This window comes from Polyodon spathula, chromosome 35, assembly GCF_017654505.1.
Source record: "Polyodon spathula isolate WHYD16114869_AA chromosome 35, ASM1765450v1, whole genome shotgun sequence".
Taxonomy (NCBI): domain Eukaryota; kingdom Metazoa; phylum Chordata; class Actinopteri; order Acipenseriformes; family Polyodontidae; genus Polyodon; species Polyodon spathula.
In genome coordinates this window covers 2,805,210-2,877,298 of record NC_054568.1, presented here as the reverse complement: position 1 = coordinate 2,877,298, position 72,089 = coordinate 2,805,210, and the positions used below count along the sequence as shown (strand labels likewise).

Here is a 72,089-nt window from a genome sequence, read left to right as displayed (position 1 = left end):
CCAATTGTGTGAAATATTAATGACTAACTCAACATACCTTGAAACACACTTTCCAGCACCCTGTGGAGCCACGTCATGTCAAGGCTGTGATCTGGTCAAACGGTGGACCAAGCCAATATTAGGGTCCTTATAAAGTGGCCAGGCAGTATATAATAATACTTGTTGTGCAAGCCTGCAGTGCTGCCTTTGCTGTTATGTACGGTTTAATTTTATCATGCAAGTACATGCTCGGACAAAAGGTGTGTTTAGGGTGTAGGTGACAAGCTGCCTTTGATATCTGTCAGGCAGCTGTGCTCAGAGAAGCGAGGCTTGGTACATTACAGGAGGCACTAACAAACAGCAGGAGGCAAGATGCTGTCAAGCTGATGAATCCGGCATATTAATCCTGTCTATTTCACTCCCTTGTAATTAGCGTGCCCTTAATTCATCTTAAACCAGTCCCCAAAAAACAAAACAAAAAAAAAATGAGGACCCTGGTGTGGTGATACATCTGCGTCCACCTGTCTGTTACATGGGGAACGCGATAATGGTCTTGATTTTTTCACCCAATCTTCACCAAGCTTTTATCATACAGTTCTATAGACTTTTGGATTGCATTTGGTTACACTTTAAAGTACTGTAGGTCAGCCAGTTGCTAACTTTTAAAATGTTTAGGATTTTCCTGCATAAAGACTACAAAGCCATGAGCAAAGCAATACCATGTAGGCACTGACTGTTTAGCAGCCCTCATAAAAGTCGCGTCTACTGCAGGAAGCCCCAGAGCAGCTCATAAACTATTTCTGGGCAAGTTTTTCATCAGACTAACTTAATGACAAACACAAACCCTTTTTAGTCATGAGCCAACACTCCATGGCAACTTTCCAAGTAACGCCAGTCTTTGACTGACTGTGTTTCTATTTTTATTGTCTGCTTGGTTATTTAAGGAAAAACAATGGCTACCATTTTGGATTAGTTCTGAGTGCTGATGTTGGTGTAGGCTTGGGTGTGGTTAAGTTGTTTATTAAGACTATGTATGTAGGTGACTATGTAGTGTTGACAGCAACACCATTCATTCTGTAGCTTTTACAAATGTATACACACCTTGTAAAAGTTTACCACTAAACTGTAGAAGAGATGCATGCTCTGTGTCTGGAACAACATTGTAACTCATGCCATGAAACTGATAATATTTAGATATTGTTAGAAAAACAGTATAAGCAGAGTTCACAAAGTTTAGCTTCAAACACACACAGGTAAGATATATAAGACAAGCGCTCATTATTGTGAGTGGGAAAAGCTACCTGAATCGTCTCCTGACGACAGACCATAAAGGTACAAGAGCTCCCTCCTACATATTCTATCTGATTTCTGTTTAATATAAACTGACTTTCAGATCTGAGAAATATACCGCTGTTGATTCTGTTACAGTGGTTTATTTGACAGATCCAGTCTCTGTACAGTTTTCAGTGCAGCTGTAAAATGAATCAATTAGGATATCAAAGTGCCACAGAAGTGTTTTAAAAGAAAGTAAATATTAAAAATGTCAAAACTGTACTTTCTGGTTGTTAGGTTCATAGATTTACAGCATTACTAGCATCATACTTCAGTAAACAGCAGATCAATGCCTTATAGCTGTGACCCACCAGTCTTTTTTCTATTTGTAATGATCCTTAGCAAGCAACAAAAAGTGCCCATAATGGTGCCATTTTATGAGCTGTTAAAAATCGCTAGAAAGATAAAGAAAGAGGTGTTTCTTATTTGGGATCTTGGTGAACAGGCTGGGCTTGTTTTATGCCCACCTTTCCAATTCGGATTTCGTCATGACAGCTCATAAACACTATTGTCAACATCCGCAATTACTTCCAAATGTGCAAAGAGCGATCTTACCCAGAGGTGCAGGAATGAACAGATTGTTTATTCATGTACGCCTTATGCACAGCTATATATCAGCTAACATCTCATTAGTAATTGATTTCACAGTATACAAAGGGGTTTGCCAGCTGTGCTGAGGAGGGCACTCAAAATTTAACCATTTAATTTAACCATGAAAAAGTTGGGTAGAAAGTTTAAGCAAAGGGACCATGTAAAAGGGATGCAGTTGAAAAACCAGTGACGCCTAATTTCCACAAATACAAAGAATAACGCATTGTCACAGTCGCTAGGGTCCCAGCGATGGTTGCTCTATCACGGTGTAGTTTTACACAAGTGTTTGTGATACCTTCAATATATTAAAAAGTCTAATAAAACAAAGTTGTGCCACACAAGAGCTGTGTGCTATCCCCCTGGTGTGGAGTCCCGCAGCAGTATTGTTTCTATACACTTTTGCCTCTCATCTTTTCTAAGCATACTTTGTTGCCAGAGGCTCCTTTTTAAGAACCAGGCATCTCTGACGAGCAGCGCCCACTAGCTGCCAGAGTACACACTGCACCAATCATGCGCAATTCTGGCATTGTTTACCTCGGCTTAAACAGAGCCCCGGACTTTTCAAATGAGCCTTAGTCGGCCCGGTTACATCCTTCTCCCAGATCCTTTTTTGACTGCTGCACTCTGACACAACTAGCAACACTATGCAGCTTGCTCCATACAACTACCACTCTTAGTAAAAACTCATACTCTGACTTACAGTTTCCTAAACCTGTCTTCATAACTCATACATTTTAGCCCTTGAATTAGTTTAGCTCTTTGCTTGACTAAATTGTCCTATCTGTAATGTTTTGGAGAATTGCGAGTTCACCAATGTGTTGAAATCACGTATAATGTCTTTTTTGGCCTAGGTCCATAACACATATTTGGTACTTTGGTAAATTGATATTTGAAGCCTACATTTATATGACAGGAAGGTGCAAACCATTGTAGAAGCGAGTAATTAAGAGGTGTATGAAAACACAGACCTATCATTGGGAACGCTTGGCTCCTGCTTAGGACAGGCAGGAAAACTTGAAGATGGGCAAGACAGTGTTGCTGGTTCCTGGTACAAATCTCTTCATGTGTGCTTGTTAAGGCTCATTTCAATGGACTTGGTGCTATGATGCAGAAACCTATGGTGTTGTATTTGAAATATATTCTTAAAGTAACAAACCAAAGGTTTCTCAATACCATTAAGCCAAAGTTAATTTAGCTAATTGGAGAGACTCATATAATTATTAAGTAAACTCTCTTACTAATTTTCCCCAAATATAAGATAAAAATATATTACCTGTTACTTTGATGTCCCCATCTCTAATTTTGACTCAGAAATATTTAGTGTTTCCCAAGTGGCTCATAATGTAAAAGCAAATTCAACAGGGTCTGTTTCTCCTCTTTAGCAAAATCTACTGGTCTTACCCCTTGAGCTCAGAGTGGACACCTTCGGTTCTCCTGTGCTGCTGCGGGGCAGTGAGGGAATGAAATGAACTAGAGAGAGAAACATTGGTGAAACAATTCAGATACATATTTGGAAGGCAACCATAAAATCAGCACGATCAAGCAGCACCTTGATACGAATCATTAACCACTGGTAGTAATATAATTCACACTTCATACAAACACAGATATGTTTTTACAGTTGAAATAATTGCATGAATCATAATTACAGCTAAATAACTTGAAAATGGCATCTCCCATAGGATTATGGTAGAACGTGCAACAGATTCATATATTGTTTGCTTTCCAGCCAATAAGCATTATAGCCTGCTGTGCAGTAAAGCTTAAATCAAATGCTACCCTGGTAACAGCTAACAGTTCCATCTGGCGATCCAACGCCTGCCAATGTTTCAGTTAGGATTCTGGCTTTTCGGGAACTGACAATAAAATTCCCAGGATGTGGTTCAAAACTCTGCCAAGCTCCTCAGTGTGATATTGAGTTAGGCTGCACTTCCTGTCGTCTGTTTTTGTGTTAAATATTTATCTTATTGGAAACAATGTAAGCATCATCAAGTATCGCAGCCATGTCAGATTGCCAGGTGCATCTAGGTGTCATGCAGCTCATAGAACACACAGCATAGTTCTAAAGATAAAAAAACGTCACTTTTTTGTGTGATTAATGAAGTATTTTATCATGTTTAGGGAATCTCTTATTATAGCAGAAATTTTTTAACACAATTAGAGCTGCCAGACCTTAAATTGCATGAGGTGACATCTTTAATAACGCATTCCCGTTATTTCTTCTGGCAGGTTCTCTATGTGAATACATTTTCATATTTTAATTATTATTATTATTTTTTTTTTTTTTTACAGTATTTATATCTGGCTTCTGAATTGAATTCCAAGCTTGTCTGAATCCATATAGCATCTTAGAGTCTCAATTTATCTGACATATTTTGGGATGAAACCATCCTGTAGGCCTGGAGCTGTATATTTAACACAATAATCTCATCTGCCTCACAATTCAACACACCCCAACACAGGTTGGAAAACTTAATTACATTTTTTTTTTCTTTTAAGTGCAGCCTGGTTACATTTACCAGACAACGATTTTAACTAACAAATAAACTAAACTCCTATTTTGACGCGATTCAACCAGCGACACAAATTCCAGCCAGAAGTAACATATACCACACGTGTTTACTCTCTCTCTCTCTCAGAACTGAACAGGAGCTCTAAGAACATGGTATTTGTATATGGGGCACTGTGTGGAGCTCATGTCCTTACTAGATTGTGCAATTTAAATGGGATAATTTACTATAATATTGTTTTGTTTTTTTTTGTTTATACATATCTCCAGACAGGTGCAGCCATTTCCAGAGATAATAATACAAATATGATAATAATCAAATAACAGATTGAAGTTTTGTTTTATTCCTGCCCACAAATCTACACAGATTAATGCCATGGGTCACAGTGACCCGAAGCATATTATATGTATACATGACCTGTTCTTAAAAGGTTCTGTTTTCTGTGTATAAGTTCATGATCCCAACTTAGGAAAAGTCATAAAATATTATACAGAAAATGAAAAGAAAAATAGTGTTTAAGCTAATTGGAAAGTATAGTCGGGTCAAACAGACCCAAAGCCGAATAGGATGGTTAAAACAATTTTAGTAACAGCCATTTTGCCTTCAGAAAAGTAAGAAATGCATTCATATTAAAGATTTTTTTTTTTTTTTTAATGTCGTTATGCATGAAGTAGTTTCCAACTGTGAATATGTACCACATACTGGCACGGCTCACAAATTTTCTAAATCAATGTTTTAATGTTCAGCAAATTGCATATCTGGTTAATGCAGCATAACCAAATGCAGTTGCATTACCCTCTCAATATGGCAGCCATACATCAAGGAGGAATCTGCCTTGGATAACGACAGTAAGGATAAGACGATTCTCAGACCTCGCATTAGCTCTTATCTCGGACTGCCTTACCAATGGTAAAATGAGGTTGTCCAAAACTTGTGTTAACCAGCTGTTTCCCTTTGATTGACATGCTTGGTTGCTGGTAACATTTCTTTACCCCAAGACACTTCCGGGTTGAAAAGACTATGGAAGTGTGAGTGTAACAGAATGTTTAACCCAATGTAGAACCAGGTGTTTTAAAATGATAATGCATTAAACTATTTCGTCAGATGCAATCACCATGGGGCTCCCGAGAGGGCTTACCGTCACCATAATGATGTATTTTGATCTGGAGGGCTGGCTGTACACAATGGGAAGCCTCTTACAATATAGACATTTCATGAATGTAATAAAGCTTATTATTTTTAACAGTGGGGTCTCTCTCTCGCTCTCTGTGTGTTGTAATCAAGGCTTTTAAAGGTATTGCGCCAGCATTGTCACCGGTCCTAATTGTAACGTATGATGCTATTTTTGTTTTCCAGACTTGAATATTCACATTGACTTGCAATGTAATCCTTCCGTGGTTGCCATGGTTTCATTTCTTATAACAAAAGAACATTGTCGAGTCGTCCAAAGCCAAATGGGCTTCAAATCATAATTTTATGGCCAAACATTTATTTAAATCCGATTTTGGCGTGGCTGAGGAACTGAAGTAGTTTTTAATGTTCAACAAATTGGATAGTCATTATTGCATTACATTCTTTTCTACCTCGGAAAAAAAATACATATAAATCATCCCATCAAATTAGCACTTGTGAGCGATGGGGAAAAACACATTACATATAACATGTCCTGTAACTGGAGTACAGTGTCAGTAACTGTAATGGTTCCATTTTATGGGAAAAAATAATGTAGTTATTGTTTCAATTTAAAAAAAAAAAAAATCCCTACAGCTAGTGAATAATGTTGAAATCAGAAAGAGCTTCATAAAGTGCAAGTCAGCTCCTATATGTCACACCAATACCATGTTCATATCATCTTGCTAGGAAAGGGCGTCGATAGCTGGATCCTGAAGGAATATTTCCAGCTGCGACTTGGCCAAACCGAAGAAAAAAAAACACTATTATTGCCAAGGGTAGCCCTTTACTAGAAGTGTCTCAATTACAGTGTATTTACATAATAGTTACTTAGTAAATACATGTGTACTTACACTAGTAAAATGTTATTATGCATTGTTACAATGTACTTAATGTGTACATCTTTTTACACAATATAAAAGTATACAATTGTATCATAAAAGGGTTAGGTTTACAGTTAGGGTTAGGGTTATATCATGCAAAAAATATGTACACATTAAGTACATTGTAACTATGTACAATACGATTGCAATTTTGTAAGTCTACATGTATTTACTAAGTAACTACTATTCAAATACACAGTAATTAGAGACACAATTTACCCATGTTACCCATGGCAACTTAGACCTATTTTGACTGTCAAGAACTGCAACAGCTTTCAGAGATGAAATGACTAAAACATTTATTTTTCTGTACATCTATTTGTTTTTTATATATGATAAAAGAGATAGCTATTTTACATGCTTCCTATAGAATTCACTGGTTACTTCACTGACCTGTTTTTAATCTATTAAAAGATTATCTATCTGGCCAGTTTCTCAATCCAGAGAAGCTAAGACGGAAGCATCAGTAACCCAGGTCAACCGTGCTTTATCAAAAGAGTGTGAAATCACGTACCCGACCCACATGACACTGGGTCCTGACCCAGGTAGGTTCTGACCCGGGTAGAGTGTGCCAATGTGAAAGGGGCTTAGGTCTCCCAGTCTCCTGGAACCAGGTTTCAAGACACTGTTCCTGAAAAACTGGCTTTGTGTTCCCTCAGCTTTAGACGCTATGATCTTTATCTGGAACATGTACTTTGTTAAAACATTGTTATAGAGTTAACCAAAGAGAGTGCTATATACTGGGACCATAGCGCCAAATAAAAAGTTTGTAGATTCAACATTACACTCTATTAGATTTTTATTTTATTTTATTGTCCCCCTTTCTGATGTTTGCAATAATTCTTGGCGGGCCTTTTTTCAAGATTTCTTTTTGTACTGCGGTGTTTTTAGTATGCTGAGGAGCTGTTCTTCAGTTCTAATACCTGCCACTGACTGACATATGAGATGTAGTCCTGAGTCTCTATATTTGTATGCATCAACCCCATCACTAGATGGCGCTGCCTTCTACTTATATAAAGACAGTTGGCTGATTTAGCCTAGGTTATATAAATATACAGTACCAGCTCAAATGATGGCAAGTGATTAACAGGTGACTTGTAGAATATTTAATATCGTTTTGTCCTTGGCAGTCCAGAAACCTATTTCTGAGGGTAAATTAAAGAGAAAATGTCACACCCAGTCACTCTGCATTGGTAGTAAGTGGATTATATCTGGGATACCACAGCACTTGTGGGACAGACTGTTCATTAACAATCTCTTGTATATTTTTAAATAGGAGACCATTTTCTATTCAGGGATACCAATAAGTTATCTGGCAACAAACTCCCCATTCCTAGATACCAGGGTTTCTTAATACTCTTTTCCATACCCCTCTGAGCTTTACATTGCTTTCCTATGCTGTGCTTTATTACACTTTGCTATGCTTTTATATGAAAACAGTTTAGAAGGGACCAACTTACCAAAATATTAAAAAAAAAAACACAGCATTTGAGTATTTGCAATAAGAGCTGCTCAACGAGGCAATGTGGTCCAGTAGTTAAAGTCCAGTGCATGTAATGAGAAAGTCACTGTTTCAAATCCCATCTCTGCCACTGACTGACTCCCTTGTGACGCTGAGCAAGTCACTTCACCTCCTTGTGCTCCATCCTGCGGATGAGATGTTAAATCAATGTCCTATTGGAAGTGACTCTGCATATAATGCACAGTTCACAGCCTATCTCTGTAAAAGCTCTTTCTGATGGTGGTCCACTACGAAAGGTGCTAAATAAATATTTCATTATATTTCTATTATATCATAAAAGTATAAGGGGAAAGTAAAAAAAAAAGCAATTTCATTAATTAGATATCTGAGTGTAATGTGGAAAGATGCAACAGCTGTGCATGTCTGTAGCCCCTGGGCTCTGAGTGACAGTTACTGTGTGTTTTATTCGATAATGGTCACACCAAGTGGAATCTAAAGCCTATTTCACTTGATCCATTAGTCAGGATCACAGGTCAACCTCACTGTGAGATTGCAGTGAATTCCAGGTAAAAGCACTGGGCTTCATAAGCGAAGGCTAGGAAGTCTAAAAAATTAATATGCAGCCAAGAGCATCAAAAACACTTGAAAATAGGAAGATCCATGTAAAGCCGGCAATGTTAGTTGTATAACATGTATATACATCTGGTTGTGGTTGTTACCCATTACCGTGCATAACAAGCAGTGTTGTGTAATACTCTCTCACTACAAATTCTGATCCCTGCAGGGAATGCCTAGTTAAATGAGCTTTAAGTGTTTCTGCAAACAAATGTGGCTATGGCAGTGGTTAAGACACCCGTTTACAAAGCATGTGTGCCCACTGGTTTGCCTCAAACCTTGGCTCTGTTAAGCAGAGGGAACATGAAGCCACTTTTTCAGGAATATTGGCTTGAAACCTGGTTCTAGGAGACCTAGTTTGAGACAACTTTGCTGTATCAAACCTCAAGTCTCCACCGGTACGCCATGCAGTGGCCTGAAACCTAGTCCCCTGAAGTTCTAAGCCGCAAAGTGGCTTCGTGTTCCCTCAGCTTTACACCTCTTTATATTTAAGCAATAACTTTAAGGCTACATGGAAATAAACTTTGAGACCAGTCCTAAGGTTAGAGCAAATACATGACAACAGTAGAATCACTGAGTTGTAAGTAAAAAAAAAAAAAGTTCAAAAAGTGGTATTTCAACACCATGGACCTTTTTGAAAGTTTGAAATATTTAAAAGAACAAGCAGAGATGATAAAATATCAAATCACATTTACAGTATCTAGATATGATCAGGTCTTTTTCTTCTTTATTATTTCAAAATGACATAGCCAGCAAGAGTAGGACTGTGTCAGTTTCATGAAATTATAGACAGGCCCTTTGACAGTACAGGTCTGTGTCAGTGTGTGACAGGGTGCAGCCTGTGTGTGTGTGTGTGTGTGTGTGTGTTTTAGTGTTGTTTAGAGTGTATGTGAGTGAGTCTGCAGGGTGGATCTGTGAGTAAATGAGTTTGTGAGGAATATGCCTGGACTAATGAGGTGTTAATTAAGCAAGTACTCCAGGCACCTGTATAAAGGGAGTGTTAGTTGGCGAGTGTTTGTGAGAGTGAGAGAGACCTGTTTGGTAGCGGAGAGTGAGAGTGTGTTAGCTGTGTTTTTGTTAGTTGTTTATTAGTGTTTAGGTTGTTTTGAGTGTCTTTTTATTTGGCCATTGTGCCTTGTTTTGTGTGTTGATTACTATTTAATTAAAAGTATTATTTTTGCTGCACTTTCCAACTCTGAGTCTTTGGCTACCTTACCACACAGTGGTGTAGTCTTTATGAAGTTGGGTCGCAGGATGGTTTTGTCTTTGAAATTTCACCAAGAATACATGAAGAGCTGCAATAGCAAGGGCCAGCTTCACTGCTGTATAAACCAGTATAAGTACTATGGTAATATATCAGGATCACTAGTATCATCTTCTCCAAAGCTATCGTTGCCATTGCTGATAAAGCTATAGTAGCATTTCGTTGATCAGACCTGCAAATTAACATTAAAACATTAACTTCTTTTTAAGGGCAGCAGCATTCAGGTTTTTCAAACTCTGTTTGTCTTAAAATCTTTGATTTTCATAACTTTTATAAAGTTTTATTGTTTTATGTGCAACAGTTTTGTAAACATATATAAAATTCAATTGTGGTTGCTGTTATTGCTTCAGGAAGATTTATAGCCCACGTACGTCAAGGGCTGGTGAAGTATTGCCAGACCTGCTGAAATTAGTTTTCGTGGAATGCTCAACTCAATGAAACATGACCATTTCTAAATTACGAAAAAATGCAAAAACAATCTAAACAGAGCCTTCCAGGTGCAATACTTGTAATAACTCTGGCTCATTATGAATCTGTGACACTGATTAAAAATAATACTTACTCAAGTAAAAAAACATATTAAAAGTAAAAGTATGTGGGCAAGAGAACAGCTGGTTCAGCTTTATAAATGTTTGTTTTATTTTTCTACATGCTACTGCATCCTCCATTCGCCATCCACCCTTTTTTCACCCACACAGAGCCTATGCAACAGGTGCCACTGAAATGAAGGGTGCAAACTGACAACCACACATCTTAACCACTGAGAAAACATTGCAAAAATTATTATTATTATTATTATTATTATTATTATTATTATTAACAGCATTTTGTATAGTTTTCTAACACAAGTTCGTAATGGTTAAAAACAAGATCATCATTATCATGTGCCTGGTTTTTAAATAGGCACTGTTTTTCTAGCAAGCAATTAAGTACAGTACATATCTTTGGAAGGTAAGACATCCTTTCTCAGCCAAGCACCGGATGAAGTAAAAGTGATTATTTCATAGATCAAGTGAAATGAGAATGGCCTCCATAATAGGATCCCTGAGAGAAGGAAAAGACATTTGGGCCCAAACAAATAGGAAAAGGGAATCAGAGTGAGGGGCCTCAATGTTGAAACAGTGAGGGTTCAGCCTTGACAACAAGAGTTGAAGCCCAAGGGGGCCATTAAAAGAAGAGGAGGTGAAAGTTCAAGCACAAACGTTCAGCCAACCGGGAGTTGGGAATAGGAATTGTTTGCTTCTTTGAAAACTGCGTTCCCAAAAAGTTATGTAAAAGCTGTTGCTTTAGACGCAAATTCGGCAGCCATTTTCATAAATATCAGTCTGAATTTTATTTATCAAAACATCCTTTAACCCTTTCATTCATGGCAACCTCATATGGGGGCGGACACAAAAAAAAAGCTCTCTTCTGGACTTTATATGAGGACATGTGGAAGATGCAAATGCATGATATGAGAATGGCATTTTTTCGCCATATAAAGCAATGGAAAAAATAATTGAAAGAAATGTCAATTAAAATATATATTTGTTATATGTCCTTTTTCAGGCTAAGTTTCAGCTCTGTGCTACTGTATAGGTATTACTAGGGAGTGGTCACTTAATTAGAGACTACAGTAAGATTCAGAACTCAGATACCAAGGAAATCATTTTACAACACATTAGGACTAAATGGTTCTCAGTCCCATACACTAAAGGATCCTCTCCAAGTTTACTGAACCTAAAATGAGATCATTTCTATCGGTCACTTTATTCTGTAGTGCAATGGCAACATACAGAATTCTACTTTAACTGAGCGATCTGATTTGCAAGAAATAATTTTAAAGTGTATAATTCCGGTCACTGATAATTCTACAGGGTGGAGAAGATCACATTGTTAGAAATAGACCAGAGATGGCATCTGTTACCCATCAGTCACCCTGACATACTTACACAAAGTGACAGTAATATCGCCTAAGACAGTCACACAGAACATACGTACACTTTAAATTTTTCTATAGGTCTAGAAAACAGCTTCTCCGACTGTGACAAAACTTTGCATTAATGTTATTCTGCATAACTTACTGAGTGTATTGGATTCTGCGAGCAGAAGTTATTGTGACTCTCACACTGTGGGGATATATGGAGGTGTCTCCCTGTACATCAATATGTATGACACATGCACACATAGATATCTTCAGAACACAAGAAGTAATTCCACTTACTGCAAATCAATAATGTTTACTCTACCTTGATGCTAACACTGAATGTGCTCAGCTAATGTTATCAATACCACTTCTACAATTTTCATTAAACTGCTCATTGCCACTCTTGTTCATCTTATATGGTAATGCTCTAGCAATGCAATGGCAGCTACAGTGGTTTGATGAGCCATTGACAGGACCATGACCCATTTGCACAAACAAATTTTGCACAGTGGTATTTAACAATACACACTGTTGGTAATCCACCATAGTAAAATGGTACCATATCAGACCTAGAGTGCGAACTATGTAAGTACCTCTGTGCAATCTCAAATCCATTATGCTGCCATTGCTGGTAATATAATGGTCTGCTAGTGTTTAGGGTAATGCTTTGGGTTAATAATTGTACTACAAGGGTACTCACCACAGTTTAAAAATATATACCCAATATATAGGAACACCAAATTAAACATACCTCTCTCCTTAGGAATTGATTCAATACATAGAAAATGGAATAGCTCACGGATCAGCCAATCAGTTTGTGAATAGAGCGGTCATTATTGCACGAGAAGGTGCCTTTAACAGGATTTTAAACTAGAAACTTTAAATGGTGACATTGATTTCATGCAGCTTAAGCGATGCAGTCTAATAACCTAAAAGCACATTTAAAAAAAAAAAAGATTTGTACACAAAAACAGTTGTTTGGTTTATAGTTCCATTCATATCCTCCCCACCGGTCTATCTGGAGATCCTTGATCTCTAAGTGGCTTGAGATACCTTTTGTCACGATCAGTTATCTTCCAGATAGGGAGAGGGGCTTCAACCCTTAGGGGTGTAACATAAGAGATGAGCTTTGAAAAATCAGACCCTTTTCCAATGGGTGCAGGAATTAAGCATTGATAACATATAATGTAATATGACAACAGGAACCGGCTTTACCCGCTACACTCAAAAAACTGCAAGAAAACAGCTGTCGTTGTGCCTCTGGCAAATGTTATTCATTCAACTGTCTTGTCAAGCCCCCTAGTCAGCCTGCTATCTTTAACCCTTTAGGGTGCAAGCTATTTTCGCTCGTTTTGTGCTGTTAGATTTGTGGCTGTAGCTGTAACTATAAAGGTTACAGGTACATACATGAAATGAATGTGCATACACTAGCTTTCATGAAAGTGAAATAGTCGGAAACTCGCCTTGTTCAATACAGATAACAAAAAAGAAAAAACAGAAAAAGAGGGAGGAGCTTTTTAGAAAACCATTTATTGCTTGTAAAAAAATATTTTAGCATGGCCAGCTCAAATCACAGGTAACGCAAACCTTTTGACCAATGACAGTGCACAATGAAACTTCAACATGTAGGGAACATGGAAAAAAAATGTTTGAACAAATTTGGGTAAAAATAAAGGAATTATGGCCATATATACAAAAGGGATCAAAAGAACCCCAAATAATATATATTAACTGAAAATGTGAAAAAAGAAAAACAAAAAACAAAAAACCTTATTCATCTCTGGAAGTGACTCTATGACCATGCCAATGATCTGCAAACAAGAAATGAGATATGAATTATTATAGTGCTATACAGGGGCTCCCTAGGGTCCAGAGAGGAATACATAATGGAGAAATACAGTCAAAACATTTCAATAGCTTCAAAGGACCTAGGCCTGAATGGGGACAGTACATGGAGTGACTTTGTCAGGAGTTCACTTATATCTATGAAAAACAAGTTATGAATCCCAAACCACTGCTATGAATACCAAATTAGAGCCATCAATAAGATTATAAAACTTGTTAACTATGACATACAGCTATGGCCAAATGTTTTGCATGACCTAGAATTTATTAACATAATTTAGATCTTTTATTTAACATCATGTCAAAGAAACTACAAAATTATACTGCAAAACAGTTTCCCAGAAGCCATGATAGTAGTACAGTATTTCATGTTACATTTTGAAATCAGTCATTTTTTCATTAACTATATGGATAACTACAAAGCAGTATGCAATTCAATCTGTTAACATAACATTATTCAACAGGTTTCATTTGACTTTATGAAGCAAAATGAGTTCATGCTATAAGGTAATGCAAAACTTTTAACCAGAGCTGTTCCTCAACGTAAAATATTCTATAATGTAGAATAAGAATGGCCAAGTTTCATTACAATTTGAATTGCCATATAAATGCAAGTGTGACATAACGACAAATGAAGCCAAATCAAGCTATTTGATTGTTGAAACAGGGTTAGAAGTTCATTCGCATTTTTCAAAGCCCTGTTTATCTTAAGAGAATGTTTATAAACATTCTTCAAAAGAGATTTCTAAAAACTTTGTGAATTAGTCCCAAAGTTTACTGTGGTGCGTGTGATTTGAACGTTCCAAAAAAGTTAGATAAACTTAGATTGATATTAAAATCAGAGTCTAAAAACAACCAAAAGTAATCCATTGAGACACACAACTAGAACCATAAGCGGAGAGATAATATCTAAAATAAGACGACTCTTCATTTTCTCTTGCGGGTATTTACCCGTCTTGATTTTATTTACCCCCGGGGGGGGGGGCGTTTATTCCCCCTGCCATTATCTTCAACAAATACAATGGCATGGGTTTATGTTTTATAATGGTATTTCAAATATCACATTGTTATGCATAAATGACACCAGTAAGGTCTATTTTAAACGGTAACAGTGTTGGATTTCCATCCCACCTTCCTAAAATGTTCCACAGAAATAATCAAGGATCAAGTTGTATTTTTTTTTATCCTTTGTGTATTTTTGTACGTGTTCAATATTTCATGCCTAAACCTATGGCCGGATGTTTTGCATCACCTAGAATTTTAGGATTGTGACATCATTTTAAAAAAAAAATTAAAAAAAGCTATACGAATATAATTTTTATATTTTCAAATACAATTAAAGAAATGATATCGCAAAAGTCTACCTTAATCCATAATAGCAGTACAGTATTTCATATTAAATTTTGAAATGTTGCAAGTTTTTCATTAAGTATATGGAAAACTGCAAAGCGGTAGGTAATTCCATATGTTAACGTAACATTATTCAGCAGGTGTCATTTGACTTTATGAAGCAAAATGAGATAATTCTATAGGGTGATGCATAGGGTTATGGGCCTGTTACATTGGTGCTACGACCCAGATCAAATAGATAAGGGCAGCCTATCGCTATTAAAAGAGGAAAGAATGTGACGGGCGGAGTTGTGAGATGCACTGCCGTTACAGATTCTGCCCCCTGTTTGTGAGGTTAAAAGCTCTATAACCACACATGCAGATGTGCCTGGATCCTTTGTATAGTGGTTAAGATGCTTGATTATAGCGTGCAAGATCGTTGGTTCCCACACAGCCTCTGCCCTGTCACACTAAGAATTACTTTGCTGGTCACGGATTGCCAACAAATTTAAAAAAAAAAAAGATGTAAAAATAACTTATGTATGTAAAAATCTTTGGCCAACATTAGATGATATCTTATCATGGCAGCAATTCCTTGAAATCAGTAGGGTAAACCCAGCATTTGCAATAGAGCGATGGAAAATATAGCTGACAATGAAGGATATTACAATTGCCTTAAAGTCTAAACTAGTGATTGCTGTCCAAGAAAGGTAATCGGTTATATATTAACGACTGCTTTCTCAAGCAATGCTACGCTTTAAAAAATTGTTGGCTCTCGTAACCCAACTCGGGTTTCAAAGGCAGGTAGGTCGTTTTTTTTTTTTTACATTTTTCTACTCAAAGTTAAAAAGTTGGTTAGTATAATAGTTTTTTTTTGTTGTTGTTTCAGTATTAAAACTGCTCAGTAAATGTTGTTTCTTTGATTTTAATGAAAAGAAATTGCGCAGAAGAAGTCTAAATGATGGGTAGGGTAGGTTAAAGCAAACCATTAGTTTTGTTGAAAATAAAATTAGTTTACAAAATAAGGTGGGACAAATGCACCAAAGAAATTCAGCAATCCACAAATTCTGAAATGTCACTGATCACTAGATGGATTACTAGAGCAATTTAGATTCCATGCCTCGAGCCTGCCCTGGACTGGAGGCAGCCCCCTTTCTCTTAGGGGACAAGGGAGGGAGCAGTTCAGTCTCCGTGCTTCAAGCCCGCCCTGGACTGGAGGCAGCACCCTTTCTTTTAAAATAAAAATAATGCTAACTTTCTTATTTTTGCAATGAGGTGCATGAAGTGCACAAATTGGATCTGGTCATCCGAATTGTCAATTTCCTCCTCATGATACCTGAGTCTCTCTCAAATGCGTTAAGAAGGAACCATTTGAACAAACACTCAATTCCTTGAGTTGATAAATGCTCCTCTTTTGTATGCAGTTTTTAATCATATTTTTGGCTAACACTCTCCATCCTACACATTAAAAACAGCAGTCATTGTGTCACTGGTGGTAATTCAGACCTGTGATAAACATGCTATATTAGTTGTCATATCTGTCGAAGGCTTAGGTAGTCACATGTCGCATGTAAAGGATGGTATTGGTGGCGTTTGCAGAGACAAAAGTGGAAAGCAGAAAATAATAGGTCAAGCTTTCATCTCATCCTACTTCTAAACTGAAAGACTGCAAAATGATGATGTTTATTTCAATTAAGCACAGCGAAGCACATTTTGTGTTAAATGTCTTATTAAAATGATTGTAGCTGACAAAGTAATTACCGACACTTTGCACTCTCCGCACATTCATTCTATGCAGGTCTCAAGTGACTTTGGAAGTAATTCCCATACAGCAGAATGAAATTATCACCGTTAAATTCAGGGGCATTAAAATTAGACCTTTCTTTAACCTAGCAATATAGTGCAATGCGCCAACGCTGCACATATCAAGATGACTTTATAACGACATTACTCTTAAAAATAGAACATACTAATAGCCCAAAAAAAAAAAAAGAGAGAGATTAAATCACTATAATCATGATCGAGTAATCTGTTGATTCGTTGTATGCTTTGTCTGCAAACGTGTTGAAGTTTACATACATTATACAAGCAGCTGTGTTTTGGTGGCTCCTATTACTATATATTTTACTGCCAGTAAGAAGACCCCCCCCCCCCCCCCAAAAAAAAATGCTGCCTATAATTTAACATCAGGGCTGAAGAAAAATAAATGCTTTCATTTTATTTACTAAGTTTAAAGAGAGTGAACTAGGTGGCAGTAAGAATCGTACCGGTAGTAGCGTCTGAATTTTAATATTCTTCTCTTCGGTTGTTTATTTTATCCATCCAAAACAAAATGAATCAACAGCATTTATTTATTTATTTGTTTTATTTTGTTTTTATTTCTATCTCATTGGCTAGTACCCTCGGCAGGTGGTTACATTAACTTTCAATAGATGACCGGGGGTGGGGAGGGGATACAGATTTACACCTGGACAGATATCCTAGAACCAGTAATGTTCAAGTTTTAAAACTACAAAACGTTTAACTCCATTTCTAAGCGCAACAGACGGTATTGGGAAATACTTGACCTTCCAGGTGCAGCGGGCCTCATTACTGCCTTGGGCTGTCCAGTATCCGCCCAGCCTGTCGGGTCTTACTATTTACACAGAAAGCACACAGCAAGTATATAAGGGCCATGCTTCAGTGCGAGTGTCCGCCTGTGTGTGTGGATTGCCTCGCCCTGTGTGATGCGCCTGCCTGCGTTATCGGAGATGGCTCCAATATATAAAAAAAGAAGCTCTTGGAAGGTGTACAGATATTACACATTTTAAAACATTTATTTTAAATACGGTATAATAGTTTCGGAAACTTGAATAGAACTTTTTTTTTTTTTTAAGTGTATTTTAATTTAAAATTACGTAATGTATACAGTCTTTAAACTTAAACGACGATTCATGTGGGTTTAGATTATTTTTTTTTAATTTAATTTTATTTAAATAAACTGTGCTGCTGTTCCCTCAATACAATAATAGTCCGGAACTAAGAAACGAATTTAAAAGGCAGTTGTCATAGTGTTACATGTTATATATTAATACATCGTTTTATTACTGTTAAACACCAAAAGAAAAATAATATATTTACTAGTCTAAAATATTAAATTATTAAAGTTAAAGTGAAGTTCGCCGACATCAACAATGCAATGATATAGATTTATATATATATTATCATATAAGCGGCTATAGTTATAATATTATATTAATATATTATATATTAGTATTTATTAGAATATTGCTTATATATTGTTAAGCGAGGCGTTTTGTAAAATTGTTTGTATTACACAATAAATCAGAATTCAAAATTCCGGGTAAGGCTGATAAACAACTCCGCGTTCACATATTCAAGTGTATTAAATCAGAATTCTAACGGGTAAGGCTGATAACCTGACTCCGCGTTCACATATTCAGTGTATTTGCAGTTCTTACACGATTTAAAGTAGATTACAACATCCAACAGGCGTTATTCTTGCAATAGTTTTATTTTTTTTTTTTTTTTTAAAGGTAAAGCTGTACATTCCTATTATACAATTATATTATTCGATATACCAGTCTTCTAATTGTGCACTACAAATATTATATACCAGGTCCTATTTGGTCAGAAAATTTAAATATTGATACTGTCAATACTATATATAGATATATATATAGATATATATATATATTATATACACATGATATATATATATATATATATATAAATACTATATAATATATATATATATATCTATATATATTATATATATATATATATATATTATATATAATATATTATATGTGTTGAGATATATATATATATTCATATATATATATATATTATATAGATATATATATATATATATATATATATATATATATATATATATATATATATACATATACATACATACACACACACACACACACATAGTGATGATGCTTTTTTTTTTCTTTTACTTGCACTCTGTCTTATTCATCAAGGTGTTTTGTTTTTTACAGTGCGGTATAGGGTTAAGAAATATATTTTTCAATAGACCACACCTCCTTCCGAATCCCTTTAGCAAGTTCCTCAATTGCTTTATGACCAAGCAGCGCACGGCTGAGTTCAAAAGAACAGTGAGACGAGATAGAAGGGATCACGTTCTCCAAGGAGGTCCAAACGATGTACCCCAAAGCAGAAGCAAACATCTATTACCTGACAACCAACCAGCAGCGCTAAAGAAGAGGATACACCTCCTTAACAACCAGCACAGGGTTTTATTACCTAAAATACTATTACACATGCAGAAAATACATGCAGTCTTATGAAAAAAACGTGGAGCTTTTGAGACAGCGCTTTCTTTTTACTTGCAATAATCGTGTCACTTTCTTTATATACTGGAAGCCTTTTATTCACTTTAAAAAGAAAGAAAGAAAGGGTCTTTAATGTCAGTTCTGTAATGTGTGCTACAGAAAAAGGATCTCAGAAACTTGTTTAATGCTGACGCTTTTCTTGCGGTAAGCTTGGCCAGGCTGCAGCTAAACTTGTGTTTGTACTTGAGCAGCGGTCAAACTCACCTGACTTAACTAATGGACTGGATTTACCTCCACCAAAGGATATGATCAACATAACATGTGAAAATACTACCAGGATACACGCCGATGGAAACCCAGTGGTTAGCACCTTGATGTTCACTGCTGGTGTGTTGGGGAACTTAGTGGCGCTGGGAATCCTGGGCGTCCACATAAAAGAGTATCGCACCAAGTCTTCAGTATTTTGTATTTTAGTAACTGGTCTGGCCATCACCGACCTGTTGGGAACGTGTTTCCTGAGCCCCGTGGTCTTCGTCTCCTATGCCCGCAATGCCTCCCTCCTGGGTCTGGTGGGCAGTCACAGACTGTGTGACTTTTTCGCCTTTGCAATGACATTTTTTGGATTGGCTTCCATGCTCATTCTCTTTGCCATGTCCCTTGAAAGGTGCTTGGCCATCAGCTACCCTTATTTCTACTCGAAACACATCGGGAAAGGCTTTGCTAAAGTGCTTCTGCCGGTCATCTATTTTTTGTGCAGCGTGTTTTGTTCGCTGCCCTTCTTCGCTTTCGGTGAACACAAGCAGTACTGCCCGGGGACCTGGTGTTTTATTGAGATGGAATCAGACAGGCCGGCGATTGTGGCTTTCTCGTTGTCCTATGCCACCCTCATGGCGGTTCTGATTCTGGTCATAATCATCTGCAACGGCTCGGTTATCGTGAGTCTGTGCAAGATGTACCGGAACCAGAGGAGTAGAAGGGGATCGGTGACTTCATCCCACCGCAGAAGGAAAACTTTCTTCGGTCAGGGGGAGGAAGAAATTGACCACCTCATCCTGTTGGCTTCAATGACTATAATATTTGTCATCTGTTCTCTGCCCCTTACGGTAAGACAAGACGTTTAGAAACGCTTAGTAGTTATTTAACGGAAAACCACACTTTGGGCTTAGCCTCCCCATTTTTACCAAAGTAAATATGATTTCTTTATTTGGCAGGCGCCTTTATCCAAGGTGACTTACAGTGTTGCAATGCAAACAATGTTTAAGTACAGTATCATTTATAGGAAGGGCGAATTCTACTACTCAAATAGAATATGTAGCATGTTAGGATTGCAACAATGTAATCTATAATGATACTGCAACAATAGTGCTAAAGCTGTGCATCGGCTGAGGATACAGTAACGTGGTGCTGTATAGTGACATTAGTGCACGCATGGGAAAGGAGCCGTGTTAATCTCATAAAGGGGCAGCACGGCAAACCATAAGTGTGGTAAATGCATAATATAACTCAAAGCATCGGAAACTGGAAAATGACCGTTCAAATGTACAGCAAAAAACTTTTATAACAGTCGCACGACCGTAACAAGTAGCATTTAAGAGATGTCCAACCGGAAAACAAAATGTGAGTACGTTTATTTACTAAACAAAAAGTTGACTAAATATTAGCAAATACATGTAAACAATAACAAAAACGTTTTGTGGGAGACTGTAGTATGCGGGTGCCTACATATTTACAAACAACTTACATTGTGGTATCATTTTGACTGCTACCAAATATTGTATTCTTATCAAACCGATTGCCAGCCCTGAACAGGATACTTCACTGAAAGAGTCAGGATGAGAAGTTCAGTGCGCTCTAGAGCCGCAAGTTGGTCTGCCCTGACCCCAATAACCCTCAATACGTTTACACTATTATACAAAGTACCTTGAAAATGTACCAATAATACAGATTTAAAAAAAAATAATAAGGAAATGAGCATGGTAAAAGAGACGGAAAGCTATGGTACAAACAAATAGACCACATGCACACTCAGCTGTGTTACATGGCAAAATGAAATGACAAACTCTCACTGGCTGAAAATCGACCACTAGTGACAAGCTGAATCTAATTTTTCATGATCGTTAGCATTTAATTGTCTGTTGTTTCTCCATTTTAAGTATCAGTTCCACTGTTAAAAGTAGAAGATTCTCATTCGAATAGAGAAATGCAACGCCACAAAGCAGATACAACGTTTCAATTTGTCTATGTAGTAAACCAAGATAAGTTTCAGTTTATATACTGTTTTTGTTGCATTTCTGTACTGTATAAGAACTCTGAACAGCAACTCCCTAACAGGGAAATCGTAGCTTTTACTCCAACTTTCTTTGAATGACTCAATGAAGTTAAGAGTTGGGAATCTTACCAGACAAACAGTGTGTTGCAATAGACCATTAAACCACTCTGGACCAGGCTTGTGAAATGTTGCTTGTTTACTGAAGTCCACTGTATTAATACCCATGGTGGGAAAAACAGTAGATCTGAGCCAGCTCAGAGCAGGTGGCTGGAATCTGGTCAGTTTAGTAACCTTTCTCAGCGAGGTAGTTTAAAACTGTCCAAAATCTCCCTCACCGCTACTACAGTGTCTTCATTTAAAACCTATCACCTATCAAAATCCGACATCTTCGTCTAGCTCAAGTATTAGGACCTTACGAATGGCCTCCTCTCGTTTGTAAACTATGTTCTTATGTTCTTCAGGTTCACCAGCCATATGTTACACCCGGTCAGCATTCGGTCAGTGACTGAACAAAAATAAGCATTTTGCGATTGGAAACTGAAAGGCTATTTTGGTCTCTGAGCAAATTATTTTGATCAAATTGCGAAATGGAAAATATCAAAGCAAGCAAAGAGAGACAGATTCTTCTCTCTGAGTAAAGCGATATACTCCAATTGCGAAAGCAAAGAACAAGAAAGCGTGAAGACCAAGGAGCTTTCAAAACAAGTCAGGGATAAAGTGGTAGAGAGGCACAGAGCAGGAGAAGGGTACAAGGACATTTCAGGAAGGCACCGATTGTCCATCAGCACACTGAAGTCCATCATTAAGAAGTGGAAGATGCATCATACCACCCAGACACTACCCAGAACGGGTCGCCCTCCCAAACTGAGCAGCCGGACAAGCAGGAAACTGGTTCCGGATGTCACTCTGAAGCCAACAATGACCTTCAGAGATGGGAGTCAGTTCACACATCAACAAATAAACCAGTCCTTACACAAATCTGGCCTGTATGGAGGGGTGGCAAGAAAGAAGCCATTACTCAAAAAGCCTCATCTTAAAGCATGTGTGGAGTTTGGAAAAAAGCATGTAGATGATAGGGCAGACATGTGGAAAAAGGTTTTGTGGTCAGACGAGACAAAAATCGAACATTTCCAAGCGTTACGTCTGGCGCAAGCCCAACACTGCACATCACCCAGTCAACACCATCCTAACTGTCGAGCATGGTGGTGGCAGCATCATGTTATGGCGATGCTTCTCTTCTTTAGCGGCTAGGAAGCTGTCAGGATAGAGGGGAGAATGAATGGTGCAAAGTACAGGCGAATCCTTGAGGAAAACCTGTTTGAGTCAACCGAGACTATGAAACTGGGGAGGAAATTCACATTTCAGCAGGGACAATGACCGCAGCAGAAAGCCACACTGGAGTGACTGAACAAGAGAATTAATGTTCTTGAGTGGCCCAGTCAAAGTCCTGACTTTGACTCAATCGAAAATTTATGGCGAGACTTGAAGATTGCAGTCCATCAACGATCCCCAACAAACTTATCAGAACTGGAGTAATTTTTTCATGAAGAATGGGCAAAAATTTCACCGTCCAACTGTGCAAAACTAGTAGAGACCTATCCAAAAAGACTCATAGCAGTAACTGCTGCAAAAGGTGCTTCTACCAAGTACTGACTTAAGGGGCTGAATAATTTACAGCAACCATTAAATTTCATTTTGTACATTTTCTTTGCAAGTTTTGCTGACATTTAACCTCCTCCTCATATAACAGTATGTGACGGTGCATCACACAAGATACAATGCTTTCAGAACGTGCTACTGGAGCTTTGTGATTTTAATTGCGTGAGGGCAGTTCTATGCATTAATCTATTCCAAAGCTATGAGAGCAATTGTCTGGAAATGAACTAATGAAAAAGAACATTTTGCTGCTAAAAATAGAGGCTGCATAGCGGCGCACTGCAGAGCCAGGTAGACAGACTGCACCATTACCTAAATGTGTTCCATCTGTCTCATAAACAAGGTTGGAAACATTTGGAGCTAAAATTCAATCAGGGTTGCTGGCATTTAAAAAAAAAGTATCGCCTTTGATGCAGGAACACATAATTACCTTTGATCACCTGCTGCTGATAACTGTGGTTACATTGGAAAAGTCGAAATCATAGTACTGGCCTTTCAGCCTATCAAGGGACATCCCTTTCTAGCGCACCTTTGGTCTCTTCTTAGGAGGTCTTATATAGTAGGATAGTGTTTTTGAAATGATTCGAATTACCATTAGGCAGGATACAACAATGTATTCTTTTCAGTCTAAATTGAAAACATACTTTTTTAATGTGTTTTTATATACTTGGTTGTAGCTGGAGTGTATTGTATATACAAGCTCTCTCGTTTTGTTTTTAACTTTGCATAGCGCTCTGGGGCACTATATAAAAATACATTTGTATTAGTATTGTATTGTACTGGTTGGCTATTCCATGCATTTATAAAGTGATTCTTCTATCTTATGTTCTGGAGATTTACTCAGCTTCCAACTGCCTTACTCTGTGTTAAATTTGAAACAGTGACCTGGGTCCACTTCGTCATATCATTAAGGAGATTCCTGTCTCTTTTCAAAGCTATATAGATTTTTAACCTGACTTCACAGCTCGTGCCATTCAGCCTGGTTGCCCTTCTTCATACCCTCAAGTGCAATAATGGCTTTTTTTTTTCTAGTGACGTGAACAAAGCTGAACAAAGTGTTCAAAGGGTAGCTAGAGCATATTCTCAGTATAACTTTACTAGACTCTCTGCATTAACAAAATAAAACAAAACACTGCACGATAGATCAATTGATGCTTTTGCCATAATTTTAAGCTTAACATGCAACAAAAATTGTAGTACCAGTACTGTATAAACATTAGGAGTTACCGTACGATATGATGGTGACTGTAGAGGTTGCAAACTGTAATTCCATCCGTTTATGCCATCCTAAGATAGTAATACACCATACAAAGAAAGTGATTGTATCTTTGTAAATATGGCAAATAGACAAACCCCCCCACCCCCTCCTTTTGAGAAAAACTGGTTCTGTTCACCTGTTGGTGATTCATGCACTTATTTGGAACCTGATAGAAATCAGGCTTTAACTAAATAAAACATGGGGCTTTTGTTGTCATTTTCACCCAACTCAGAAAGCTTGCTTGCTAACTATCTTTTGCCTTAGCTCAATAAATAATTGGCAGCCCTTCCATTGGTGCACGCGAGTTTAGTTATTCTACCTGCTGCAGCAGTTCATCAAGATGCATCCCCCAAATTATGAATTACAAAGGCTGTGCTTGTATTGTCCATTTATCCCCAATCAGACCTCTTGTTCTCTAAATATCTTGGGTGTCCCCGAGTAGATAATCAGGTCTGCTCTTCAATATAAGCAGATGTCCCACGTGTTCAGTGTTATCTCCACTTGTACCCCTTTGCAGAATGACTTGGTTCAGTATTTGTGCTTTATTTACCCCATGAAATGAGTTTCTTCAACTGTCAAACCAGCATTGATAATATTCTGAAGAGTTATGGGGGTGACTTATTGGTGTAGTGAACTGTGAAATGAAATTTGGAACGCTAAAGTCAAATTACTTTTAAACAGTTTCTGCACAGTTCAATGTTTTTTTTTTTTTTTTTGGGGGGGGGGGGGTTAAGTCAGGGAGGGTCCTGTTTTATTGTCGTTGCTTCCTTAATTTCACAGGAACTGCTTTTTTTTTTCTTAAACACTATCTTCACATGCTTAAGAGGGCCACATCTGTGGAGGAAATCACCACATATAGCTTTAATAAAGGATTTTTTGGTAGAAATTTAGAATAAAGGGCTTTACGCAGTACATACTGCATAACAAACAAATCAAAATCACGCAAGAGACAGCCTGCAGAGATAGGTTAAAGAAAGTTCAGATGCTTTTCATTAATTCCCATAATACCAGGACAGACAGCATTGCTGTCTATCAATAGTAGGCTACAGGTTTAGGTACTGTAGCCAGTTGAGAATACTTTTTGAAACTGACAATGTTTCTTGCATTGAAAAAAAAAAAAAAAAAAAACTTAGAAGGGGGATGTGGCAGGCTGACGAGCGGATAGAGGCCCAAAGACAGACTGCAGTTCAAAAAAATAAATTATTAATAAACACAAAAATGAAAGGGGACAAGGGCCAAAACAAAACAATTTAAAACAAAAAGAAAAACAAAAAGCAAAAACTTACAAAAATAACAATTTCCAGGCTGGGCAATGCCTTCACTGGATTCAAAAACCAACCCCACCCCACCCCACCCCCCCCACCCCACCCCCACCAACCCACCAACCCACCAACCTGCTTCCTCAGCTCCCTCCTCCCAAATGAGAAGCAGAGGCCTCCTTTTATGTCAGGTGGCTGGGTGCTGATTGATCGTTAATTAAACTAATCATCTAATTAACTAATCAACCCCAGCCACCTGAACATAATAAACCCAGGCAGGTAGGGGAAATTAACCTCATCCGTGCCAATTTCTAAATGGCAGAGCTTTGCTCTGCCACAGGGGGTAAGTAGAAATGTTTTAAATGGTTTATAAGAAAATTGATTTTTCAAAGCCCTGGTTAACATGCCCAAAGGTAACTTTTAGTTTCATGACAACTGCATTTTGACAAAAGATTTAAAAATGATCTAGTATGTATCCACAATAAAAAACTTATGACTTATGGCATAGTTATAGCAACAATGATTTGTTGGCTTGATATTTCACGCTGCATTAGGTAAACTCGGATCAGCATATGGACTCCTGATCTCAAAGTACATAATTACATTGCATTGTCTTTTGAGTTAGACAGCAAGCGAGGCCCATACATTTTTCATAAGTGCTTAAGAAAAGGCAGTTCTAGTAAAATGTTATCAACACAGAATGCTTTAAAACGCAGCACTGAAAACAACAAGAGGTCACAGCTGGAAATTAAGTGAAGACAGACTTAGATCACACGGTAGGAAAAATCTTCACACAGAGAGTGGCGAGGGGATGGAATGGGTTACCAACTCATGCCGAACCTCTGGGTTCTTTAACACCTGACTTGAACAGGAAAAAGGAACTGGCTCTGCTTCTTAAAGAATTATACTTTGGAAAATGACTAATAGGTGCACGCTGTTTTTGACAGTGTAGGTAGTGTGTTTTTGTTTAGTTTAAATAAAGTTTTAAAAAGTTCAATTTAATTTTGCCGTGGTTGGGATAAATTCCACCCCTGCCAAATCCAATGTAGCTGGGTCTTGATTGATTAATTGGTGAATAATAAAGCCCCAGCCACATGGCAGAGCCAGATTCTTTGTTTGTGGGCTATTTAGGGAGCAGTATGGTTCAGTGAAGGGAACTGAACTGTGAACAGTGTTTAGTTAAATGATTTATTCTATTTAAACCTTTTTTGTTGACATGTTTTTGTTCCTGTTTATTTGTTAATAAAAGTGTGCAACAGAGCTAAAACTGACGCTTTCTGCCTTTATTCATTCAGTGGTGCTAGCCTTTCACTACCCCTTTACTGTGTTACAGACCCCCCTGCAGTGTTCACAAGAAACACATTACAGTACTTTACCTTTCCTGGATTCTGTGTCATGTTGCAGCAACATATTTTTGAACATATGTCCCAGAAACGCCAGGAGGAAGATATTATTAAAAAAAAAAAACACTGCACTGTATCCAATTTCATGCTCCCTTTCAACAATGCTGGTGCTCCGATTGCAATAAGGGGTGCATTGTGAGAACAAAAAACAACAGCATTGTTACAGGAGGGAGCATGATATAGCACACTGCGATCCTTAGAAGAGAAGTTTTTTTTTTTTTCTCCTGGCAAACACTCCCAAGTAAATGTTGAGTATATATTAAAGCCAGCAAGATACAGTACAACGCGACAATACAGACAACACGGGACACGGCAAAGGTAACGCAATGCGCTTGTAAACTTTGCAGGGTGTTCTGTAACACTTCTGTTAGCACTGGAGCAAAATCTTACAGTAAGTGGTATTAATTTGAGTTAAGTACTCTTGTGCACAGTCAGAAATCCAGTAGTTTGTGAAGGACAGTAAAAAGATGGTCTTGCGACTGGGAAAATGGGACTGGTGCACAGGGAGTAACCCAACAAGTCAAAGCGTGCCCTGGACTTTCCTGAAATACAACATTAGCACAAACAGAGCAGGGGGAATTTCCAGTTCTATTAGCTGTTAAATATGGGTACAAATGCATTCCCGCTGAAGGTTGGGTTGGTTCCTCATGCTTTTTGTTCTGTATTACTGTACACAGGCTGAGTCAGGGACAGTCCAAGAGCCTTCTCATCTCAGTCAAAAGTGTGACCATAGGGCTTTAAATTAGAATGGTTATGCACTTTATTTCTATATTTTACACCTCTGCAAATCAATGCTGTCCTGGTTGCTCATCTAAGCGCTGATAATTTCCCGCAAATTAGTAGGCTGGGGTTAAAGTTTACAGCACTATCATAGATGCACTTTATAATTATGGCATTGCCATTATATAGAACAATCAGTGCAGTGTTAATATTGGTATTTACCTGTTTTTGTTGGGGGGGGGTTAGAGCAAGAATAGAACTACAATATCATTCTGGAATGTTATGATGTTCCAGGTAGTTGTTTGCATTCATTTCAATGTAGTGACAGAATGACTGGGCAAAATACATTGTTCTTAATCACAATATATCTAGGAATATCTAGAAATTCAGCTGTTTAGACAGACTTTCTTTTCCATTCATTGCATGTGTTAGTTCAATTTAAATGCATTGTATTTATATAGCGCCTTTCACACCACCATATCTCAAACCGCAGAAAGAAGTATGCAGTCTCAAGTAGCAATACAAATTACAAAGTAACATCATAATAATAATAATAATAATAATAATAAATAAACTTAGAAATGGATTTTAAATGCTTGCATATCAGATGCAGCCTGTATGGATGCATGTGCAAGAGACTAAGAGAGGCAGGGAGAGGTGTGAGTGAGTGAGAGAGAGAGAAACTACAGCCAAGTCACAGTTCACTTCTTAAGAAAGCCGCTTTACTGATGGTTCTAATCATAAACCAGATTATAGACCAGTATTGAAGTTTCTAATCTAGGTCATCTTTCATTGAAATATTCAGATATCACTGAAAGAAATCCGTTGACCTAAGATACTGTTAAACCTGAAAGCTAGAAATGTGTGTTCCTATTGCTCACAATCCATGCATTTTAATACACAGGTGCACTTAAAGTAATTATAGCTAACAAAATAATTAAATAAATCTTGCACTTCTATTAGGTACACAGATCTGAAACGTGCGGCTTTTAAGAGAACACATCATTTCATTTTAAGAGAGACATCAAACCCTACACTGCAGTAAGCTCTCAGTGCTTGCTTTCGGAAAACAAGTGCCTGTGTGACCTCCCCCAAGGCTATAACAGATAGGCAAGCATGCGAGTGTGCTGCACTAAAAGGACTTCCTGTGTCTATATTCTACTTCCCCTTTCACCATAAATGTCAAACCGCAAGTGGGTTTTTGTAACCCCAGTTCTCTTAACACAGTCGTTCTTACTCGGAGCATTCACACACATGCCAGCGCATTGTTCATTTCCTGCCATGTCTGCAGAAAGCTTGCTTGGAACATGCATTCGCAGCAGCTGAGCTAAATGCACCAACATGAACCCTGCATCTCACTTCGACACTCAAAACTTTAGGACAGGTTACTGAGCACAAGTTACAGTTCACAGTACAACGACACTCTCTTATGCAGTCCAGTTGGTATACATGGTCATATTCATATTTTCCAGCACTAGTGTAGTAGCATGGGTTATTCAAAAATGCACATTTGAGACTTTTATAAGTGAATGGATGTGCATGGCGGAGAAAACGTATGGAAACTAATTTGTTAGCTACCTTACTTTAAGAATGTACAAGGAAGGCCCTCTAGGTAAAAAATATAAAATAGGATAGATCAGCATCTACATAGACTGTACATTTGTTTAACAGTTGTTTGGTTAAAATGTGTAACGACCAGTGCACAGTTATTTCATTTTATGCCCAACAGCGTACTTCATTTAGCATTCTCACTCTCAACATCTCTTTGTTCTTGTGACTTTAAACCACTTGCACTTAAAATAAATTAAATATTGTTTATTCTGGAGTTGTTTTCATTTGGAGTCCCCCTCCCCCCCCCCCCAATCAGGCATCAGTTTCCAAAAATTAAGATGGCATGAATAGAAATTTAAAAGTAGCAGTTTAATCTCAAAAACAATGTCAACACAATGTGTTTGGAACAAATATACCACTGCAGTATGTATTGTGGTTAATACCATATCAGCATATGCTCCACTGTGGTAGCATTCTACCAATGTAGCTCCTACAACTGTCGCTTAATGCAGCTAAAATTGCACTGCGATACTGTACTTCCATTAAAGATCATAATTTGGGGTCGGTTGACAGTCAAGCTTGTCAGTCAGTTAATGATGTTTACACTGTTAATGAGCATTATAACCGTTTCTCAGTCTGGCTAATGATCTGAGTGGTAAACAGATTTGCGTTTTCCACTGTGAAAAAGCGCCAGTGCACACAGATTGTAAAATCAACATGAACAGCCCGGATACTTTCTCACTGTCCTCGGTAATTTGTGAAAGGCGGAACTGCCAACCCACACAAACTGGTTTTGGTAATTGTTATTCATTGTGATCCTGTGTGCTTGTAGTGAGTTTTAAACTTTATTTGTAGTTCGGACTGCATTTATGCTACGCGGATAACAACAGTGCTCCAACCTTTTTCAAACCTGGGGGGGAAGAGAAAAAAAAAACATTTTGTATGTAAAGCAAGGACCCCTGCAATACTCATTGTTATCCCAGTGCAACATTGGCAAGAAACATATTCTCATTTTGAAAAGCTTAAACATAAAATCCAAGGTGGTTCAGTCAAAAAAAAAAAAATACTAATAAAACAAAGAAAGTGAAATCCACCTGTTCTCTGTCATTGGTTCTGTTGAATTTTCAGACAATACCATCCGCAACAATAAACAGCCTAAGGTGCAACATTTACACATACTAAAAGAAGCATAATACATTCAGTGGCAGACTTTTTGACTAGATGTCTTTTTCAATGTTGAAAGGAGTTTTTAACTTAATTGATAAAGTGTGAAGGGTCTCTTAATTGTCCCAATGAGAGCACTGTGTGTGCACTCATTTTGCATAGACACAACCCTTGCAGAAACTAAAAATCAAAAAGCAGTACTGTATACATTACTATCGACACTAACACTTAGTGCCACTAATACAATACAATACAAGGGTTAGGGTTAGCACTACAATACTACCATCTATATTAAGACTACCAACATGATTGGATTCTAACCCAAATCTTCTAAGGGTTACTATCCCCCTCCCACCCCCCCCCACCCCCCCCCCCCCCAGAAGTAGAATCTATGGTCATTAACATAAGACCTTTTACTAAAATGATCTATGATACAAGAGACTATGTCTGTAACATGATCTTCGTCCAGGTGTCGGTGCACAGCACAATTCAGGAGGTCTAAATATATTACAATTGTGTTAACTCCGTAACTCTCATTGGGGTGGACCCCAGTGCTGTGGACACTCTGCTGTAATAATACATAATAATTATTAATATTTATTTTATTATTATTATTATTATTATTATTATTATTATTATTATTATTATTATATTAACAATACCAATACCTTTGTGCAAACATTAATTTGTTGTAGATCTTAACATGTACCCAGTGGATGCTTGTCATAAGAGGCTAGAGGCTAAGCCTATGTGTAAGTTTGTAAAAGTAATAAAATAACTTGCCTTATTTCATGCTTTCCAAGGTGTACTTTAATGCTATTGGCTAATGCAGCCTCAAAATGGGTGGGGTTCTGTGTGCCTTCAACCTGCAATCACCCTCTGTCTGTCAAGTATTAATGTATTTCTATTGGCTACATGATGCAAGTTTGAGGCTAGCCTCTACCAATCATAATTAGATTTAACCTTGACAAATCTGTTGCCAGGCAGGTTAGGGGTCACGTGTGGCTACTTGCTTAAGTTTTGATTTCCACGCAGTACATTATAGATTTTTTTTTTTTTTAATTCGTATGCCATTTTCCTTGGTTTCACCCAAATCCTAAATGTGACCGTCTTCAACGGGGAGGACAGAAACAAAATTGCCCTTTTAATTGGTGAGAAAAAATGAAATGGTTGAGCATTCACTGTTTGGTTTTTCAAACCGGCTCTTCATCTTATTAAAGTACCTTTTGAAACATTATTTTGTGTAATGAAAATACAATTATATATATATATATATATATATATATATATATATATATATATATATATAATATATACATACACACACATGCTATATATCTAAAGATATATAGATAATTATGATATGTTGATGACACCCAACACGAGGTGTAAATAAAGATACCAGAAAACTACTGTATTGTTGTATTTTTGTGTTTGATGATGTCATTGTTTTGATGATGTCATTTTTACTGGATGTTTTTAGCCAGTTCTGACTTGTAAAATAAGTTTTTGATCTCAAGTGACTTCCTGGTAAAACTAAAATAAAAGAATCAAATACAAATGGCCTGCTTGACCTAACTGCTCCAGAACCTGTTTGTCTTTTGAGTTAGCACATAATTATCTTGGAGTTAGTTACCTGTTTAATGTCATTACGTCCTATTACGTGACAAATGATTTCATTGGCAGGTGATATTCTACTGTAGTTTTACACCGAGGATATTATTCAAAATTATCATTGTTTGTTTGGGAACAAATCTGGAACTTCAAGGTTTTTCAGAAGGGTAGCAAGCATAAGTAGCTTCAAAAGTAATTAAAAAAAAAAAAAAAAAGGTTTCCATTCCCCTTAGTAATTTGTGATGTTTGCAATCATCCTGAGTGATCCACGGTTCTGTTTCTCCAATACAAAGTTACACGTTTCTCCTCATCTGCTTATCTTAAGAATCCTAACTGCAGGATCTGAACACCCTTTCTTACTGCATTCAAATGTCACCTTTTCACATACCACTGTACATAGACATTAGTTACTGGCAGAGTTGACAGGTCATATTGTCACATGGTCTGAACAGAATGAGGAACAGTGTTCATGCTGCGAGTTGAAGTTTGACTTTTGATGTAAAAAGAATGCCGAGCAACTTGTATAAATCACTGGTCTTTATCGCTATCGATCAATTAATTCCCTCATTTTCAAAAGTGAACAATAGCAAATTCGTTAATAACTTAGAAAACCTGCATAAAAGCTAATAAACTTTTTAATCTACTCAATGTACATTCTGGCTTTCTGCCTCCATTAGCGTTTGAGAATAACACACCACTCTTAGGGTACAAAGATATAATACAACGCTAAACAGACCATTGTAATGTGGAGAGTTTTGCCCCGATATGGTAGCACTTTTTTTTTTTTTTAAACTCGTTTTTGTTTTGATATTTTTCTATTTACACGTCATACTGTAGTTAATCAATCTGAGATTTTTTTTTTCAGCATTTATTCCCTGCCAACAATCACTGGTTTCTCCTAAGCGATACGGCAGCTTTATTCCCATGGCCCACTGAGCAGCTTCCGGGAAACCAAAGCTGAAAAATTAAATCAAAATTCACACAAGCCAAAACAAAAGGTTAACACAAAACATTGCAGGCTGGGCAGAATTCTACAGTTCTGCAGTTTTATAATACAGCTAAAAGATGCATGCTGCTGTTGATACCACTGTTCTCATCGTGCTCAACCTCAAAGAGACAACTCAGGTCTGCTGAACAACATCACAGTGCGTGCAGGTCTATAATTGAAGCTGCAGTAGCATTAGCTGCTGTATTCAGAATACTACATTCATCTTTGTCCTGTACTCTACTTAATAGTGCAAATATAATCTGGCTAAAATAAAAGAAGAAACGTTCCAACATTACACTAGTTTTAATGCAGATATTAATCACTTCATAGATTATTAGAGCAAACTCCTGTGAAAGGTACAAAGCTGGTTCAGGGATTACAACACACTAAATCCCCATTGCTATGCTATTATTAGTGCATCTTGTAGATTAATCAACCATAAAATGCCTTACCTATGAGATGATGTGAAATCATGGGGGCTGAATACAGTCCTGGAAAATTAATTTAATGCCGAGTTTATGCTGAAATGTTGAAATGTCAGAGTTCCAGTAATACTTTGATTACTGCATCACTACGTGACCTTTCCAATTCTTGTTGCAAAACAACACAACATTGCATGGGCTTAACAACACTTAAAAATTAAGTGTTCTGAAATGCTTTTGTTCTCAATTACTTCAAAGTCTAATGTTCTTAATCCAGAGTAGAAAGAGTTATGAATATCGTTTTTTAAAACTCTGTATTATTTATCATGATTATTATTAAGCAGACATAGGCAGCAGTGAAAACATGTCTAGTATATGCTCTAAGCCTCTGCCCTGTTACGTTGGTCCCGTGATTCGGATGTCGGAGACTGGGTGCAGCCGTCTTGTGAGATGAGATTAACAGCTCTATAACTTTTGCATAGTGGTTAAGATGCTCGCTTGCGCTGTGCAGGGTTGGCGGTTCGCTCCGAGCCTTTGTCTTGTTACATGCATTTATATCATGGGTCCGTAAAGTAAATAATTAAATTACTGAATTTGGAGGACAGATCATATGACACACGTCACACACAGTAATATTAAAAAATGATGGTCCTTGGTTTGCTTTCATGAGTATAGTGTAAATAAGTTAGCATGTTATTATAAAATGTGACAGTCAGACATCAATCAAGTTTCTACATTGTTCTAGGCTAAATAATATATCTTAGGAATACACTTTCTACCAGCTTTTCTCCAGATTGTATATGTTCTCCCACTTTGTCTGTGCCTCCTTAGTCTGTACGACATGCAGATTCAATTCTACATGCTGTGGATAAAGGTCTTGGAGACCTGCTTTAAAAAGCGGTTTAAATTGTGAAACTAGAAAAACGAAGATAAAAAACTAGTTTGTAACAGTTGAACCGTTTTAAAAGAAAAGTCGAACACAAGTGCACAGACGTCTAGGTACAGATATAAGCAAATACTTTAATTGGAGCTGCAATGCAAGCATTTAAGAAAAAAAAACTACAAACTTGCAAATGTGGCACTCAGGAGCTGAACTCTGTATACAGAGAGGCCCATTTTACACTTGTGGAGTGTTGTACGCATCTCAAAGACATCTCTTATAGTAGAGGCGCCACCAACCCTTTATAGTGCATTGCCCCCTGTACCTTACTGTGTTAGTAAAGTATGGCAAATGACCAGCTTACCAAGGTGATGATTCATAAAAGGAAATTCACTGCTGTCAACAGCAGTGTCCCTGGGGTATTTGTGTTTCGCTGTTCCAGGAAGATGCATTTCCTTTTGGACGTAGTAAATGAATTGTATGAACCACACCGGCAGGGACATCAACATTTATTGTTTCCACCGGTGCTGGAAAACTGATGTCAATGAGGACACAGTTACTGAAAGCCATCTGGGAACATCTTTGTCTTCCTCACACCTCCACACAACAGACAGCTCCGTGATGTCACACAGCTGCATGACTGGCAATGCAGAGGCTAGTTCAGAGATGACAAATTCTGGTCATGTAATTCTGCCATCAAAAGGACCATCAAAAGGACCATCAAAAAGACATCCGTCCATTATGGTGTACAGTATTTGATAAATGGGGAAGTGCTGATCTATACCAAAGAGCTGATATATTCACAGGGCTGGACAAATCTACTTACCCCCCATAAAGACCTTAAAATTATTAATGATCATCCCAGCAATCTGCTCATATTATACCTGACCATTGATGGAAGTAGGGGTCTGGCTGTTTTATGAACATTTCAGACTGATAGAACAGTGGCGGATCTAAACACTTGCACTGAGATAATTACAATTCGACAGCCACAGCTAGGAAAATCAGTGCATCTCTTTAGTGCATTTATGTCTGTGCCATAGAGGGTCGTGTTTACAACCGATTTAAAAAGACGGTGGTACATTTCAACCTACCAACGTTTGTATAAATTGAATAGACACCCCCCACACATGTGGCACAGAGCTGTTTTCTAGGATTCTTTCAGTCAATTTCCGTTACTGGAGTTGTCCATTAAAACCACACTGTTTAAACCACTCATCCATTTTAATTCTTGCTTACTAACTATTCAGACAGTACGCCTCCACGAGGGTTTTTGTTCGCACATGTCGTTCACTCCAATTCTTAAATCGCTGTACTGGCTTCCTGTTAATTCAGGATTGATTTTAAAATTGTACTTAGTCTTCATAAGGCCCTTCATGGTTTTGGGCTTCTATATTTATAGGAACTCTTGGCACCCTATGCTCCTAGTTTAGTGAATGCTCAACTTTTGGTAGTCCCTAGGAGTCGTCTAAAATCAGGAGTGGCAAGGGTCCCGAGTTTTTGTGTTCCCTGCCTTCGGAACTCCGTCGCGAGTCACATGAGGAATGCTGGCACAGTCGAGTCCTTTAAATACAATTTTAAAAACGTATTTGTTTGCTTTGGCTTATTCTTGAGCTGGATTGATTGGCCAATTATTGTAAAATGCCCTGGGATGCTCCGCATGAGGAGCGCTGTGTAAAAGCAAATTGTATATGTATTGTAAAATGGTTTAAAATATATGTTATTTATTGAAAGACAATGGTGTTTTGCAGCTGGCAGTGTACAGTGTGTGTAGAACTCTCACTATGGAGACAACCCTCAGTTATGTAATACTATCCAAGCATACAATACAGCTCCAGTCTCAGTGTCTCTTTGTATTTATTTTAAATAACGTTAATCCCAGCTCGTCTTGGAGAATAAAAAAAGCCTGTCATCTCTGTATCTCTGTGCAGCATTTGTTATCTTAATATCTGTAGGTACTGTAAACGTCTCTTGTAATTTCCTAGATTGTTTCAGAAATTCTCATAATATTTGGATAACACTCCAGGGTGAAATTCAGAAAGAAGGGGAAACAAACCCTTGCACAAGTGTACGTGCGTGGGCACGTTTTTCAAACATATACAGATAGACACCTCTGCAGTGTGTTCTGGGTTATGCAACGATCTGCAAGCCAGTAGGGGAAGTAGCTGGTTGGTTTCTAAAAGGAAAGAAGGTTCTGAAGAGATAGGGATAGGCTGAATTTAAGAGCAAACAGACTTTCTTTTACATCTGAGTAAGGGGTAGAAGATGGGTACTGAACTGGAGACCATGCAGATCAGCTGGGGCATGTGAACCACTGAAAAAGGGCTCGTCTCTCTTTGTAGTTATAGACTTAACCTCATCTCACTTACAGGGGTCAGAATCTGACACCGCATCACACAACACTGCCCTGGACACTTGCACTTCTGGCTGGTAGCATGTTAATCAGTAGAGGAAGGGGCAATTGAAGGTGGGATGAGCAATGAATAATCTTTAACTTATCTTTGAAATTATAGCTGCAATTAAGTCAATCTTACCAGGGTTTTATTTTTGTGTGCAGGCTCGGCATGGCTTTGAACGATTGATTAGAGGTAGAGTCTCGGTACAGCTGTATAAAAGCTGCATGTTTTCACCCACTCGGGGTTGTGTGTTCGGTGAGTGGAGAACGGGATTGGAGACGGACGTAATTGTAAAAGATAATAAGAAAAGTACTGTAGTCCAGGTTCCAATTAGAGCTCCAGCTGAACTACAAACAGGTTGAAACAAAGACCAAACACGTGCCTGACATTTAAAATATCCTCCCTTTTAGGACCCCGAACACCAACCTTTTTCTGCAGGAGAGAAATTTCAGTTTGCTCTTTAAAAGGCACATAACCCAGGTAAAGGGAAGCATCATTTTCCACGTGCCATAAGATTATCCTAAAATGAGGAAAAAGCGGTATATATCTATCCATATTTTTTTGATATACTGTTAGTAGTTAAATTTAATTACATACAGAAAAAAAATAAAATGCAATGCATTGTACTTTTGTCGCAAGCTAACTTGGAAGCAATTTCAGATCAGACTTATTTAGGTCTCAGTCTCTCTAGCTGTCTCTGATGCTGGAAGGCGCCTAGTGAGCATTTAATGCAAAGGGGGTTTGAAATCTCCAACTGCAGAAAACAATCTAGGCTGTAAATATTATTACACTGTCAGGGAAATATTGCCAATAGATAGGTTAACTAACTTTAATGTGAAATATAATGGTGATCTTTGACTTGTGTAATATGTGTGATTGTGCTAATGATCCGGATAGAAATGAGGGTTTAGTAAAATAAGTTTAAAGTTGATTTCTTAGTTTTAAAGAATACAGATTTGTTTAGAAATGTTTTTTACAGGTTAAGCAGTTATTGAAAACTGAGGATAAACTTCTAACCTTTTCTGAAACAGCCTTTACAGTTTTGTGAATATCCATTGAATATTTACAATGACCCTTTAGTAGCGAGAGGTCTTAATTTAAGCAATTGGGCTTTACCATATGGTCTCGTATTTCAGGCATTCGAAACATAGATTTAAACGAAAATAAACGACGTGGATTAAAAGGAGACCACACAATTTTTTTTTTTTTTTGCAGCCTCTGGTCTCTATGATTTGTAATGTCATCTCCATTGTTTTTATATTTTTCATCCAGAAATGGTGCTTGTTGAACTTAATTCGGAAGACAGTCCCATGCTCCTTCGCTTCTTAATCTAATCCGCATAGACATCACTCCACCCCACCCCCCCCTTCCACCATCCTCACACCTCAAAAGCAGCACCTATAAAAGGTGTTCTAGGAGTAATAGCCTGACTGAGGAAGATTGGGTTAGACAGATGACATGTTTGTTTAAAAAAATTAATAAATTGCAATGTGGCCTATTTACTTCTTAATCACCCACTTTCATGTACCGTCATTCCCCAGAATGATTACAAACAAGCTTGCTTTTGAGTGTAGCACAGTAGCTGGCACACTGCAATACTGTTTAATTAGATTCCAGTGCCTTATAAGGCCAGAGTTGAGTTAGTATAAGAAACAGCATTAAAAGAAGTATTGAAAGCAATTTAATATTCCACTTGGCACTGCTTTAAAAAACACAACAAAAATGTAATCAATTTTTATATTGTCCTCTCTTTCCCTACAGCTGCACGTCATGTTTCAGTGACAACAGGGATCTGTAATACATCACTTTGTGAAAGGGATCAGCAGGGGGTTAGGAAATAAAAACTATTTTTGCCTCTGGTTTCTGTCAGACTGACGTATTCATTGCATTTGCAAAGTGCAATAGTCCTTCCCCCAAGACCGTGCTCACTAGCCTTCCTGTAGGAGGAATCAGCTGCTAGATATTTTAATGCTTTTTGCTAGCATGGTTGAGGAATCTTTATAGCGATCGATCATATGCTGTGCAGGGAGGTCTGACATTGTCATCGTGGGTAACACTGGCGCTTTAGAATAAGAAAGTCAACAGTTTAAAATTTTAAGCTCTACTTATTATCCTGTTAGTTTGGCTTTAGAACGTGGTGAACTACTGTTATCTGCATTCTGAGGTACGGTTTATTTTTACCAACCACTAGCTACTGTGTTCTTAAGAATCTTTACAAAGCGAATGTGTTTTGTATTTAGGAATACTAAAAGAAACTTAAGTTCAGATTGAAAGTCTTTTTCAATGTATTCCTAAATCCAGCTTTGAGTATTTAAGTTATGGAAAACTCAGGTTTTCCCATCAGAAATTTGTTTTATGTTACTGCACTGCATTTCATTAGGAATCGATTAACTTGGGGCACATTTCATTCTCCTTCTTCAAAAAAAGTTTAATCCGTAACTTTAAAACACTCAGGGCTCATTTTTCTGTTGCAGTTTTTAGTTTATACAGAAAAGCAAAACTTAGCAGTGGGGGGAAAAAAATAGAGAATGTTCACAGAATTATTTTACAAATATTAAAAGAAATTTAAATCAAAACGTCTAAATTCAGTTAGTTATGCATGAAGTATTCTTGTTTTTTTTTTTTTGTTTGTTCTTTTTTTAAACCCTTTGCATCCTGGATTCACAGCACAAAAGAACGTTATTATAGTTTTCAGAATCTATCCTGCTGTCTTCATTTAACATAATCAAAACATTGTAGGAGGCCAGGCTACAGCCCTCTGCTTATGATGATACAAGACTCTTCCATCTCTGTAACTCTTCCTTGAGAGTGGGCCTCTCTTCCAAGGGGAGTGAAGGTCCTTCATTACTGACCTCGGTTGACCATTGTGGTGCATCCCCCCCTCAATTGAGGGCAGCCCTGCACCTCAATCCAAGGCATTTGATATCTCAAGGTTACTTCATCCTGAATCACTGAAGCAAGGAGAATGCTTGGTTATATAATCAAGAGCTAACTAAAACTACCCCTAGGCTTTAAAGAAGCTAGCACTGAATATATTTAACCTATTCTAAAATGGATCAGAGATTTCCTTTATCCTGATTGGTCAATATGAGGTCCCCTAATCTCTGATAAAGGACCTCGCCTTCAAACGAGGTTTAATCTCTGTTCCAAATCAATCAGATGGGAAATATGCAAACACATTATTTATATAATTTTGCTTTTTTTTTTCTGCTTGATGAGGGGAAATCTCCATTCTGATACACGCCTTTTGAATGTTGTCTCTTAATGTAGGCTGAAGCCTGCTTGTCACTGGCCTATTCATTCAGGCTGTTTGTATCTAGTATAGCAAATAAAGGTTAAAAAAAAAAAAAAAACACACGAGAATAGCGTTTGCTGGAACCACAACAGCAAAAGCAACTAGTCTAAGGTTTAAATTACAAGCTGTAGAAATGCCTGGCTGCAGACTGATTGCTTTTCAACCTTATTTCAGTATATCATAATGCACTGTGCCCTCATCTTTAACAAAGCCAGAAGGTTTTGAATAAGCTTGAGGAACACGCTGGCTGCTGAACAAACAGGATTTTCAGGATTAACACTTGTAGGCTATTCGATAGTTTAATTGTTTTTTTATTCATGTATTTATTTTACTTGCCCTAATATTTTAAGATTTAATGGTAACTTAAGTACTAAAACGTATACAAAATACACAAGCATGCTCTGAAATCTTAATTAAAAAACAAAACAGTTACCAGTACATGTTTTACATTTAAGAGGCAGATAAAAGCAAACCATGTTTGCTTTTGTGTACAAAGTCACAAATACCCACGACATGACATAGTCCACTGCAGGGATATTGAAGCCTGAAGGATACCAGACCACAGATGGAATTCTGAGCAAACCACATTACTCATGGATTAAAGGAAAACGTTTGTATTCATTAGCAACAAAAAAGTACTACATATAATCAGTTTAGATGTCATTTTATTTTAACGCAGCCATTTTCTAATAGAAACAGAAACCCCATAAGAGGGCTTTACCATCTGGTAAGGTGCTTCTTGTTTTGTTAAATATAACGTTTAGTGAGTCAGTGTTCAATTAATGAATCCTAGATGACAGTCATTCCCTTACAAAGTACGAAATAACCATTACCGACTGGAATATAATCTCTTCTGGCCCGAATTACTTGAGCACTTGTATCAAAGCCTACTCTGTATTTGACCGGAGAATGTCTCTGTGTCGTTTGCTGCACTGACAATGAATCCTACTACATTCTGTTTTCTAGTTTGCAGGCAGCTGCAGTCCCTGTCGGTTTTACAGTGCTGCTTGCAGTTTGCAAGTGGCTTTTTCAGGTCTTTACCTGCACACCACAGAGAGTCACAGCCCGGAACCGGTGCCTCGCTCTGCTGGTATCAGTCACTAGCAGAGCCTGTACCCGTGACCTGGTCAGTACCAGAGCCTGTACCAGTGCAATCTCTTGGGTGGTATTCCAGGGCGCATCTGTCGCAGAAGTTTGTAACGCTGCAGTATGGGCCACACCTTATACTTTTACCAGGTTCTACCTACTGAATGTCATAGATGCCTCAAAGTTGCCTCAAAACTAGGTCTCCCGGTCTCCTGGAACCATGTTTCAAGCCACTGTTTCTGAAAAAAGTGGCTTTGTGTTCCCTCAGCTTTATAGATGCTGGATTTCTCAAATTCCCCTTGTGCTATCTAAATGTGTTGCAGTTTATGGCAACTGAATAGACCTCAATGTTTATGTGGCTGCAATGCAACTTTTTAATTCCGATTCTATGCCATTTTTGTTTTGGTTTTAGACCCCCTTTTTTTTTAATGGTTCTATTTTTACAAGAGAGCTTTTTATCATCGTTTTTTCAAATATTACAATTAAAACCACATATGTCGACTCTTATTTCAGTTTTATTACATTTTTTATCAGGCTGTTCTTAGTTTAATGATTTAATTGTTCATGTGCGTGTGAAACGCTTCGGGATCCTTGTAAATGAAAGGCGCTGTATAAACGTGAATTGTATTGTATTGTACTAAGCCAATGATGACATGTTTAAAAGGCAGACTGGCTTTGGATGCTTCACACATTTTGGCATGCAAGTTGTTACATTTCTTGAACAACATGGAGTGAACTCCAAAACTGTATGTTTTGGCAGAACACTAGTTTGTCTTCCCTCTTTTCTGAAGCTGTTATTAAACAATCAAAACCAACAGAAAGCATTTAGAAAATACGCTAGCAAGGTGGTTCGTTTTTTGTGTTTTATTATTGTAGCACATATTTGTTGGCCCGCTACTTGTTTAAACCTGTGCACCAGTTATCTGAGTGTATTTTCATTCCTGTAACACCTCATCATAATATTGATTGATGTACTTAAATTGCAGATGGTTTGGTTTTGCTTCGTGAACAAGACTTGAAAACAGAACTGTCAGTTGTGTTTTAGGTTAAGGCTTGATTGACATATGTACATAGTCCCCCAGTGTCCCAATATAACCTCTGTTTGCAAACCATGCTTTTAAACGGTCTTGCACTTCCTGGGTAATTTTACCTGGAGGGTGAAAATGTCCCATCTCTTCAGTGGTTCCTTTCTTGTCAATAACCAATCAGCTGCTTCCCCTATTGACTTATAGGATTTCAGACAGCAACATGAATTAACCAAGAAGACAAACTGAGAAATTATTTTAACCTAGTACCAAATGAAAATGTTTTCTATAGCATGTGTGTCTTTCAAAATTGCAAACTATGAAGCTAATGTAAGTGAAAACCAGGTGAAGTCTAACCGTTAGTTGACAGATAAGTACATTACATGATTTTAAAAGAATAGTTAGCCATCCTGAAATGCAACAAATGCATATTGTAAACTTGATGTGAAGTTACGGTGCAATTTTACCGTACAGGCAGCAATTTTAGTAGAAGTTCAGCCAGGAATCTGTTTCTCAGAAAGCTGCTTTTGCTAACTGAGAGGATTTGAAATCAGTGCTGAGAACTATAGTATTAGAAAGGTAAGTGATCTGAGCATTGGATGTAAAGTGTCAAGCTAACTTCAGGGCACTTGTGCCTGTTCACCTTTCACCTCAGGTCACAGTGATTTGGGGCGTCTCGGCTTGACTTGAGTCTGCATCACGGAACCGACACACAATATGGTAATTACGAGTAGCAGGCAGGGGGTGTCCAGGTCAGGACTGAGGTGCAACCTCTCGCTTGTAGAGCCTATGAGGGCTCGGGGCTCTCACCCATACCATGAACTACATGGTATGGAAAACCCATGCGATAGAAAGAATAGTTATTGAAGTGTAGACAACAAATACTATGCTGTAAATATTTTCCTTAAGTCTCTGGCCTCACCCTTTAGTTTGCTGGTAGAGGAGAGGCTGACTGTATAGAAGCCATGGACAGGGGGTCAGGATAGCTGCCCTCCCCACTGGAGAAAACGTAAAAGCAAGTGGAGGCTGGGGAGGAGGAGGAGAAGTCTGTCGCTCAGCGGGGACTAATGTATTGAGGGAACAAATAAATCTCTTTCTAGCTGATCATTGGACATGTTGTTAAAGATACGAGCCATTTGACTGGCAAATATTGTGGTAATGGAGGCACTAGCCATGCTTGATGTTTGCGATTTTATTCTAGCTTAAAAGCAAGTTTCCCTGCCTGAACCAGCACTTTGCTGTCAAAAGAAAACAAAAGCGATATATACACATACATACATACATATATATATATATATATATATATATATATATATATATGTGTGTGTGTTGGTTCTCTTTCATCCCTGGGTTCAAAGGACAAAGGTCTACACATATGAATTTTACCTACAACCTTACTCTGGAGGCTGTTTCACATTTAACCCTTTGCTGTCCTGTGTTGGACCAGGTCCTACATTACAATTTTCCCTTTCCAGTCCGATGTCGGACCCTGTCTGTCATCAAAAAAAGACATAAAGCACAGACCTCGAGTTGGTTTTTTCTCTGGAAAAAAGCCGTGAAACCCTTTTAATGGCCGAGTGAGACCGATAGGAGCCAAATGAAACTGAAAAAAAAAAGCGTATCTCACAGCCCCGTCCACTACAGAGATAACATGAACATAGCTGCTTCCACATCCAGCGCTCAAAGAACATCAGACATTTAGAGCTTTTTGAGATGTTATAGTAATAAAATAATGACTTGGATCACATTATTGAGGAGTTTGGTGATAAAACGAGTGATCAGGAGAGGATTTATCAGTATGCACGTCTATAAAGAGGTATGTGAAAAATACAGGGAACAAGGCTTGGCTGGAGATACAGTACTGTGTCCTTTTGTGATTCAATGTCTTTTAAAACCTCTTTTACTCTGAAAAATACATATTTTAAACAGCGCGTGTAAAATAAACAGCGCGTGTGGAAATAAATTGGACCAGACGCGCCTGACAAGCACTGAATGAATGGACTGCAAAGGGTTTAATATCGAATGCTATGTAGACCTACTTTACATCGATTCTTTAATGTGAATGCCAACTTCACACAGCTTCAGTCTCCAGCATGTTTAGTATTATGGGATAGGATCAGTATTAAAAGATGATTATAACAATAGGTTAAGGATTACGCATGATTGCACAAGTTGTCATACATAGGCTTCAAATAGAAATTCATTTCTGAATACGTTATTTACAGACGCTCTGTCTGGTAAGACCTAGTTCCGACTGTTATTTCCTTCGCTTTGTTTTCTGCTAAGCTCTGTATTTATAACAAGCTAATTGTTTACTCCAGTCGACCAATAACCCATAATGAGCCTGCCCAGAGACAGATCTGCTTTAAAATCAATAGCTCTGATGTCACGGCTTTTATGACAAGCCTGGGATTTTTAAAATCCTTCAAACCAGAGGGGGGTTGGAACGTTACCTGTTCTAGCCTCCCTGATTTACAGAGAGCAAGACTGCAAATAATATTGTCCGGGGGGAGGGGGGGGGGTGATTCTATAGTACTATAAAAACCTTTGCATAAGTCTATTTTCTAGGTATTTTCTAGGGTCGTAAAAAGGACGGAGTGACTGATACACCAGTGTGACCTATAGGCTTTTTCCTGAAATTGTCGTCTCTAAAAGAGGGGGGGGGACTCATACACCGGTGCGACTTATATACTGGTTTTTACGGTATGTTATTCTTGGACATGCTGTCCTAAGTATAATGAGATCATGTGACCTCCTGTAAAAGGTTTATTATAGCACTACGCAACCGTTCCACTGTCCTTCGATGGCTAAGCACACAATTAAAAACCGGCAAAGCTCTTTAAATCAGCTGTTAAGAGACTGAACTAATGTAACAGTTGTCAATAGCTGCTGCTTCAGTTTAAAAGCAGTGCTGGTTCATTTGTGTTTGTGCCTGGTAAAGTTCTGTCTTATTTAACCTCAATTTTGAGTGGTTATTATTGCACTTACACAAATAACAGTTTTAACCTTTATTAGTATTATTATTATTATTATGACCCACAAAACAAAAAGCCTATGACGCTTAATAAGATTTTATGAGCTTTATTTTCAAAGCCTTTGCTCCAGTCCTTATTTAACTCCAGTTTTTTGAAAGGGGTAAAACACCTGTTAATTGTACCAAACTAAAACCAAAACAACTAAGTTATATATTGCAAGTCTTCTTAAGCACTCTCAGAGGGTCCATTGCAACGAACTGAAAGGAGCGTACTAACTGGGGATGATCCTGTGGTTAGTACGGAGAATGGTACAAAACTAGTACGCAAGTTAATACCAATTGCAATGCACTAAGCAGCTTCAGATAGTCCCCAGCTGCATGGTAAACTTTCTCAATTGCAACGAACCCAAAAATAACATCTGTTGCCCTCTAGGATAGTAAAACAGCAGTCCAGCAATTTCTGTAGTCTAAAGACGTGTGGTATCTGAACTGGAACAAATATGAAAAATCCCAAAATGTATTGCCAACTTATGAATCTGAACTATTCATAACCAAAAATTATTTTAAAAAAATGATTTGAAATCTTCTTGGGGGGCCCAAAACAAAAAACAGTTTCATCATTATTCAACTTAACGTAGGCCTATTTTATAAAAAAATAACTTTCCAGTGTCTCTGCTTTCAACCTCTTCCATAGATTATTTTTTTAATTTGCTGCTGCTGTCTCACTGAAGGCAATGTTAAATTTGTGTACAAGTGTACTCCATGCAGTGTGCGCTGCAGAATTGCTGTGGAATCCTTTTTTTATACTATGAAACAGTTTTTACTCCATTGTATCATTTTGCACACGACTACTCGGGATTGCCTTCATATGGAAGTACAGAGAAAAAGCGTTTATAGATTATACCTGAAATATGTAATTAGCGTTTCTGATTCAGCAGATTGACTGCTGGTACGCTGCAATCAGGATTAGAAGGGTAATTAACTTTAGTCCAATCAAGTGGACCAAAACTGCTTAATCCACTAGTTAGACACATCAAGTGGACTTTGGTACCCTGCAATTGACCCCTTTTGTCCTATAAACAAATGCATTTGTTTTGTGTGTGAATTAAATAAGCACTAATAAAGTTTTGTTCATCACGTGACATAGTTTCATCAATTTTGGTGATGTTTCAGGAAAATTTGATTGTACATTTGGTCAAAGAACTGTCATGCTATTCAGCCTTGGTATTTACTTTTGTGCGCAAATACATTTCTAGGCGTCATTTTCATAAGTGCAAAAATGTTTAATTAAAAACAATAATAACTAAGATGTCGGGTTTCTTTATTAAAACAAAAAAAAGAATATTTGAGCTTGTAACACTAGCAAAAACTAGCACACTACAATAAAGAGCTGAACCCTGAACTCAGTACTATAGCTGGGGGATCAGCTCGTCCCCAGCTTTGTTTCCCATCTTTTTTCATTGCAATCGGTACTAAGTTAGTGCAGCTGGGGGTGATCCTGAGATAGTCCTGTATTAGCAAGTCCACAACTTAGTATGCAGGGTACTGAATCTACAAGTCCATTAAAACTGACCCAGGGTGCTTCTTTTTCATTTTGTAAGAGACATGTTTTTTTTTTTTTATCTCCTTTAAAAAAAAAAAAAAATAGTTGTTAATTATGGATCATGCATCATGTTGCCACCAAGTAAAGCTGTAGAACTGTAGAATTAAATTTTGCACAAGACACCGTTTGATTTATTACATATATGAATACTCCATACAGTGAAAACATGCATCCATGTAACTACTGTATACAAAACATCTGTTCAAACTTAAGAGCTGGCAAACAAAAAACAATCACGTGGGAAAAAAATCTAAATATATAAATAAAAAGTGACCATTTAGTTGACAAACTAATACATTACTGCCAAAACAAGAGGGGGAGGGGCGGTGGGGGGAGGGAGACATTCCTGACCCGTTGAGCTCTATACCCAATATATAAAATCACTAATGTATTAACAAGCTACTTCAGCCCAGCCTCCTCTTAACTACCCCCCACCCCCCCTTCCCCCTCTTTAGGAACAGGGGTTCGCTTTATGTGTGGTCTTTTGCAAATGTTAAATTCTGCGTAATAGATTTGGATATGCATGTGTCAAAAGGAAGCATTGGGTTGCATTGCAATGGGAGTTTAACTGCTCTGTACTGTACAGCTCATAGAGGGCTTATACTTGGACAGGTGTCAGATTATCATCATTTAAGCACTTGCTTCCATGTCAATATAAATCGAGTTGGCATGCACATAGGCTTCAGTATTCCTATTTCATGAGAATATGATGAAATCTGCACCTGTCCGTGTTACCTGAACAAACCTGTTTGGGATGTCTAACACCACACATGACTGAATCAAGGGTCAAGCTTCCACAGAATCAATAGGCTAAACCCGACGTAAACTGGGAAAATGGAGATAGACTGAAAACGCAATGACAGACCTAGGAGAATGGTTAATGCACATTAGCAAGTGTTCTAGAGGATTTTCATTAAAGGAATGCCTGGAAAGATTGTGTGCAGCTGAAAAACACTCATTCCAGAATGAATTGTAACCCGTTTCAGATTTGCTAATAAACAAACATTTATTGATTCCTTAAAACTTAACTAAAATACAGTTCTTTCCAACCAATACGTTTTCTCCCCACTCCTTCAAGAGAGTTTGTTTTGACTTGAACGGCAGTATTTTATGAACTCTCTTTAGTTCAATCACGCAATCCCTGAATATTAGTTCTATATTTGTTACATGAGTTGGCCTCTAGATCTTGTTGCTACTTTCAGTTATTACCTATGTTTGAAAGGGGCTTAGAGGTCAGTAATTCAGTAGTCTTTTATACATATCACCTCAGAAAACCTAGGTTCTTGCAACCTCAGGCTGCATGTGAAACGAGTATGGTGGTCTCAAGTGAGTTCCAAGTGGACATAAACATCAAGACGCTGATCCACCACAGAGCTCCTGAGTGTAAAGACCAGCTGTTGCAGAGAATTTCTGGGATGAGGGAATGTAATTGGTCGTTCTCCAATAAAAGCACCTAATAGTTAAGAAGGAAGACAGCATGTATTGCAGCATGTAAAACAACGTCTTCTTTTACTTCTGCGTCACAGGTTAAAGTGCATTGGGGTGCAAGTTGAAAAGCCTGGACTGTTGGAAGGAAATAGTCGTTTCCACCTATACAGCACTGGACCCTAACCCTAAGTATTAGCACTGCCACCCACAGTTATAAACATCAACATCACATGCAAAACAATTCTCGGCTTTACTTTTGCCCAGTTGTGTCTTGTTTAACTTTTATATTAGATATTTAAAATTAAAAAGACTTCTAGTGGAAACATTGTCATTGAATTTATTAAGTTGCTTGTAGTGTTTATGTAATCGTCACAATGTTTTGTTTTTTTTTATTTTTTCTGCTGGTTTGACTGATATCTGATTAGCTCAGCCTTATCAGTCTTTCAAAATGCCACATAATCTAAAATACAAGCATATCAAAAATTGCCATCTGCTGAATTTGTATAACGCGTTTGGATCATTGTGGGTGCTTTTACTGCGGTTTTCAAATTTGCAGAACTAAAAGATGGAAGAACAAAACAGGGTTTTGAGAAAACATTTTGCAATAAACTAGCCGAATGACAATGCAGTGTCATAGTACTGTTAATCTGTCACCACGGAAATTGCTGTCTATATGGAATACGAAGAACTCTCACATTGTGGGTGTTTTGACGTTGATGTTTTACAGCTATGGACAAAAGTTTTGCACCCATTTAATTTTTGGGAAAATAAATACAGGGTAGTGCCTTGTCTGAATTGTGGCACAGAGGTAATATTGACCCCTGTTTAGCAGGGTAGACAATCTGGAACTGGGAAGCCATTTTGAAAAATGACATGTTTGGGTAATAATGTGCTTCATGATGTGGTGCTAACAACACAATAACTGCATTGTTGTCATGTTTTCTACATTTTCTGTACATGCTCTCAAAATAGTAATCAGTAACTAAGTAAAAAGCCTTGGGGTGGGTATGGGACCTTAAAACTACTTGTATTTTCTACTATGTGTGAATTTGCTGTAGTTATGTACAGTACTCTTACACTGTCTGTCTTCTGCATAACATTTAAAAAATGGCAAGAGGGAGCAATATTTCTAACAGGGGGAGGGGCTTCAGAACATTGGCCCCCCAGCAGTTAAACGTAATTCTTCTATGGTGAGGCACCAGGGCAAGGGCACTGTGGCCCATGTGTTAATCCACCTCTGGGATTCATTTTAGAAGTGCAGAACCACACGCCCGGCTTTAATGGCGCTCAGCATTGCTATCGCAGTTTCATGAACAATAACTATTTTTTTGTTGTTTTTTGAAAGCAACAGCAAAAATAAATATAGTATTTCCATTAACACACAGGGGAGGTAATTACCTCTTTATTCCAGTTAGAGTTAACACTCGCTTTTTGGCAAGTTTCTGGCAGTAGAGGCAGCATGGCCATTTGAAATTACACTTTAAACCAACCAGAAAAATCCCTCAGGTCTCTGGAAGTGAAATTAGCCATTCCCCTCATTAAACTTCATCCTGATAGTATTGAATACTCGTACTGAATCCATTTTCCACTTTGCAGTGCAACAGTGCATCTAAAATAGATTTATTTTTGTTATTTCCCATGTTGTTAAAAAAAATATATATATATATATATATATATATATATATATATATATATATATATATAAACAATATATTAAATCAATGTCAAGCATTTGGAGCACAAGAATTGCCTTGCTTGTAGACAGTTTATTTAAGACTGAACTTTGGTAGCTAAGATGATCATTGTTTGACAGCAGAAACAAAGACTAGCAAAGGAGAAAAGTCTTTAGTTCCTGAACCTGCGTTTGTATGCACTGTACAGCCAAATAAGGAAAGCATAGATCAAAGGGCTTTACAACCCACTGTACCAGCTTTACCTCTACTGCTCATGCTGATATTTAGTGACAGTTTACTATAAAACACAGTAAAAGCATGGCATGACAAAGGTTTTAATGATGTGAAAATAAAAGCATGAAATAGCATGGAATTAGTTATTTCAATAACCCACACAACGGTGATTTTAAATACTGATGCTGTAGTGGGCAGTGTTGTGTGATGCACTGACGTTACGGATTCTGCCTCCTGTCGGCGAGATGAGACATTAAAAGCTCTCATCACAAATGCCGGCTCTTTTGCCAAATGGATAAGTCGCTCGCTTGCAGTGTGTGGGGGTCGCCAGTTCGTCCTGCCTGGTTCCACTGCCCGAAAACCTGTCAACCTCTTCACTCTGCGTTTTTATTATATTCAGAGATATTAATAAATGTATATAGTCATAGTTATACTATTTTGTTTTACATGGAAATATGTTATTTGCAAATCTAGGATCAACTATTTGGTTAATTAGATGCTAGAGATATGAGAGCTATGTATTGAAAACAGCCAGCCCGTTTATTTTGTTTTTTTTCCCCTAAAGCAAAAAATACATCTATTTGCAATTCCAAATAGAATACAAACATACATTGAAACTGCTCACAAAGCCAAAGCTACAATTAATTCCTTATTTTTGTAGACTCCTCTTCCCTCCAATAAATTCACATCACTTCTCATTTATCGTTGCAAAAGGTCTATATTGACAGCATTGGAAAGCGGACAGCTATGCTTATCAACACAGCAGACATCTATTTTGGACCCACCCTGTCTTCTGAAATAGAGAGCACAGCAAAGAAGTTAGAAAGAATGAAGGCAGATTACATAGGCTGCAATAACAATAACAATTGCCAACAACATTAGGAACACAGATGTCTTTCAGAAATATTTTCAGAAGAGTGGATTGTCAGTACGTTCTTGTTTTGATTAGTACAGCGCAAGAATTCAGTACATAATACATTGACATTATTTTTGTAAGGGGTGCTTTCTCATGCGGTGGCGCGAGCTGATGAAAACTGATAGTCAATGGAAAACAAGCATGGCCCGGGTCAAACTTGATATTAAAGCAAGATAAGCTTGGGTGGGATGCTTCAAAATGTATAAACCAAAAAAAAATAAAAAATAGATATGTGGAGCAGAGCAATTGCTCTGCACATGGGGAAATTAGTGTTGGTGTAATTTGCATGCGGAAATGGGTTTATTACGTTTATTATGATTGGCTGGGCCGATCCTTGACTAGCAGGTGGGCGGGTCTCCTCTGAGTGTCCGTCAGCAGCTGATGGGGATCGTTCTGGGCGACTGCAATGCCTTGCTACACAGACGGGTGCAGTGTACCTTCAGGAGGAGAGCTCTGCAGGAACTACAGCTATGCAACCCTTAAACTGCAACACAGTGTTTGTGAAGGCAATGCCCAGCCAAGGCCGTATGAAGCAGCAGGAGTCATCACATGAATGCCGGCTCATAACTAGGTTAGTTTAGGGGATATTGATTCCAAGTAATGTACAGCGAGGGTAACGTAATGGAGCAGGTTCCTGGAGCAGGACGCTTTATTCAGTAAGGCTAGCGCTCACTCTGTGTGGCACCTTTTATTTGTAGTTTTTGTACAGTGTTTTAATTTTGCCTTTTGTACAGCTTGCTGTACGTGTCCTCGGTGCACTACCATTGTTGGTAGCATCACATGACCCGTTTGTTTACTTTCGTTTTGTGTGTTAATAAATCCTGCGCCACCGAGCGGAGTTTCAACTCCCATGTCTCGGTCATGCATATCAGCAGTTACCCACACGCGTGACCCGTGTACCCTGTCACCATGTGCCATCAATTGCTGTACATAAGTAGTGTACCTTATCTCTTCACTCAGCACATGGCAAGGACACTAAAAGCACTTCCTGTATATGGTAAGATGTCAGAAGCTGGAATGCGTTTGTTTGGGTGTTTCCATAAGTATTTCCAGTACTGCAGAAACATAAATGGTCTTTAAGATAAACACGAGGCAGGCAGGTATTTTAAAATTAAACAAACAATTAACTACCGTAGCACTAATTGTTTAAAGCAAAGTGGAATGTATAAGACATCACTGGAAAAGTAGCATTAAAGTCAACCCTAACCCATACTTCAAGAAACCAGGGACAGAGGATACAGCTGGAAATTAAGAAAGTCTAAAGGACAGAGGCAAATCTGAAGGTACTGGAACACCACTTGAAGAATTCTACAAATTCAGATTTTATTTGTATACTGAACTTCTAGTAACACCCTAAAAAGGTCTCTAATTTCTACAGGTGTCTTTTGTCATCTTGCCAGAATGCTTTACTTTACGAGTCTGGCTTTGTTTGCATTTGTATCTATAATCGTATTGTTAGCCTTCTTAAAATAAGTTCTTAATGCTCTTTTCATTGCATCAAGAGGACTACTGGCTGAATCAGACAGCTGTGTGGGAAACGCGAGTCATGTGACTTAGCTTGCTTATGGGATTTCCTGCACGACTACACCACTGTTCTTCACACAGAGAAGGTAATGAATAGGTTACCCAAGCTGTTGATGGAGAATCACTGGGATCCTTTAAGACACAGCTTGGCAAAGTTTTGAGATCAATCAGCTACTAGGAACCAATCGAGCACAGCTGGGTGGAATGTCTTCCTCTTGTTTGTAAATGTTCTTATCTTTGGAATGGTTAGGGTAATAAAGGAAACCTCTCCAATATACCAACCGCCCTTTATATGGTTACAAGTGCGTTCGAATTACATGCTAAATTGATAAGATGATCAACTTATGATATGCTGCTCAATACTGTAAAAAGTTATTCAAATGTTGTCAAAACTTTTCTTGCACTTTTTTTTTTTTTAAAAACACAAGGTACAGTAAATAACAGACGACACAATTCCAGCAAAACTCAAGGCAAGTCTAAATAACACCATTTAAATTAAAGACAGGAGCTTAAACTCTCAAACAGTGTGTATGCGAGTCTCTTAAGTGTATTTTAGCCTTTAAAAATAAGTGTGTAAAGAGTGAAGGTATTTAGATGTGCCACCATTTAGATCAATGGAATAGATCCTGACACCTTTTCTGAGAGCTAGCTACAACAGTGGACTGAGCTGAAGCCCTTGGGTCCTCACAATAGCCCTGATTACTCTGCAAGCCTGTGCTTTTCTACTCCCTTGCAGGACTGTTTCCAAAACAAGTTAAGGAATTGTTACACCCGTTCTTGTTTTTATCTGTGAGCGACGCCACAGGGTATTATTCCAATATGTTTTCCAGTTGATTTAAAAAAAAAAAAAAAAAAAAAAAAAAATGTAACTTTAAACAGATGCACATTTTCTGCAGCAAGTTTTTTTTCTGGAATAAATTGTTTGCAAGTTCTAGTGGCTCCCTTTCCAACAGGGAATGTGCATCAGAGTCTTAATTTTATTCCAAAAGCCTCATCTGGCGGAAACGTTATCCAGGAACCCACCCATCCCTCTTATCGAACAGTCAAGACTATGCTTCATTCTTACACCATAACATTGTCTTTTTTCTTTTATGGAACCGTCGTGAAAACTAAGTCCATCTTCATTGCCAGTTAAAATCAATTTCTTTTTTTATGAGGAGATTTAATTATAAAAACGGACACTCAACATTGCAAAACAGAACAAGCGACCTATAAAAAGATAAAATTGCACACACAAGCCACTCGCTTTCTTACCAAGGGTGGGACTGCGCTGCTGCTAGTTGTTAACAACAAATGTTATTTAAACTTAACCATTTAAATACAACTGTTACACAATTATGTTTTGAATAGCATTCCAGCTCTCTCACGCTCCCGTTCTAATAGAGAGCTTTTATTAAAATCCCTTTGGGGTCCTTTATTCTACGACTCCATAACCCTGAGGAAACCAAGCAAACACAGGAGACCACAGCACTACCAGCAATGACAACACAATGGAAATATTGCACAAAGCAGTGGTCCAGATTAAGATACACCCTTTACTGGTACACCAATTGATTTCAGGTTTTTTTTTTATTTTATTTTTTTTGGAACGGGTTACCTAGCAATGTTGTTGATGCTTAATCATTGGGATTTTGAGATTCAACTTGACTTGGGAGATCATTCAGCTACTAAGAACCTAGGGAGCATTAATGGTCCTCCTCTCGTTCTTACCTCAAGAACCAAGCTCTGTGTCTCCTAACTTCATCCACCTGCTTTGAAGAAACATTTCCCCCATGCTGGATATATAATCAGCCATTTCTAAAAATGAAACCCAATGCTCAGTGGTGTAGTGCTATATTTAGAAGAGGGGGGGTTGCTATTATCTACACCCCACCCCCATACCACCTGCAGTCCTTGTTTCCCATACACTCAACAGAACTGCACATTATCACTAGCAGATAGGGTATTTGCAAGAGCTTACAATTGTACCAATTGATTACAAATTCAGACAAATCGGGTTTTGTAAAGCAACTAGACTTACAGCAATTTCTATTAAAGATAAATACTGTACATATTTTCAGAAGCAGTTTCATACACTAATACACACACGATTAAAATGCTGTCATCGTTATTATTCTTAGTCCTATGCGTAACACTCCCCCTTCTTGTATACTGAATGGTTTGGTCCAGAATCAGCCCATCTCATTGTCCTATTGCACCTGCTTAAGAACGAATGAGGCTGTAGTTTTGAAACAGAAGTGCATCCTTTCGCAAAAAAAAAAAAAAAAAAAGCTGCAAGGCTACAGGTACCGTTTATTATGCTTGCGCTGAAAATAGAGAAAAAAAATCACTTTGAAACAGAATAAGCATGTCTCATTAGAATCTCCCACAGAAAACTGGGGCAAAGTCATTTGATGAAGGATTCTTCTGAGCAAAGGGCCGGATTTGTTCTTTCAATAGCCCTCCATGGAGCGAAAGTTTACTAAATTTCCACCCACCCTATTCCACTGTATATAGTTTAAGATGTGAAGTAGAAATGTGACCCAGTCATCTTGGGATTAAGGACAGGAATAAGATTGGTCTTTGTTTAAATTAGCTACTATGAACCACAAGGCCTCTACCCCGCTCCCTCTAACACACTACTACTTCTCAGATTCAGTGTACAGCTATGGCCAAAAGTTTTGCATCACATACATATAAAATGTTGATCTTTTATTTAATATCATGTAATTGAAGAAACTGCAAAATGATAATCGCAAAAGTCTACCACAAGCCATAACAGTAGAATGGCATTTGATGTTAGATTTTTGAAATGTCACGTTTGTTGTCAGTTTCTTGTTAAGTTCATGGAAAACTACAGAGCGGTATGCAATTCAATATGTTAACGTAACATTATTCAGCAGGTTTCATTCGACTATGAAGCAAAATGTGTTCAACCTATAGCGTGATGCAAAACTTTTGGCCATAGATACATGTCCCTCCCTAATAAAACTGCATTGTGTATTGCTTACAATCCAAAAGCCCTTCAAATGAGTACAATAAGGTAATCGAGAGCCTGCCGAAATACCCCATACTGTACATGCTTTCAATATTAACTCTTACTGCTTTGACTAGGCGATTATTCAGAGCTACCCCTATACCCTTGCATGCAACAAAAGCCAGAATATAGTATAGAAAACATACAGTGCTCCATCAATAATCTTTAGCAGTAGAAATGTTATCTGGTTTTGAGATGAATGTAAGGCAGAGTTCCAATAGCCATAAAAAAAAGGAACAGAAATTGGTTAAGTTTACTAAAAAGTTGACTAAATAGCCACTATTTAACTCTAACCCTAACCCTAACCCTAACCCTAACCCTAACCACTACTAGATATCCCAGCAGTCATCTGCTGTTTATTTAAATACAGCATATTTTTGGACTGCTTGTGCTTTTATCTAACCCTACGGGATTGTCCTTGCGGTCTTTTGAAACCAGAATGGTATACTTCAAAACAGCCCTACTGTGGAACTCAATGAACCACATGTGACTCAAAGACTATACTTAAAGCTTTTTTCCCCCCTTTAAATGTAGCCATTGTTGTGCAATATATAGTTCCCTGTGAATTCTAATTTCTGAAAGATTAGTGTAAAAATCCATTTTTTTAAATCAATTAAATGCAGCAAGTGTTTGCCTTATTGACACACTACTGGTTACACTGCGTTCAGGAACCTGGCAGCCAGTTCGGTTTGCTTCCGGAAAATGACTGAACACACACTGCACAGAGCTGAATGACATGTCTTCAAAATGTTTTCAACGAAAAAGACACCAGCTACGTCAAAGATCCGAAATATCTCTGCTAAAGGTCGTTCTAGTAGAAGGAGACATTTGTAGGTGTTTTTTTTTTTTTATTTGATGTTTTAAAGCCTCTCTCAATATAGCTCCTATACAGCTGGTTTCACATCTTGATTAGCACTGCCTTACCCAAAGTAACACTGTCTGCACTATAGAAGTACCTGGCTGTGGGTGTAAGTATCGCTGTATTTGTTGGGTATTTCTTATCTACTGGTGTTGTAGGGGGACAGGTTAATGATTACCCTCTGGTTTACCAGCTTAAAAAGTCACTGGGTGTGCATGCTCACCTCAAGTGCCTTGTACAATAATCCATCCACTGGAAGAACTTAAACTGGGAGTGAATGTGCTCATACTCCCTTCTCATTGGCGCAGAGCCACAGAAATGCACCGGCAGCCTTTCCTTTCTACCCACCCTCTGCGTTGGGTTAAGCACGAAAGTTTTATTAGGCCATGCCACTAATTAAATAAGAATGTCACACCTTACACCACATAGTCTTTAGGGTACTGTGTAAATGTTTGGCTGCTGCTACAAGTCTTGTAAAAGTTATTTTGTAGGCACTAAATGTTGCTGGTATGGTAGATGGTTCTATTGGAGTTCTCTTGACCCCGGAGATGTTGGCTTTGCAAGCTCGCAGTGGCCTGCCTCCAAAACTGGATTCAAAAGTAAAAACTAGCCCTATTCCCAACGTTGAAACACACTCATTATTGAATGTCACAACAATGTTTGCTATTCATTAAACTTTACTTTTAAAGTTGTTAATAAAAACATACTTTGAAACATTCTTTAAATAAAGGGCTTATTTCATGGTCTACTGTTAAGATGTCGCCACTGCCTCGGAATAACTCATCGATAAATTGTCCAGAAATTATTTTGATTTATGAGGAGGAAGATAAAAAAAAAAAAGTCTTCAAATTCAAGAAAAACAATGTATAACAATGAAAAGAGAAATATGTACCACATTAAAACAGCACTATAAATTAGCAGGGCTGTATTTCTCAGGGTATGAAATTGCTTATTTCCTGGCATTTCAGGGTCTAGGTATTTCACAATTAAATATTACATTTGTTAGAAGTAGAAGAAATAGCATTGTCATATTCAAAACTGATAATTCTCAAGTTATTATACAAATGTTCCTAAACATTTAACTGCTTACCTAAAAACAGTAAATGCAAAATTGTAGACTATTTTGTAGACCTGTGAAACGTCTACTTCTTGTACTGACCAGAGTGACCTATAGCAGTAATATTTCTGATCTTTGATACAGCTGGAATCTTATGTTGAAGACATTTTAAAGAAATTGTGCAGCTCTATGCAGGCATGGAGACTGAACTGCCCCCCCCCCCCAAGAGAAAGGGTACTCCCTTCAGTACAGGGCAGGCTTGAGGCATGGAGACTGAACTGCTCCCTCACCCCCCCCCAAGAGAAAGGGTGCTCCCTTCAGTCCAGGGCAGGCTTGATGCATCTTCACTTGCCACTATTGGTAGCTTTATTCCCTGTGGATAGAGAGGACTACTATAAGTATCCAGTATGCCTTTCATGAGCACCAAATTGCATGGGAATGAAATCACTTTCTTCTCTTGCATCCCAAGTATGATATAATAATTGTGTTAAGATCTGTGCCGATTCCTAAAAAATCTCAAAATGCCATGACCCAATAAAGGGTTTGATGTGCCCCAGGACAGTTGCCTTAATAAATGGAAAATGTGATTTGAAAGTCATGAGCACCATTTCACTTGTGGCTTAAAATTGAATGGTGTTTCAGTGTGTGGGACAGCTTTTAATCAGCATTTCAAAATGACTTTGCCGAATAGAAAGCGAATACAAGTGTTTCCAAAGAGATTCCTAAACACTGTCTTAATTTTGTGCAACTAGACATGAAATTAAGTTTTAAGAATGAAGCCTACTGTTGGGTATTCTCTCTTCAACCAGTAGTGTGTCAGACCCATGCTGTTGCAAAAAATGATATCAAATAAAACCGGGGGGGGGGGGGGGGGGGGGGGGGCGGTACCATTCAGTGAACAAAAATTGTAAAGGGTACTTTAGCTGAAACCTCCTGACAGAGGTAGTTTAAAAATAAAAAAAAAATAAAAATGGAGGAATAACTTTTAAAAGATACAAAACTAAGTATTTTTATTAATACATTTTAACTACAATATTTCTTTATGTGTGGATACACAATGGGTTTGACAAACAGTATGTTCTAATTGGTCAAAACCCTGGTAAAAAAAAAAAAGATACACACCAGTATTATATCCTTGCAAATAATGGGTATAAAAAAAAAGAAAATCCATTCATAACAGCATGAGAAAATGTGAGTGAGGAGGCCATCAGTGCTTTCCCCCTATCCCTTCTCTGTTCTATTAACTGTCCTAAGACAGCATTTACTTGATATGCTGTCTTTTTATCACAGTTGATCACACACACATACATAATGGCACCTATAACCCCAGACCCCTAGCTGTATAATTGTGAAGGTTTCACAGGAAAGTAAATGCACTGGATCAGTCTAAAAAGGGATTCCAACAGACTCCACTCTGTAAAATGTCACAGCATGGATTGAAAATCAAATCAAAGCTTGGAAATACATTTCAACCCCAGGTGAAATGTATTAAGCACAACCGTGGCCGATAAAACATTACAAAACCCTAAATATAGTAAACCAGAGCCACTGGGAGATTACGCATCACTTAAACCAAAGGGCTGAGGAATCAATACCAGCAAGGCTGTCTGTAGAAAAAGATGAATTCCATACCACATGTCACAGGGTTGCATTGCAGGCCCAGGTGGCATCAGCAGGGGCAGAGGCATGGAAAGCTGCAGCTTAAAGCATTGGTGTGCATTAATAAACAAAAACACAGCAATCAAAACAAAAAGGCTCATGGGCCAAAACAAAGGTTTCAACATAATACAAAAAGCATACGCTGTGCATTCTCATTCACTATTAACAAAATACAACATCAAAGCTTCCAAAACGGCAACACAAACACTCACCAAAAACTCCTCTCCAAGCAAAGGCTCTTTCTTTTTATAGCATGTGGCTGGAACCTAATTATCATTGATTATTGAATTTTGCTCCAGCCACATTCTCACGTGTATTTTGGCAGGGATAGGAAATTAACCCAATCCCTGCCAAACACCACAAACTCTGCCCTGCCACACCGAATTACAGGTTTGGAGTAGAATTGCGATTTAAGATTATTTGATTTATGTGCAGACATTCCTAGAGCATAAAGGCTAGACATGGAAATAAGGAGAAACCCATACAAGTGTATACAGAGCAGGGTATTAAGCCTGCGGAAACAATCAAATAGTGCTGCAGTTTTCGCTCGTTCGGTCCACATTATTAAATTCCAGAGCGGTCTGCCATCAATCTGCATCTTGGCTGATATTTACAAACCTCAGACAATGCTTTTTCAGCTAACAAAGTAAGTCCCTAATTATAAACAGGACTTCATTCAACTGATCTTTAAAAGTTTGGAATTGCAAATAAAAAAATAAGCTCCCCTGAGCCTTTTAAAAGTTTGCATGGAAATTGTGCAGCTTTTCCCATGCTTATAGTATGCGTTAACGTCTCTGGGCTTTACAAAGCGTACCTGTGCTTTACCATGCTTACAATATGCTTTGTTGTACTTTGCTATAGTTTTACTATAGTCAGGTTTCATAAGGGTGTTTCAAATGTGCTAAATTTAATTATGATATGATGGAAGACTATAAAAGTAAAACAGATAGACTTCTGTGTCTCGCAGAGAAACTTCTAGAGAATAATAGATGTCAGCTATGGTATTTTAATTCAGTAAATCTGTATCTAATAGAGAAATGATTATAGATTTAAACACTGACGGAAAAATAATCACTGTATTACTTTCATCGTTTAATTTGGGAGCGTTTCTGTTTGGGTTTCTGGCAGGGAGCGATATGTACCCTGAGCTATGAAGTAAAGAGAAGATAAGAGTTTTACACAGTGCATATTATCTATGGAAATTGCTTATTGGAGAGCATAAAATAAAAACGAATCTTATCAAACTAGTAAGAAGTAATTATTCTAGCCTTCTCGGTCCTCCATCTGAAACAAAGTAATTCTGCTAGTTGGAATTATTATTATTATGTACTGTTTTTACACTGTTGAATCTGCTAGTTAATGTTGAATTGCTCCTTGTTCTGTTCACAATAGAAACTATTCCCAGATTTGATGGCTTAGTTTGTTTACACACGGTAACATTACTCTGGCAGTAAATTTGAACGCAGACTCAAATTAAAACATTTTGTAGTATTCTTAAGATTCGTAGTACAGGTAGAAAAAAAAAAAATCCTAGCAAAAGTGAAATTGGAAACCAAGTATTGCAGTCTTTATTTTGTTTACTATGTTTTTATTTTTCTCAGACCATTTCCAACATACTTCTGTGCTATAAGTGAAACAGCTCGTTTAAATGTAATTAAAAACAATTCATAGTAAAAGCTTAAAAACAGACATAGTGTACATTTTTTTTTTTTACTATTTTTGGCTTGTGTTACAAGCACAATAGAATATAAACTTTCTTCCCAATTTAAAACGTCCAATTACACTCCCTCACCACAGGCATTTCCCACAAAAACATAGGAGAACAGAAGGTCTGAGGCTTTCTACAAATCCAAAACCAAGCCAACTACCTCTTAAGACCCAGGGGATGGATGAAATTAAGTTTTAATAAAGTATTAGGTATTGTCAACGAGTAAGTATTTTAAAATTACAACTAGAAATCAGGTGGTGTTACGCCAATCACTAAAAATTTGGGAATTTGGCTTTGAGTTTTCCAAACACATACAGTATTGAGCTATATCATCGCGAGTTTCCTGAAAGGAAAAAAAATATATACATTTAGTAAGATTTATGAACATGAGGAGGTCATCCGGCCCATTTAACTTGTTCGGTTCCTAGTAGCCAATTGACCTCAGAACTTTGTCAAGTTGGGTCTTAAAGGATCCCAGTGATTTTGCCTCAGTTTTATAAATAGGCAGCCCATTTCATTCCCTCGCCACTATCTGTCTGAAGAAGTGTCTCTTACCCTCTGTCCTAAGCCTAATCTCGGGTTTGTGTGCTCCGCTTAATGCAACGTTGTGGGTTAACTATTGTATAGAATTCTAAAATGTATTTAAAAAAAAAAAAAAAAAACACACTGCTTAGAAAACCCCAAATTACAGCTAATTTCTGGTTTGGTAACTTAGACAGTTTGGAGTAAATAGAAATTTATTGACAGTGTTTACTGATCCAAATCTTCACCTACTTTAAGTGATAAAAGGTCTGGTTACCTTTTGTAATCTGTTGATCATTTCCTCTTCAATGTATCAGTTAAGTGTTTGTTTGCATGGTCACAGGTGCTTGTGGTAAGCGCTTCTTCGAATCCTCAGCAGCAAAGGATTGGAAGAAGAGGTTGAAGTGATCCCTTTAGTAGCTCTCAGTCTCTGTTATTGTTAATCGATATTTGTACCTGCCGACGTGGTATGCATTGATTCCTCTATGTATTAGTTTTAGTGTTTGTTTGTATAGTGCTTGTGATGTTTGCTTTGGGGGCCTCTTGTGCAGTTTAACGTGTAGACAGGCTAATGAGAAGTTGGAAACAGCAACACATATAACATAAAAAGCTTAATTTGAATGGAATTAGAAAGGCTGTTGGTCCCAGCAGTTAGGATATCCCAAACAAGTTCAAAACCAGCAGATATAGAAAAAATGGTCAGTTAAAGCAACAGAACCCAGAAACATTGAGAATGATAGCAAGCACCATAAATAGCAAAGGAACTGTAAAATGACTTTTGAAGGTACCTAAGATTCTAATTCCACCATATTCCATCTTTAATACCAAAATAATTAAAACAACAATACACACTGTAGGAAATAATGCTAGAAATAGATCCTCTGCAAAGACTTGTCATCAACCCAGTTTATCAATATTCTGCTACTGTGGGACAACACCATACTGCATACTACTTAACGCTTGCCACTTTCCTAATATCAAATTCTTTTTCATTGGCAGATCCGTGGGTTTATCAGTGCGATTTCTCCAGACGGCAACGATCACGAGGACCTGCTGGCGTTCCGCTTCTCTGCCATGAATCCCATCGTGGACCCCTGGATTTTCATCATTTTCCGGAAAACTGTGTTCCGCAACGTCGGCTCCCTGCTGTGCTGCCGTTTCTCGACGACGACACTCAAAAGCAACACATACCAGGATCCTAGCAAGCTGCAGTCCATGCCCTGCAACGAGCAGAACTACAGCAGCCTGCAAGTAGCCCTGCACTGAGTGAGGCTGCTGCCAGACAAAAACAGACAAGAAACTCCTGGGGTGTGCAGAAAACTTAAACTGCTGGCTGAAATTGTGCCCCCCGTTCCTCTAGTCCGTAGCTACTGTTCAGCAGAACTCAAACTTTCGAGTTGCCAATAAGCTAGGTAAAATAGCAAGTGTTGTATTAAACATATCCATGTTTGTGGCTAGATTTCTTTCCACCGTTGCTACAAATATGATGCACACAGTGTCACCAGGGAATCACTACAGCAAGCAAAGTCTTTTGCACTTGTGACAAATAACAGAAAGAACAAAACAAATACATTTTCAGTGTCACAGGGACAGGTCATGGGGACAGGTTTTGACACATATAGCTCTACTGAGCTTGCAGTATATGGAAAACAAGGTATCGAGTCAGCCATCAACTTGGTATTCAATTGTCTGGTTTTGGTCACTTAGCAACCCTAACATAACTGTGCCGAGTATGACCGTCAGTCACTAAGTATCACGTGCGACGGCCTATTCTCACAATCTAAACTCCTCCGGTGTTCGAGGGAATACGTAGGGTCTGACATGGTTTTAAGGTAAAAGTATAGGAAGCCAAGCAGACCAACATTTTGGCTAACCTTTTCAGTGTAATGGTTTCACGACAAATGCCCAAAAGCTTCCTTCACAACTTTCCACTCCTCGTCTAGATCTGACCAAAGGTGTATTTTGAATTGAAAAATTGTCTGGACAAATTCACGTTGAATAATAGTCACACCTAGCAGTACAGTAGACTCCTACCCTTCTTGACAGACCCAAGACTGGGCATCTATTAATGGCATTCCTGCTAGTAGCCTGTCATGGCATCCATTTCTGTTGATTACATTCTAGTTAAATTAAAAAAAAAAAAAAAATGCAGTCCTGTTTTGCCCTCCAGTCATTTTGCTATTGCAATTATTGTTATTGTGTTTTAATCCATGTTTGGGATCTGTGGGTGTGTCAGTAACATTGTGAATTATTGCCGATTCGCCGTTTTTTGGACTAGACTGCTTATTGAACAGCATGCTAAAGCCCTATCAGCACTGGCCAGTATTCCTGTGTTAAGCTACCCATGCGAATAACGCAGTGGTCAAGTCACTTATCCCTGGAACGATCTCAATTGCGATTTCAGTTGTAACTTGTTTTTTGTTTGTTTGTTTTAAATCAACGAAAAGTGTAACCAGGTCTATAGATCAACAGTGTCAATGACAGTAATCCACCAGGACAGCTTTCAATACAAACCTGATTTCAAAAGGCACCTTCGTTTGATCGGTCAACCCTAGCACTTTGGTATGTTATTGGCCGTTTCGTTCTTGACGTCTTCATGTGGTATCTTGCGCGAGTCAATTATAGGAGTGACAGCAAGCTCTTCCGAGTCATACTTCCAAACCCTCACAGTCCGAACTTCTGGAAGAAGAGAAAACAACCTTCCACACAGACTCAAATGCAGCTTCCGGATTGAATATTTCTTCTTGAAAAAACAATGCACGGAAGATGCTGAGGAAGCCATCACATTTGGAGAATGTTTGTATTAAAAAAAACATGTAAAACAATGGTAAACTGTAATAAATGCATATTATAACCATGGGTAAAGCATTGGAAAAAGCACATTTACAGTGGTAAACTTTTATAAGGGATAGTTTAGGCATTAATGTTTGTTAAGATCCTGAAATTTGACCATCTCTGTTAAACATCCTGATGAAATTTTGGCAAAAGGTTACATTTATTTACTTCTTTTTTTAAAGTTCAGTGTTTTCTTTCCCTTCTTTGCAAGAACAAAAACCCATAAGGTGAAGAAAATCTGTGAACATTAAATCACACATTTGCTCCGAGTTTTCACAGCAAAACAAAGTGTATGGACTCTGAACAGAGTGTGTAAAGCTGTGTCCAAGATGACAGTACGTAGCTATTTAGCTACTCTTGGAGATGGTGCAGTAAGAATTTACGCCTCTGAGTTACACCTTGTTGTATTACAACCAGTGACAGTGTTGTGCCTAAAGGGTTTGAAGTTGAGGTTTTGGCTAAATACAACTGGAAAGCCTGGATTAAAACCTGCCACTGAAGTCGATCAGCGATCCTCAACGCTGTATCTGAGGGCAAAGTTGAGAGACCACCACGCCAAAATAATCAGTACTACTGCAATAGGAGTACACAGAAGTCGGAACTAAACACATTGCAATCGCTTTACTCTTCTGTGCCCTAAAGAAGAGCCATCTGTCCTGTAAATCTGCAAACTGGTGTCTTTTTAAAACATGCGAGAAAAGGTCATTTAAAGTCAAAAGCGAGAAACTTGATTGCAAGACTTGCACAGTTGCAGGAAGTGGATCAGTTGAGTAGATTGTCTGTTTCACCAGCTTTAGACTGTCAAGAGCTGGTCTAGTATTTACAAATGTGAGACAGAAGAGCACTTCTATTAGTTTCAACTCTTAATTGGTCATGGTTTTTCAGATTTGAAAAATAATGTTACAACGCAGTGGGCCTCAATCTTTTTGTAACTAGAACCCCCGTTTGAGTGTCTTGGGGCTGCTGGAACCTCCTAATGTCCCTTTATTAATACATCTATACCTGTATATTACTGAATTTTTAGACTCCTAACACAACTGTCTACAAAAACAAAAGCGAAGAGATTATTAATTTCTCGCTGCAGTGATAACAAATGGAAAATAAGGACCCGAGTTGGTCTGCTTGTGCTGAAGTTGTTTCGTGACTCCCCCTGAAATTCTTTTCCGACCCAAGACTTCTAAAAGTATATATTTATTATATAGGGGCACCATTAATTATTATTGAAATGTTTACAGCCATAGTTTTATATATTACAAGTTTTAAAAATAATACAAAATTCTTTGTACCGGATTATTCACTTGACGCTTTCATAAGCATAATGTGTCATTCAACACTGGTATAGTTCAAATAAATAGTTTATTCTAGGCAACTGTAAATTGTATTTAAATGTTAATTTTAGGCTTCTTTGTCATTTACTTCGCTTTACAGACTCGAATACATTAAACAATGTATTTATCATTTTTGGTGCCACTGTAAAATTATTTTATAGAACAATTCTAAGTTGTCTAAGTTATTGAGTGTATACGTTTAAATACGTGAATGACATTGACCTCTAAAGCTTTGTTAGCATTTAAACAGGTGTGCCCATGGTTGCAGTCTTCTGTGGTTTGGGTCTATTGTGCAATAAGTCTTCTAGCTTGATTCTACATCCTGCAGTTCTGCAAACAATGCCATTCCAGGAACCCTGGGAAACTGATGGACACCTTGCTCAGCCATTGAAGGAGAATGAGATCCCTCCACTTCATTATTGCTGAATAGCTGCAAGCAATCTTCTAGATCACACAGCATGTCACTTGGCCACACCCATTTACACAAACTTCAGACTCTGCGATTTTCAAATTCATAGCTCATAGTTGCATTTACTAATCAAATATCACACCTTTATCACCGATTAGCGTCCAGTGTTCCCATTTGAAAATCCACTTATTCAAAATTGTTTCTAAAATGATCAGGCTGTGTGGTACAGTGGTTAAAGAAACAGCAGACTGCTAACCAGGAGATCCCTGGTTCAAATCCCAGCTCAGACACTGACTCACTGTATGACCCTGAGCAAGTCACTTAACCTCCTTGTGTTCAGTTGTAGAGGTGTTGTTGCAAGTGACTCTGCAGCTGATGCATAGTTCACATACCTTAGTCTTGTATCTTGTGAAGCACTTTGTGATGGTGGTCCACTATGAAACATTATTATTATGACTGTACCAGCAGTCTGGGTCTTGCTAAACCTTGATCAGCGTGACATGTCATTGTTAGTCTTTCACCACAGTGGTGTTTACCCACATTACCAGTCAGGAAATATAGGATCTCTGGATGTTTAAGCCTTTGTGAGCACATGTCAGTCTTCTAATCTGTAAACTGTAAGCAGCACTTCCTGACGTGTAGCACCAATGCTGCTCCATCAGTCCTTGTATTCCATCAGTCTGATGTATGAAGGTATGTTACACCTTATTTTTACTCGACTAGACATGTCTACATTCACCCTGCAGTACTGGCTTTTGTCGTGTGGTACATATAAATATATACAGCTCTGGCCAACCCAAAGTTTTGCATCACCTAGACCTTTTGGTGAGATATATATGAACATAATGTAGATATTTAATGTAACATCATGATAGAAACACCATTGTGAGTAAGCAAGCAATCAGCCACAAGATGCATTGTCCTGTGTGTGCAGAAACGCTCTTGTTAGCAGCCTGTGGTGACCATTCTTAACTGTGCTGTCCCAAAGACAGGACAATGGAGCCCTGAGCAGTTTATAAGAGGTTCAAATTAGCATGTTAAAGCTACTTCTGTTAGACCTTAAATTGACGTCACTTATAAGAGAGCTGGTGCAACATCTGGCATTGCGTGGGAAATTCAGAATACATCCGACAAAGCAAATCGGAATATGTGGGTCACTGGCAGACAGACACAACCTTCTGACAAGCATGTATTGGATAAATGAGCGAGTTTAGAGGTGTGAATTGCACCTTGTTTTATACCAATAATCAGTTTCTACAGTTAATTCAGTTTCTATAACAGTGACTGTCAAGGCAAGCAGAATTCATTGCTGAAAAAAAAAAGTCAAATTAATATAAAATCACCAATGACTATCGGACACTCAATAGTGCAACATTTAGAAATGCTTAAACGAATCCATTCAATGACGGAGGTTTCAATCAGAAGTCTTACTCAATGCCTTTGAATTTATTCATTTCTTGTGGAATTTAAAAGGAAGTAAAAACCCTGACCCTCTGAATTGGTGGTAAATTGAATATTTTTAAGGTCATTGAATATTCGTGAAACAGTTTAGCTACGATTATCTATATATTTACAGCAGCAAGCAAGGAACGGAATTAAACGGGCAATTAATGCTCACAGTTCTAGAATATGGATATCATTAATGTGCGACATCATTGGCGAGACAGACTACTTCTCAGAATATTTTACACATAAAATGATGTGCTCAGGGTTACCACGACATTAAGTAAGGGGTCACATAGACTAAACTGGGCAGCAAAATCCCCACCACTAATCGTGCTGCGTTTTATCACGTGTACTTGTTAGAGTAGTGCTCCTTCTTACCTTGCCATTAAAAACAAATGCTATTGATTATGGATTCATCACCGATTCAATCTTTCAACACGTCAAAGTGTAACTGTATAAGCACAAGCTGTGTTCATGGTATCTGCTATGGTGCTGTGTCACCCATTGAGTCTCTGTGTGTATTAACTTACAGTAGAGTTCAAACTCATGAACCCACCTGCCTAATAACAAGTCAAATATTGCTGCCAGTAAATCATTTCACATCATCTCCAATATTGAAGCAGCACACCTTTTACATGAAGGGCCATTAAGCAGTGAAATCTGAAAGCAATTAATTGTGCAGTCTTGGAGATTTGAAAATGGTGGTATCCAGACAGAGATAGGAATTCAGAAATCAAAGCTACTCAAATTCCCATTGATGGCTATTGACCCTTCCAAATTCCAAAGGCAATAGAACAGAGATACAGCGATGGCCAATAATCAAGCCTATATAAACGTAGCGGATATTGGTTGTTTGTCCATGACTATAAAAACGCTTAATAGTGGTTTATTTAAAGATACTAAAAGAAACTAAGTAAATTCAATGACAATGTTTCAGCTTTTAATTAAAATGTGTGTCATTGTCTTTACTTGGTTTCTTTTAGTTTTTCTAAATTACATTGTTTGTTGCATTTCTAGGTCTGCTGGACTAAGGCAGGTGGGTTCATGTCTTTATAGCCTGTAGACGCTAGCTTGGTAATCTGCTAACTGAGCCTCTGTGTGCATTTCCATATAGCCCAGCTTCCTCTCTGCTGGCCACTTTGAAGAACGCTACAGCTCTAGAGCTGTCTAGTCCTAGAATAATTCTTTCAGTGTTAAAATGTGTGCAATTGTTCTGCTCTGTTTCAGCATACTGGACATAACTACTATAATAATAAAAAAAAAGCATGTGGTGTCATAAAAATGTTTCCTTTTGGTTTTTCTTCAATTCGTAGCTTTTACCTGACTGGTAAAATCTATTGCCATCTTACAGTTCTATCTCTACAGTCTCAGCAGATAATGGCAGATTTTTATTTTTTATTTTTTAATGATTTTGTTTTTGTTTTTAAAGTCACATTAGAGACTCTGACTTTAATAAAAAGCATTATACATTCCCCGTCTGTGAATGGCTTTCCAATTTCCCCGAGCTGCGACAAAAACTAGCGGTAGTCGTGTTGCTTGATGATTTTACCGTTTCAGCGGATTTGGCGTGTTTTGTTGAAACGCGATATTTGATATTCTTGTTGTTGGCGAGTTTTTCGTTACAAATTTGAAGTACGTGCGAGAAAGTCAGCGAACCCTCAATCTGCCTGCCAGATTGAGTCTTTGTCGTTTAAAAATGTTTCACGGATTTAAAAAAAAAAAAAAAACCGAACAGCTCTTTGATTATGGGGAGTATTATATATTAAGGAGTCACACCTTTCTAATCAGAGACTGGCGAGCCATGAGTTCCAACCCCTGCCTTAACGCAATCTGGAGGCACCTATACTCTATCATGCACTGCCAAATAATACTTTCATTACAGTGCATTTGTACAGGAAATCTTTGTTGTTATCACCTACATCTAAGCATTACCCTTTTCTTTTTATAGGTTCATATTTTCCCTGTGCTCTTTGCCAAGTAGAATCTGTTTCTAAAAGATTACATTACAAAGGAGAAGTTGGTTTGTGCACGTGTTCCTACTTGCCTTGGACATTTATAACAAAAAAAACAAAACACTCTTAAGTATTTAGGGATTTGCAATGGACAAAATTACCAAGGTGTTTGGGAGTGTTCCAGGTTGATAGTTGTATGGTTTTAATTCAAATGGATCACCCACATTATACATAGCAATACATAATTATATATAAAACCAACAATGTAAGGTGAACAAGAGCCTTCAAGCACATTCACAGTAATTGAGGTGTTATTTTGTTGAATATTCCATAATACTAACCTGCTCTAACAGATTCCACAGATTAAAGTCCATTGTATGCATGTCATTTGTCTCATTAAAACTGTAACCACCCAAGCCAAAAAAAAAAAAGCACAACAGCTACACATGCTGGAAAACTGTTACCATTTCATATGTATTGAGTTTTATGGAAATGTGAGGGCTCAAATCCTGTAGTTTAAAATAATTAATAAATCGTACCTTTCATTTATCGTTGGGTTTGAATGTGCAGCAAACATAGGTTTTCATCTTTAAACATGCTATCTGTGCTACACTAGGTTTAAACTGTTATCAGTGTTCATTCTTCGCTGTCAGGAAGTCTGTTACACTAGCACTTCCTAGGTCATTCCACCTCAGCAGTGTCTTACGGATTAAGACATGTTACTGGCTACAAAACACGTCAGTCAAAAAAAGGAAAGCAGCTGGTTGGTTACTGACAGGAAAGAACCCTGGGTGTGTGTGTTTTTTTAAAGGAGGTTTTTATCAATATAAAAAAGTTTAAGTCATATAGTCAGTTTTAGATTGCTGTTGATTTCTTTAACAGTCTGCAACAGTTACCAAGCATATCAAACATGATTTTATTCCCCAAACAGACTTATTATAACATAGTTCATCATGTAACATAGAGACGGCCATCCCAGCGGCCGTAGCAATCCACAGTTCTTTCTGTGGAGCTTTTTCATGAATAATATCATCAAGGCCATTATTAAAGCAGCTGTCTAATATTTTCGGCACCCACTTTATTGGTGCAATAAGAAACAATTCTGAGGTCAGCTGTTCGTGACAAATCACACATAAGAAAATACAATTATCCCAATTAATACAGCTATGGGTGTTTTACACTTAATTTCACTGTTCTTTTCCCTAATTAGGTACATTTTTAGGGCAAAGGGCCAAGAAGAAAACTATTAATAGTATTCCAACATTTGAAGACATTGAAAAAGACATCTTCAGCCTTCACTGAATGTATTACGTTTTCAACATTAAACTAGGTAACTCTGGGAAGTATGCACTCAGAATCTGTTTTCTGCATTTGTAGTGTGAATATTATCATAGCATCTCTGCATTGCATTGATAAGCACATCATCTATATCAATTGAACGAATTTCCTTCAGTGACATTCATCCACCCCCACTGTTGCTGTGTATTGGTACTATCACCAACACAAGTTGATCTTGATGACCTAAATGTTTGCCAAAGCATGTCTAGATTAAGTTTGATTACAATTAGTGTTTCTCTAGCTGGAGGACACACAAACAGACCGACATGTGCTTTCATACACCAACTGCAAGCTTTAGGAATCAAGATATGCATGAGAGTTAACAACTTTGTTGTGCTATAAGGATGAGACCAGAACATGCTTCAGATTGCAACGATGTTCACCATTTGCTAGTTCCAAATACCCACACTACATTCTGCATGAAGTGTTCCTGTTTACTTGCCACTAGTACAGTCAGCACAGCCTAATCGGGATATTGATAAGCAGGATGTCTGCTTAGATGGGACACCACTCTGGGAGACGGTTCATCCCAATGCCATTGATGTCGTTTGATTGGGTCACCTTATTTCACTGGGATACAGGGTTCTCAAATGATGATCGGAGATCGCTTTTTAGAGCAAGACGGGTCACGCGGCACAACGTAGCGAGTACGTGATTACGCTGCGACTTGCATAAACCACACTGAACACTTGAAGAGGCAGAGTCCCCTGTGGTTTCTCAGGCTGCTGTTGCAAAGGAAGCCGACATGTTACCGCACCAGTCATCAACAGAAATTAGTTATTCAACTCTTTCTGCATTCAACTGCAACCACCATTAAATACTATTTTATACAACGTTATTGTAGTTCATTGTTTACTAGGTTTTCCTTCCCCATACATTTCTGCCCATGCTTCATCTCTCCAATCATTTTAAACCTATGTTACCTTACTGCTGCAACTCTGCTTAGGCCAAAGTCACCTCTAGCAAACTGCAGATGCCCTCACACTAAGGGCAACATGGTGTGCTATAAATGTGTTCTTTAGTTCGTTCCAGGGAAAGAAGGGTACAGACATCAGTGATGGCTTTATTATCTAAAGGGTTAACAACCTCTCAGTGACTCAGGCACCATTCTTCTAATTAATGGCCAGATCTTTGACATGGAGCTGTTCCAGTCCAATGTATATATTGCATGAAAAGGAAGTGAGTTCATCTCCATTATTTCCAGTGTGCTAACCCCTGGGAGTTTGTAATCAGATGATTGTTTCTTATTCAAAAGGCAGTACTAAATTAGTCCTATATGTTTGCTTTTTATATAGATAGCAAAGTACAGATTTTCAACATAGTCCTAGCAAAATTTAGAAATCTTTTATTGTAAATTACTTATCATACAAATTTTTCTAGAGCACTCCCGGGGTTGAAAAATGTGAATAAAACCAAACGCCCTGGAATGCA

The 72,089-nt window shown here is 37.9% G+C and overlaps 1 protein-coding gene across 1 annotated transcript; it reads left to right on the top strand.

The window, feature by feature from the left end:
* The first annotated feature begins 18,914 nt into the window (after positions 1-18,914).
* Positions 18,915-66,203, top strand: LOC121303876 (prostacyclin receptor-like). The gene is made up of 2 exons (XM_041234722.1): positions 18,915-20,294; positions 62,350-66,203. The coding sequence occupies exons 1-2, from the start codon at positions 19,497-19,499 to the stop codon at positions 62,614-62,616; spliced, it is 1,065 nt and encodes a 354-aa protein (XP_041090656.1). The 5' UTR covers positions 18,915-19,496; the 3' UTR covers positions 62,617-66,203.
* The last annotated feature ends 5,886 nt before the right edge of the window (positions 66,204-72,089 follow it).

Coding starts and splice junctions, on each gene's coding strand:
- LOC121303876 (XM_041234722.1), top strand. CDS start 19,497: ATGATCAACATAACATGTGAAAATACTACCAGGATACACGCCGATGGA. Junction 20,295..62,349: donor TCTGTTCTCTGCCCCTTACG/GTAAGACAAGAC, acceptor TTTCATTGGCAG/ATCCGTGGGTTTATCAGTGC.